The sequence below is a fragment of the Desmodus rotundus genome, chromosome 6 (genome assembly GCF_022682495.2).
Source record: "Desmodus rotundus isolate HL8 chromosome 6, HLdesRot8A.1, whole genome shotgun sequence".
NCBI lineage: Eukaryota > Metazoa > Chordata > Mammalia > Chiroptera > Phyllostomidae > Desmodus > Desmodus rotundus.
The window spans coordinates 105,903,164-105,960,673 of NC_071392.1; the positions used below are offsets into that span (position 1 = coordinate 105,903,164).

The window sequence follows — 57,510 nt, forward strand, 5'->3', positions numbered from 1 at the left end:
TTAAAACCTCTGTCCTCCCTAATCAGATTAATAGGATTCTGCCCCGCCACCGCTCCCCATCTCTAGCCCAAAGAAACTGGCTTCCTTGCCTTTGCTGGGGTCAGGGACACTTCCGCCCTTCCCGCCTATTTCCTATTTATCCTTGGGATCCACTGCCCCTAATCTGCTGGTTGACTTGCACGTTTCCACCTTTGGACTTGGTGGCGAGGGGACAGGGAAGGGGCCACATACTAAACCTGAGGAGCTCAGGGGAGGCGTGCCTGGCGGCCTTACAAACTCAGAGACTGAAAGTAACCAGCCGCACAGCGGGGTCTGAAGTCAAAACTTTCTAAGTGAAATCCGGTCAGTCTGCAGGCCCTAGGTGGGTTTTGTCCCTGACAAAGGTCAGTCTTTAGACCTTAACTGAGCCTGTGTTTTGGCATCTACAGCATACCTTTGTCAAGATAATTTCCTTTTTTTCTAGACCCTTCAGGCACAACCAACCCTCATTGTTATTGTTATCATGTTGATTGTTAACTATTACCCACATTGTAAAGAAAGTATGCGCCTATTCATTTTACTTTTTATATAATCTTCACCGCTATAACCCTTTTAGAATTCCCCTTTTATTCTGATGTATAAAATAAGTGGTTAAACTGCCGTTTTCCGGAGTATTTTCTCAATCCGTTGATTTTGCTTCCCAGCAATTGTTGTCTGTTTGGCTCAAATAAAATGCTAAAAATTCTCTATCTGAACATTTCTTACCCCGACGGAACTATGGGCATGCCGAGGTCCAGGTGGTCCCTGCATTCACCACATATCCCCAAGGCCCAGAGTTGAGCTGTTGAGTTGAATTCAAGATTTTCCATTTTAAGTTGCCGCGTAACACGTACCTTCCACACACAGCGCCCCCCCCCGCCTGCTGAGAGGAAGGAAAATGCACAGGAGCCTGGGGAGACCTGTGCTTCAGACTACTCTTGCAGAAGCTGCTTGGGGGGCAGTGGAGCAGCTTCTGCTGATGAAAACTTAATTTACCACGGCAGAAGAAACACTGACATCTCAAGTGCGAGAAGATTCCACGTCCATCAATTCAGGGCTTCCCTACCCACTTCCCTCATGAAATAATTCATAGGGACATCCCTTTCTCACTGCTAAAGCATAGTGTTTGAGGGTGCAGGCTCTGCCCTGGCCAGCTAGCTCTGGCCGGCTAGAATGTCGTCCTTTCCCAGATAACGCAAGGTTGTGGGTTTGATCCCTGGTCCAAGCACAAATGAGAATCAACCAGAGTGTGTAAATAAGTGGAATGACAAATCTATGTTTTTCTCTCGCTCCGAAATCAATTTTTAAAAATATTTTTTCTTCTTAGCTTTTATTTATTTTTAGAGAGTGAGGAAGGGAGAGAGAAACATTGATCGGTTGCCTGTTGTGTGCTCCCCGATCCGAAACTGAAGCCTGAAATCACAACCCTGGCAACCCTTGTTTGCAGGACTATGACCCAGCTCACTGAGCTGCACCAGTCAGGGCAATAGATATATATATATATATATATATAGATATAGATATATATAATTTTTTTTTAAGTGCAGGCTCTGAAGCCAGAATTCCTCAGGTCTGAGTCCCAGCTCCATCATATACTGCTTGTGTGGTCTTAGGAAATTTACTTAACCTCTCTGTGCCTCAGTTTTCTCATCTGTAAAAATAAGATTCCTCAAAAACTTAGATAGCTTTTACTATGTGCCAACCACTGTTCTGTACGCTTTACAAATTTTAACTCATTTAATCCTCAAACAAATTTACAGAGTTAGAATTATCCTTTTAGCAGATGGGGAAACTGAGGCTCCGGCCTCCCGCGGGTTACACCGGCGGGAAATGGCAAAGCAGGGGTTCCGAGCCTGGCTGCCCAGTCCCAGAGTCCGTGCTCGTCGTCACTCTGTAGAGTGGCTGTAGGATCCAGTATTCGTAAACCGCTGAAAACACTCCCTGGTACCAAGTACTACATGACTTTCCGTTGTTATGTATGTGACTCTTCATTTGATTACTATTGTGACAATTCACTGCTTCCTGGCTTGTCTCATGAGGTCCAGCAAGCTGCTTCGCACACAGCACACAGTCTCACGTGGCTTCTCAGTCTCCCGTGCCTGCGGCGACCCAGGGCAGGAGCGTGGCGAGTTCCGCGCACCCGGGCGTAGGCGGGCGCTCAGGGCCAGGTGTGGTCTGGCCGCGGGCGCCCCGCCGCCCGTCACGGAGCACGCCCTTCGGGCGCGCTCGGACTCGGGCGCCGCGCGCGGGGCATCTCGGGAGCCTCGCCCCCTGACGTCCGCAGGGCGGCACCTGCGCTGGTTCCGCTCGAAGCTTCCGGGGTTCCAGCGGTCTGACCCGCCGCGACTGCCTCGCCCGCGGTTCCGACAGCCCCGCACGCGCGGAGCCAGCATCGCTGGGAGGCCGCCCCTAAGGCCTGCCGTTTGGGACCCCGTTCTGCCCGGAGCCGCCCCTGATGACCCCCCTCTGTGTCAGCCCCGGACAAGCCTCTAACACTGCGGATCTCCTGGGTGCTATTCGTCACCGTTTGCGACTCTCATTAGGAAGTCCTTTTCTCTCCTGGATTGGATTGTGGGCTGCAGGAGCGCAGCCCTAGGATGAAACATTAGTCGGCTTCAAGCTAAAGTTTGGTGTAAGCAAGAATTTTCTTTTTAAAGTGTGTATTTCTGGCTGTCTCTCAAAGGCAGCGGAAAAAGATAACGTGGGTGGGAGAAAGGGGAACTGAATGCCTTAAGAGGGTGATGTTCTTTCTCTTCATCCTTTGGTTCTGTTTTCAGGTATCACCTATGTATTTTATTTCTAAAAATTTTTAAGTTTCATTAAGGCATCTGTAGTGCCCTAGGACCTTTTAGGAAACAGAAGTTTAAAAGTCTCTTACATTTGGTTTTACAAATAAAAACAGCAAAAGCCATAGATCTATGAATCATGAGACACCACATTTTGCCCCTTTCTAGTAGGACTGACATGTCCGTTACACCGTCTCCCCTTTCTCGTGTTACTTCCTCTCTTTGACACTAATGTTTCTCTGATCAGAGATGTGCTTGAGTTCAAATAGAATCTGGTCAAATAAAAGCAGGTCATTTTTATGCTGTTATCTGCTAGGACTGATGCTATTACTTTTTGTTTGTGGGTTGTTGTTGTTAAGAATAAAGTGGAAACACCTGTTCAAGTCGGTTAACTTTTTCATCTCAAACGATTTATGTGAACAACTCACATCTTGAGACTGGACATCCTTTCTAAGACTCACTTAGGGATTTCCAGCTATTTACTGGTTATCTCCACTGCATGAAATGTCATCATCTCAATTGGATTCTTATGCTCAAAGCAGTTCACGCTTTGGAATCCCCAGCTTCCCACACCGCCACCACCAAGCAGTCAGGATCAGAGTCTTGGCAATCTGACCTTCAACCCCCAGGCCAAATCCATTTCAAAATGGCCCCCTTCCTACAACAGCACCGTGGTCCACATCCTCATTACTTCCTCTTGGGGTTGTAGCACACCCTCCCCCTACATGGCCTGCCTCCCACAGTCCCATCTTTACAAAGCCCACCTGCTGAGCCATTCCCTCTGCACCACATCCCATACATACAGGCAGTGGCCCTGCAATCTTCTCTGGTTTTCCGGGATCCCCAAAGCTGGTTCCCACCATATCCAGTACACTGCTGCCCCATTCGAGCAGGGCTAGTCTCGCCCACTGTCCTTGGGGTCATCATTTTGCCCTGCACTATCGCCCCAAACGATAGCACTGAGTGCTTCGGGAGCTCAGAGGAGGGACAAAGTACGGGTGGATACAAGAGCCTCCGAATGGCTGTCTTGTGGGCAGCTGGATATGTAAGGAAGATGTCCACCTACTGTTGTGTTTTTTCCATTAGGAGCAGTGGGGCAAAGGGACTGCATCCTTTTGAACTAGTCCAAAAGCTGTACAGTATGCACAAGCTCGAGAGTAATTTATGCCTTTGGTAAAAGAGACTCAATTCCAGAACTAGCGTTGAAAGAAAAGACTTCAGTGAAACACTATTTCATATATTATAAAGTACAGATTCAATCAGATTTAATTTAGAAAAAAACAGAACATATCTTACAGAAGGCTCTTTTAAGTTAGAAATGTTTTACCTATCTGGGCACTACAAAAGATACACAAACCTCACATAGCTCCTAGTAGAAAGGAGAGAGAGACAACTTTGATAAAGGAGTTGGGGAACAGTTGAAAAGCAGTTGGCAAGTCAGGAGGCAGAAAATGCTTCAAGAGGCAGGATCCTCAGAAATTATCCTGGAGTGCGGTTTCACTTGTATCAATGTCGTGTTCCTGGATGAGGGAATAAGGCAGAATTTAGTATTTCAGCGCAAAGTCTGATATGTGATCGTCAGTGTTTTGGACTTGATTAGAGATTCTGAATCATCATTAATTGGGACACATAGGTTATCCCTGGCTTTAAGGCCGAATCCAGCCCAAGGGTCAAGTTTTCACTAACCGGACAGGGCTTTTGACCACTGCCCATCACCCGCCAGGATATAGGGAGTAAATACCATTGCAGGCATTGATGCAAAGACCCCCAGACTTCTCCCCTTGGCCTTGGGGGCCTGTGCCTGCCTTGCTACCGGGATAAGTGCTCTTGGGAATCTACCTGAGCCCCCACCCCACGTTTCAGTGCTGAGCAGGCATTACACGAACACCTCGGCCCTGGACGTCATCCGCGCATTTACCTCAGAGCACCGTAAATGCCCACACACTCCCACAGCTCCGAGACAGCAAGGACCGCGTGCATCTCGCTCACTGACAGAGCCCCGACACCCAGCACTGTGCCCGGCACACAGGAGGCGTACAGTATGAGCACATGGCCGTGCCAGCCCCTGCCAGCGAAGGCTCAGACCCTAACTAGTCTTTCCACTCAGCATCCAAATTCCTAAATATACATATGAAGAAAAACGGACTCTCTTTCTACTGGTTTTTAACTCCCCCCCACCCCGTGAATGTCTTCACAATCCTTAACACTCTTTCTAATTATTTTTAATCTAGTGGATGCACCCTAGGTACTTCACCTACTGATGATCTCATTTACTCTAGTAAAACAGTGCTGTGCACTGAGAATGCAGGGGGTCATCTATACACACCCAGATTACACCACTAAGAAATACTCTGAGGTTAGAATTGCTGGGTCGAAGGTATATACCTTTTTAGGGCTTTTGAATACTATTTTTAAGAATATCTCCAGAAAAGTAAGACCAGTTTATTCCTTCATCAGTGGTGTACAAATGCCCATTTAACAACAGTGACTGGCGTTTAATGTGAGAAATCCTGTCAAGGTATAAACAAAATGAAAGCCAGGCATAACGTCAAAGTAGCTGGTCCTTAGTCTGGAGAGAGATGGACTCGGACATGAAGTGCTGATCTCACGTCCCACTGCTCGGTCTTGGCTCAGTTCTCTCTAGACACAGTGATGTCACTGTTGTTCCTCACACATGCCAGGCAAAGCGCAGCCCTAGGGACTTTGCACAGGTCTTCCCTCTGCCTGGGGCACTTGTCCCCCAGCTAAATCCTGCAACACTTTCAAGTCTTGGCTGCAGTCCCGGCTTTGCTGTGAGGCCTCCCCGACCACCCCGTTCAAGACTGCCACACGCAGCACGCCGATCCCCTAACCCTGCTCTGCTTGTTTTGTCCCGTAGCGCTGCTTGTCTCCCAGCATACCGTGTGACTGATTTATCTGTTTACTGGTTACTGTCTCCTTCAGCTAGAATGGGAGTTCCATCAGTGCAGGGACTGTTTTGCTCGCTTGGTCACTTAATAAATACTTGCAGAATGAATGAACGGCACACAGCTCAGTTTATGGGTGATGCCGCCGCTCCCACATCAGCGAGTCCTCCTGGGCTCTGTACCTGGTTCAACTTCTTGAACTCCACCACTTGGAAGAAGATGTGCTCGAGGATGTGTTTGGCGTCTTGTTGGTCCTTTGGGAGTTTACTGGTTACTCCAAGAATGTCACCACACTTCCTGACGTAGAATTCCAGGTCTTCTTCGGTACCTAAGCACAATCAGGCCAGTTAGATTAACACTCACCTTCTGCCCTTCCCTAAGTATGAACTTACTGTGATTTAGGCACCCCTGTCAGATTCCTGCATCTCTTAAGGTTGCTTACCACTTCCTAGGGCGAAGTGGCCACAGGACACACTATAAAGATCTCTCGTGCACTGCTTTTATAAATTAGGACAAAAGCATGACGCTCCCAATGAGAATAAAGCTGGACTAGCCCTGGCTCTCCTGTTCCCCGATCCAGCATTCCTGCATTACAAAGAACCACCACCAGTAAGAAATCAAGTCCCATTCTCCGAATGCAGCAAGGACCGTTTTGAGAAGGGCATGTGGGTACTTTAAAGAGCATTTATTGCAGCAATATTATAGACAAGGAAATGAAAGAAGAAAAAAAATCACCCATAATTCCATCAACAGCCTATCGCTGCAAAGCCACCCCAAAAGCCCCATGTTCAAGGACAAACAGCCATTACTGCCCTTCTTACACTGTAATTTCCTTCCCCCTCTGACTTGCCTTTTCTCTTTTTATTTTATTTATTTTTCATCCTCACCTGAGGACATTTTCATTTGCGTTTTTAGAGAGACAGTGTGAAGGAGAGAGAGACATCGCCGAGAGAGGAGCATCACCCTGCTGCCGCGGTACGCGGTACGCGCCCAGACCGGGGCACACGCGCCTGTGCCCGGGGCCAGGGACGAGCCTGCAGCCTCTCGGCTACAGGGCGGCACTGCAACTGCTGAGCCTCACTGGCCAGGGCCGGTTTGTCTTTTTGAATGTTATGACAGAAATGTTAGATTTTTATTAAAATATTCAAACCATACAGCTGAAAAATCTCTCACACTACCTCTATCCCCACCAGTACTATGTAGGATAATTACTGCCACATGATGCCTACATATTTACATATGTGTAAGCAGTGGGATCAGGTGGAGACAGTTCTGGAAGTTGCCTTCATCATGTAACCATGTCACGTGAACATCCCATGTCAAAGCTTATGTTCTACATCTTCCATTTAACAGATGTACAATATCCTACTTAATTTCGTATTTTTTAAGCAATCTGTGTACTGATGGACCACCAGACTGTTGCCCATTTTTTGGATGCTACAATTAATAATCTCTATGGCTAAATCTTTCTCGTTTTGCATTTCTACAAGGATTTCTGTGGGGTGAACTGCTAGAACTGGAAATGCTGGGTCACAGCATCTGATCCTTCCAGGTCCATTATTACTACTGGACTAACCAACCTCTGGGTCTGCCAATTTTTGACTACTCAGCACCTACCATAGGGCCTGGCGCAGAACAGAGAGGCAGGAAAGGTGTTTTGCGTTACACGATTTTCATTTTCGCACACTCCCTTCTGGTCTCTGGGGACACGCAGGTGCTGTTCACACAGCTGGGAACCTACTGGTCGTGCAGTTTTCTGTCTTGCTTCCTTCACTTAGGACTCTCGCTTAAAGTCTATGGGTGCCACTCCCCAGCCTTTGTAAACCTCTTTTAGAATGACTGCATGTTGCCCCATCGACTGAATGTGGCGGTTTACTACCACCCCCCTGCTAGGGACCACTAGAGCCATTCCCAACTGTACTCTATTTGCTAAGTAAATAACGTAGTAGTCGTCTGTATGCCTTCTTTTATCCCCTTACACTCTCAGGAGTGGGGTCTCTGCCTCAAAATGGTTAATTTTATGCCTCTCAGCACCTGTGTGCAGGCCCATTTGCTGTGCTGGCAGCGGGGCACGTCAGGGAGCACTGGACAGAGAGCCAGGGGTGCCATTCACCAGGCAGCTGTGTGGCCTGGGCCTCATTTCCTCTTCCACACGTCAAGCTTCTGATCAAGGTCAAGGTGGGCGTGGTTGGCTCCTTCTGGGACCCCTCTGAAGGACCCACTCTGAAGTCTCCATAATTCATTTGGCCCCGATTCCACTCTCCTATTGAACTGCTCCCGACTAGTGACCTAGAGACCTTGGCACCAGTGGCAGCAAGTTCCGAATTCACTCTCGGGTCACTCAACAGGTCAGAACTCAGGACCTGCAGGGACATCAGCTGAGACTGCGGCTTCGGCTCAGCTCCATGACCTGACTCACTGAGCTAACTGGACTGGAGAGAAAGTCATCGTTTACATGAACAAAAACTGTAACTTTATATTCCCGTTCATATTTTGTTCTCCCTAAATGAACGCTAAACTTTCTCTCACAGCAAATCTCAGAAGTAACCAATTAAATAAAACTCACAAAAGAAGACAAACTTACACTTATTGGTGATCTGAGCAAGCCGCGCCTTCTCAGAGGAGAACGTCTCGTCCAGGTCAAACAGCTCCAGCGGAGGAGGGGGCAACTCCCTGAAGCTGGGAGGGAAAACCTGAAAGGAAATAAGTTCTGTCACAGGAGAGCGCAACCAAACCGAACCAACAGTGATGAGACCTAAGGGAAATGAGAGGCCAACTCAGCCCTTCCCTGGGACGAGCCACCGGAATGCCCGTCACCTCCTCCTGCCCCAACCCGTCAGGCCACATCAAGCAGGACACCAGCCCACTGTAAACAAGCAAGCGGAGCCAGCTCTGACCACACCACCAACCTGACCATGCTGACATTCCAGCGCCCATTAACTGTGCAAGCAGACAAAGCTTATTAGGCGTATCTGTGGTGAACATTTGACTGTACAATGTTTGCAATCACGAGCTCTTTAGGGACAGAAACTGGGGAAGGAGATGTACATTAGTGTAGAAAGCGCTAAACTTGGGAGCCAAAATTCGCAGGTATGAGTCAGTGGTGTGCCGACTAATGTTTAACTATCTGCTCTCAAAACAAAGACCTGATCTACAGCATTTGTGATTTTCTGTGATGTAAATACTTCCAATTTCAAGCTACCAAGAGGAAACCAAATGGCTCAGAATATTCCAGAAGGTGGCAGGATAAGACAGTTTTGAAGACAAGCGAGTAACCACTGGACTGGAATGTTGGGAAATGCCCTCTGTGCACAGGAGCTCGCCCTGGGCTGAGGGGACTGTGCAATGGCGCTGAGGCTCTATTGCCTAGGAAACCGCAGCACACACTTTTCCTCTTGTTTGCCCAGAATTCTCACTGGTGCCCTCCAACCCCACGAGATGCAACACGTTTAAAAGCCAGAAAGGCCCATGGCCTTGATTTCTCAGTTGGGAACTGCACCAATGGGAAGTCCCAGTAGGATGCCAGTACTTCTGGTCCCTGTGCCTGACAAGAGGCAGAGAAAGGAGCCTCCGCGAGGAGTGGCACAGATGGCATACAGAAAGACGCATGGGGCAGGGGCGGCGGGGGGGTGCCCAGCTGGCAAGGGAAGGGCAAATGGTGGGGTTCTGCAGTGGGATCCCCCAAGCACACCCACTCACCGCTGGCTGAAGGGCTGGCAGCGGCGTTTCAAACTGAGGTTGGATGAGCTGGAGAGGCTCATGTTTCACGTTTAGCTGTTCATAAGCCCTGTGTTGGTGATGAGATAAAAAAGCGGGGATCAAGATGAGACCCTGTGCGAAGAGCATCTGACCAATCACACTGTGCTCTTCTCCACCCAGCCAGGTGGTTCAGCACTTCTGTAGGAAAACACGTGAAAATGTGTCCTTACGTGCAACGTAATCCCCCTTCCGTGAATCTTCTCTACTGTATTGGACAGCGTGACTTTACCGAGAACTGCAAGGGAAAGTCCTTCCGCATCCATACCAAGCTTCTCCTGAATAGCCTGTTTATTTTTACCCAATGAACACTGATTCAGAATTGTGTGAATTGGCTGAACTCCTCTGGAAATGAGGCAAATTAAAATACACTCACCTGACTGGCCTTTCACAATTAAGCTAAACAAGCAAATGCCAATGGGTATGAACAAAGGTCTCATCTGCTTTCACGAAAGCAGTGTAAGTGATTTCACAAAGGAGAGAGGTCCGTGACTGCAGATAGGTGACCGGCTGGTCTTATTGCTGTTACCTCCTCTACTGCTCCCTGGAGCTTGGGGGGAATCTTTCCTTGTAATGAGCAGAAGATCCCCGTGGAGGGAAGAGAAGTAACTCTATTGAGCACCTACTAAATGCCACATATTGTGCCTGACTCTCTGCCAGGCACTTCAGTTGATTTCATTTAATCCTCAAAACAACCCTGGAAAGTGAGCATAGTCTCTTGCGGAGGAGGAAACAGAGGTGTAGAGATGAAGTAGCTTCCTGAGGTCACATGGTTAAGAAGCGACAAAGGCAAAATCAGAACTCAGACCTGGCCAATCCTTACCAACCAGAGGCCGTTTGACCAGGAGCCGTTCAAGTCTACCCAGAAGGCAATGTCATTAGGGGCAGTTCTAAGCTACAGGTCCCACCACCTGCACACACGCACGTGCGCACACACAAAGGTTCCTGCTGCAGAGTCCCAGCCCTAGCCATCCCAGCCATGATTTCCTGCTCTCCGTCCACGGTCAGAGTTGACTGTGCTGAACTGTACTGAAGCCGTGCTCAGGTGTCTCCTCCAGTGCAGGTGCTAGGCAACATGGGACACTACGTTGCAGGTGATGTCAGAGGACTCACTTTTAAACTATCACCAAGTTGGCCTTGTTAGGAGTCAAGGCTAACTGCAGCTCCAAGGGCCATTAGGAATGAATGTGCTTGCCCGGACACACCTGCATGTGTGCCTACTTGGGGCTTTGCTCATACGAGCTACGTCACTGCAGAATGCTCACTCCCAACATCCCCACCTGTGCCCTGAAATCCTTCCCACCCCTTAACGCGCAGCACCCAGCACAGTGCCCAGCAGACACAAGGTCCCAGGAAATGTCTGTTGAAATGATCAACACCTGCCTAAAAGGGCCCTCTTCCACAAAGCCTTCCCTGCTCGCCCCAGTCAGAATCCAACTCTGTTTCCTCATTATGCGCACAGCCTCCAGTTTTATATTTCCCATTTAGCATTACTGTAAAAACCTTGTATCACGGTTTTCGTCTGTTCGCTCTGTAAAACCACACTCTTTAGGTACAGCAGGAGCTCTGTCTTCGCTGAGCTTGAGAACGCAAGTATAGGGATAGGAAGTCAGACAAACATCTAGAGCTGCACCCTCAGCCTCTAGTTTATCCAGAGGTGGATCCCATGCCAGGCCAAAGACACTCGTAAGTTTGGTCCCTGTTCCTGTCATTAGGGATGGAAAACAACAACAAAGCGGACAGTGAAACAGGGTAGAGCCCTGGCTTGACAGTCATTCAAGCCGGGTTTGAAATCCCGGCTCCCACCTTGGGAGGATACCCTCCCCCTTTAAACATGTTTCCTGTCCTGGCTGGTGAGGCGCAATGGGTTGGGGCGTCGTCCCCTACACTAAAAGGTTGGGTGTTCAGTTCCCAGTCAGGGCACATGCCTAGGTTGTGGGTTCGATCCCCAGTCAGGGTGCATGTGGGATGCAACTAACTGATGTTCTTCTCTCTCTCCCCCAACCCTTCCTAGCTCTCTAATAAAATAAAATAAACCTGTTTCCTCAGTTGGAAATGAAACAGGTAACTCAGAGGACCACTGAAAGTATTAAGGGAAAGAGGGTGACTGACCACCTGGGTTTAACAAGAGGATGCCTGGGACGTGGGACTGTCTGTGCTAAAACCACGAAAGTCCTAGGCAAAGTGGAACAAGCTGCCTGATACAGCACCTGAAACAGTAAGGGCTAGGAGCATGGAGGCCATTCCCCCTGCGCCAATGCCCGCCCCCCTGCAATGCCCCAGCTCTCGCTGCCAACCTCATCACAGAGCTGAGAGCACGTCTGCGTACCACTCTGGCCATGACCTGCAGCCCCGTGCTGAGGCTCACGTTTCCAAACCAAACACTCAGAGCAGAGTGCCACAGGTACTGACTTGATGACCTTGGTGAGGGAGGTGATATCCAGCTGGTAAATGGACAGGTCGAAGAGGGTGGTGAAGTCTCGTGGGTTCTCTTCGCCCTCCTGGAGACATACCCGAAGCCGCTCTGACAGGGTGGCTGTGTCGGGCAGCATCATGTAGTCGGAGATCTGAAAGCCACAAGAGGTTCCGTTCAGCAAGCCAGAAACGAGAATTCAATGGGTCACGTTGCCAGCATCTCAGGTCTAAATCTGCAATACTTACATTCTCTTGCCAAGAGAGTTCACCATTCACGATCGCTGACAACTGAACCTTGACTAAGCCACTTCATGTGGAAAGAGAAATGAAAGTCCCTTGGCTCAGCCCCAGCGCTGGCTAAATCCACCTCTCCAATTACTCATGCCCGTAGTCACCCGCCCGAGGAACACGGTGGGAGAGGCACACCGCCATCATGCTGACCGGTCGGCGTTTAACTTCACGATCGCCGACCTCATGGGCTCAGCAATCAATAATATTCCCCCAGTCCATTTGCTTTCCCATTCTCCTATCCTCGCCTTCCTTTTGTCACTTCAACCATCTAAGGTGGTTCTTCTTTCTTTAACTTTAGCCAATGACCTTATTTTCTGTTTCAGTGAGAAAACAGAGGCAATCGTAAAAGAAAGTCCACAAGCTTCTACTGCAACCTCTACCCACCCACTAGCATCTGGGCCGCACACTCTGCTTTCTCTCCCATCACACGTGCGAACCCGGTGGCCCCAGCACCGCCAACCCCCAACCTGGACACTGGATCCCAGCCCTTCTCGCCCAGCCAAGGACGTGCACCCAGCACTGTGGAGAGCCCTCCATGATGGTGCGTGCTGTGTGTTGGTAACAGTAAAAGAGTAGGAAAACCTAAATGCCCAGCAACTGGAGGATGGTCAAATATACTACAGTGCAAAGGGAAAACACTACCTTAAAAAACAACAAAACAAACAAAGAAGCTCTTTATGTATAGATAGGAAACATCTCTAGGACATACGGGTCATTTTAAAAAGTGAGGTGCTGGACAGTGTATCTACACATACCAGAAACTGCTAGGATTGCTGTCCCTGGGGAGGGAGCAAAGTGGCTGGGGAAAGAGAGAAGGAAGACTATTTATTGTACGTGCTTTCGAATTCCAAACTATGTGAATGCATTACCAGTTCAAAAATTAATTTAAATTTAAATAAATGCATGCTGGCAACAAGAACTCTTCCTAATCGCCCTTTGAGCTGCAGCTGGCCTTGATTCTAACAAGGCCAACTTGGTGATGGTTGGAAAACCGGTCCTCTGAAGTCACCTGTAACAGAGCGTCCCCCACGTTCCAGCACCAGCACTCGAGGAGACACACCTGAGCATTCCAGAAAGAAGGCCAACAGGCTCACCTTTTTTCTCTATCCCAAGGGCCAGAAACTCCAATCCTCAAACTTTTTGTAGACAAGAAACGAGGGAGGAGCATACAAGTCACAGCTCTTCCCTGTAACGTGTGGCTGTTTGAGAGCCTTCAACCCCCTCAGTGACATGGGGTGACAGTGAGAGGGAAATCAAGGGCAGGGACTGTGCCAGGACGCAGCATGGGGATCAGTGCTGGGTGGCACGCCCACCCACGGGCCTGGGCCGACCCTCGTCTCCGCACAGAGGCCTGCCACAGGCTCCCGTCCCGGACACCATCACGGCCTCATGTGCCCAGACAGAAACTCAGACCACCGCTTTTCACGACTGCCCAGCAGGTTTTGAGGTTAAAGCTGGTTACGTAAATTCCTTCAACTACTCTTTACTAAGCTACCGTTTGACTTTCTTACACATCATTTGAAACTGAACTGTATTGTCTGGGCTTGAAACCCATTTGGGTGTAACAAGATTTGATCTGAAACCACAGGAAGTTCAGGTTTTGGGAATTTCTCGCTTTGCAACGCTACCGGACCCAGCCTTTCACTTTGCGAAGCCTTAAGACACAGAGCACTGGTCTCGCCAGGACTCACACCTGGGAGACACATGAGCCTGTGCGTTTGAGAGAAAGGCTTAACCACACTGTATTCCTCTGGCTTTCCGCCACGTCCCTTCTGAACCAGTCCAGTGTCACACGTGAGTGACAGAGAAAAGGCACAGGCTCCAGAGCCAGCCTGACATGGCATTAACCACGGCTCGGCCAGGTACCAACGTAAGCGGGACCTTCCAGAGCTTGCTTACTGCAGTTTCCTCAGCTAGAAAACAGGAATGACAGACACTTAGCAGGCGCAAGGCAGACGCCCAGAACAGGAGCAGAGGCAGCGTCTCAGTGCTGAGTCCCTCGACCCACGACACTTGAACTGGGGTTGGCAGCTGCCAAAGATCCGTCCACTCAGAGCTGGGTCCCGTGAGATCAGAAAAGTGAATTCCTAGCTATACCCCAATTCTTTTATTTGGGGGGCTTCCATCACTTTTCAGGAAGAATTTAAGCAAAACAGCCACATAGTTAATGCTTTAGACATGGGACTCTCCTGTTTCCTAACCTGCGTCAGCCTCTGGGTGGCCATGTCTTTAGCTGAGGAAGGTAGCAATCAGGGGAAGCCATCATTTCTGAGGGCCTTCTTGCCCACCTCCTGCTTCCAGAACTGACAACTCCCAGGAAATCATTTTCCCGACATTTCAGAGGGTAAGGAGCAGAGCTGAATCAGGAGACCTGGATTTGGGTCCTGGCCCTGTATTTGCTTGAGTCTGGAGCACATGGCAATCTCACAGATTTTTCGTTTCTTCATCATAAAATGAGTTTAACACCTCCCGCCTCCCAAGGGCTTTTGTGAAGCTTAAATAAGGTGGTTTAGGTGGAAGTATATGATATATAGTGTCTAGTATACAGTAATTACAAAAGTTTAAAAAAATGCATTACAGAGATGCACGGCACCTTTTGCACCTTCTAGTTTAATAAATACGTTTACGTCTATGAATTTAGGCCTCACAATCATCCTGCGAGGCAGACAGCAAAGGTGCTAGTGTTCCCTAGAAAACTAGGATACGAAAGGTACGAAAACAACCTGCTTAAGGTCCCAGGTTACTGGTTCCTAGTCCAGCGTTTATCGCTCTCCCTAGTCTGATAAATATTGTCATAATACCTTTAGGATTGTTATTCCCAAAGGCAACAATATTATAGTTTAAAAATTCAATTCAGCCCTGGCTGGTGCGGCTCAGTGGATTGAGCCCTGGCCCGTGCACTGAAAGGTCACTGGTTCAATTCCCTGTCAGGGCACATGCCTGGGTTGCAGGCAAGGTCCCCAGTTGGGGGCCTGCAAGAGGCAACTGACTGATGTTTCTCTCCCCCTCTTTCTCTTTCCCTCTTCTCTCTCTAAAAATAAATAAATAAAATCTTAAAAAAAAATTCAATTCAGATGATCTTTGTTTCTTCATGAAGAAATTATTTTTATAGCTTACGTATCTCTGAAAGAAGTATTTCCCTACATATTTTGATCTTGAAAGTTTGGGCCAGGGACCATATTTTAAATTCCGATTAATATATACATATACATATATAGACAGAGGTTCCCATGCCAATAAATTATAGAATTTACTATTTTTTACAAGACAGCTTTCATCTCCCCTAAAAGCATCACACCTTGCCATCTAGCAAAGTAAGAAATATTTATTCCCTCGGAACTGTTAGAAGTGGTGTTGAGAAGGTGAGCCTGGTTTCATTTAAAAGTGTTTTTAAAAATATGAACAGTAAAATGACAGCAAACTCACAGTTATTAACGACCACACCTAAAACAAAACCAAAAGCAAACTAAGCCAACAACTAGAACAGGAACAGAACCACAGAAATGGGGATCACATGGAGGGTTGTCAACAGGGGAGTGGGAGGGGAGAGAGGGGGGAAAAGTACAGAGAATAAGTAGCATAAATGGTAGGTAGAAAATAGACAGGGGGAAGGTAAGAATAGTGTAGGAAATGTAGAAGCCAAAGAACTTCTATGTATGACCCATGGACATGAACTATAGGGGGGGAATGTGGGAGGGAGGGGGTGAGCAGGATGGAGTGGAGTGAAGGGGGGAAACGGGACAACTTTAATAGCATAATCAATAAATATATTTTAAAAAACTTAAAAAAAAAGTGTTTTTTTAATGATTTACAACCTCCTACCTCTGGGTCCTCCGCATCAATCTGGTTTAGGTGAATGTCTTCTGTTGTAAGCCACTGGAAAACAACATCCTGGATGAAAAAAAATAAACTGAAATTAAATACTTGGTTATTGGAGAAAGAGGAAAGCAGGGATAGAGAATTACATCAATAAAGAAAAAGTGAACCAGTGATTCAAATGAGGGTAGCCACCTTCCTGTTTGTGAAATCATATAAAAACATAAGTTTTCCTCACTGTAGTATCACTTCTATCATCAGAAATTTATAATTTTTTTAAAAGATTTTATTAATTTATTTTTAGACAGAGGGCAAGGAAAGTAGAGAAACATCAATGTGTGGTTGCCTCTTGCGCACCCTCTACTGGGGACCTGGCCTGCAACCCAGGCATGTGCCCTGACTGGGAATCAAACCAGTGACCCCTTGCTTTGCAGGCCAGTGCTCAATCCACTGAGCCACACCAGCCAAGGTTGGAAATTTGTAATTTATCTTAGGGTACTCTGCTCTCTAACCACAGGCCAGAATTGATTAAAACATGTTCCCAGTCCCAAGGCAATCCCCGGTAAATGTGCTGATATGAGTCTGAACTTAAAACACAGACTGTACGAGTATTGAGACCTCCCCAGAACGTGTCTAGTGACACTGGACTTCATGTGGACCCCAGAGTCCCAGCACACAGAGTTCCGAGGGCCTTGAGGTCTCCAAGGCTGAAGGACTTTGTTTCACTAATGAAAAAGCTCCGTGGGAACGCCTTCTTCCAGCAAGTGAGTCACCGGAATCACATTGATGTACACCTTTGGCACACATGACCTGTCGTCCTTCACAAGCCTCCTTTACACCACTCTGCCAAGCAATTGCCATGGCTGTACCTCCCTCCCCACGTCAGCCAGTGACCAGTCCTATCATAACCCCTCCTAAATACCTCCAGCCCCTCCCCTCATTCACACCTTCGAAACCTTCCTTCAGGTCCTCGCCCTCTTTGCCTGGCTGACTTCACCAGCCCCCGAACTGGACCCAGGCTGCCTCCTCCTTTCCACTCTCCACACAAGGGGCTCTTTCTAAAACTCAGGTCTGACTATGCCCAAGGCTGCTCAACACCCTACAAGGGCTCCCCAAGGCTTTCTGCACAAAGTTCAAACTCCTGAACTTTAACCATGAGACCCTGACTGGGCTTGTCTCCCACCACTTCCCCAGGGTCGGCTCCCGCTCCAAGTAGGAATGCTTAGAAATGAAATCTTGCCACACTCTTCCAGATTTACTTCTCGGTCTCTCTTGCTCTCCCTCACTGTGTTATATAGTCTCAAAGGAGAGACTGTGCCTGGCTCAACTCTGTATTCTTAGCGTGCGGCACGTGATGGGCTCTGAACAGCTGGCTCTCAATGAATAGACGAGTTGGGCAGTATGTTTTTAATGACGTAAAGATCGTGCTTAACACATTATACATTAATGTGATGAAAGAGAAAAGCTTACCATGATTTTGCTGTTTTCTTCTTTATCCAAGTATTGGTCACTAAACATGTGACACGAGCCAAGTACCGCCAGCTTCCCACCTTGGTTCTGCAGGTGACAAAGCAGTGTCAGACACTCCGATCCCAAACGCACGGCTTGTATCTGAGTTTCCAAACACTTACCGTCAGAATTAAGTGAGCAACTATCTCATGTACAGATAAGTGCCAGTTCTCGTCAGGATTTTAAGTCTAGGAATATCAACTCCGACAATAACCACACTCCGATCTGCTACTCATTTCATCTATTCTATTCTATTCTATTCTATTCTATTCTATTCTATTCTATTCTATTCTATTATTTTTTCATTGTTTGTGCCCCAGGCAGGAAACAGCTCTGGCCACCAACACAGGCATCGAGCCTGGGTGAACTAAGGACTGTACATCTGCTGTGCCCCTGACTGATACATGAGCAACACCTGCATCTCATGTTAGCCACGTCCACATTCTATTTGACTTGAACAAAAGACCCTGTGAATTGGCTCTATGGCATTGCCCCATTACCATCTTACAAATAAAGACCATAACCGCAAAGGAAAAAAAAAAGATAAATCTAAAGAGAGTTGAAGACATTTTCAAGTACCAAAATAGTACTTAGTCACAAGCCTGTAAAATTCACAAAAGAAGTAACAGTTAATAAAAAATACTTCAGTGTTAGAATTTTAAACACATCATAATATTTTTGCCTATTAGATTACTAATATGACGAGAACGACTAAAACAGTGTTGGTCGGGCTTATGAGGCAGAACAGAAGGCCCGGGGGGAGGCGAGCGCGGGCCGTCAGTGGCCAGGCAGCGGGCAGATGACAGCCCCCGAGCTCCAGAGGAAGTACCACTCTCAGCACAAAACTTTGTGCCTAGTCTCTGCTCCAGAAAACCCACTGACTAAGCCAGGTAAAATCTTTGTGCACAGTTAAGAATTCAAATAGTTGTAGTTCAACCACCAAAAGTCCCTTAAAAATAGTGTCTCATTAGTGTGGTGCCTATAAACTGATACTTTGTGGAAACCAACCCTTCAGTCATTTAATAACACTTTAATTTTACAAGATTTCCAGCTGTCTGGGAGAGAATAGCTACCATAATGACTACAGGAACTCTGTCTAAGTATTATCGTGCAAACATATCAGAGATACTTATTTACTTCATAATAAAATGAGGTCAGAGCTATTTAGTATGGCGGGGGAAGGTAATGATACCTAAATCCCACAAAAAAGTTAGGATTGTGAGGACAGCTAGGTCTCTGGAGAAAAACGGAGAGGTCGGCTGGTGAATTCTGTGTCTGAGTGGACAGATGAAGGTAAACTGTGCAAAACAGGAATTCAAAGGCAGTGGCAAAACCGGGCCATAATGAGGAGGGCTGTGTCCTCTGGGACCACCTGTTCCCACGTTTTGTGGGGTTTCCAGAGTGAGGACTGGATGAGCAATCTTCTGATATGTTTTCCTGAGATAAACTAAACTAAAATACAGCAGCACAATTCTGTGCAATTTTTTAACATTTATTTTTCATTGAATTTATTGGGGTGATATTGGTTAAAAAATTATACTGGGTTCAGGTCCAATTCTATGAGTCATCATCTATATACTGTATTGTGTGTTCACCACCCCAAGTCGAGTCTCCTTCCATCACCATTTACCACCCCCCCCTTCACCCTCTTCCACCTCCCCCACCCCACTCCCCTCAATTCTGTGCTATTTGGTGTGGTCTGTTAACTTGACCTTTTTCTGGACAGATCCTCTTACATTGAAGATGAGAGCCCAGAGTCATAGACAGAGTGAAAGGTTATTTTAGCAGTGATAATACAAGTCACCTCACGCTATAGTGAAAATGCTTTGAATTTAGGATGATAAAGCTACGTTTAGGCCTGACTCCATCAATCTTCCCCACAAATAAAATGTAGACAATTGAAATACTGCTTTGCGATCCTGTTGTGAAGAGCAGTGAGGAAACATGTGAAATCCCTCTAGAAACGGTGAAGTCTTTACTACGCAGTAACAGAAGCAACACACCACCCCTTTCTGGGAAGGCCGCACCTTGGAGTGGTAGAAGGCCAGGACGGGTCGGTTGAGCGGGAAACAGACGGAGCCTGTGGACAGGACAGCCACCGCGGGTTTCATGACGCTCAGTGTGGCCCCGAAAGGGAACACAAAGGTGAGGGCCCTGAAAGACATTAAAGAAATGTTCCAGCTTCTTAAAATAATGACTAAGAACTTTTGGAAGGTGGTACCAGTATTTCTTCAGCAATTCATCATCAAACACAAAAATTCCTCTACCCTTCAGTTTGTTAACACAAAAAGTGCTATAACTCTAGCCACAAGCTCGATAAAGCTCTTTAAGAAACATGAATGTAAATTTACAATCACATGTGCCCAGGGCTGTAACTGATAGAACTGAAGGAGCCCCTATGGAGGGGAAGGAGGAGGAAGCCTCGTGTTAGAAGGGAACTGGAGTGCCGCGTGAGCCCCTCTGTTCAAGTTCTCTGTTCTAAGAATGCATAAAATCCCCTGAAACCTGCTTGGTAATACCCTCACTTTATTTTTATTTTTTTAATTTTTATTGTTATTCAATTACAGCTGTATGCCCTTTCTCCCCATCCCTCCACCCCACCCCAGCTGAACACACCTCCCTCCCCCACCTCCCCCCTCCCCCCTTGATTTGGTCCATGTGTCCTTTATAGTAGTTCCTGTAATCCCCTCTTCCCACTGTCCCCACCCCACTCCCCCCTGGCTATTGTTAGATTGTTCTTAACTTCAATGTCTCTGGCTATATTTTGTTTGCTTTTTTCTTCTATTGATTATGTTCCAGTTAAAGGTGAGATCATATGAATACCCTCAATTTAAATAAGGGTCCAAGCATGAAATGAGTTTGTTTCCCCAAAGTTTTATGGTCCTTTAACTGTCTGACCCTGACTCAAAATAAGCCCTCAGCTTTCTTTGAATGTTACCTATTTGATTATTACTGCCTGACAATGATTGATGAGCTTTCCATATGCACCCTGTATTACTATGCAAATTAAGCCAATAAAAGCCTGTCAAGGCAAGGGTCAGGGAGCTCTCCCATTGAGAGAGTGGCCCCGCCATCCCCTTTCCTCCATAGTACTCCTCTGTCTGTGCGTCTCGTCTCAGCCACAACACCGCTGTCACTGCTTCCCCGTGACCACATCATAATTCCAAGTCTATAGCTCTGTTACCTACACCAACTGGATGAACTAATACGAAGCTCAAGACTTAGACTGTGATCCCAGAATGTCAGAATTTTAATTCTATTATATATGTTAGACATTTTCCCCTGTATGACCTTCCTTGGTTTCATACTAAGAAAGATCTAGCCTACTCTAAGATTATTTAAAAAATTCACCTATATTTTCTTTTAGTTCTTTTGTTTACATTTTTAATATTTAAATTTTAATCCATCTGAAATATATTTTGGGGTATGGTGTGAAAATGGAAATGTTTTTCCAAATGGCTAATCAAAAGGATGCCATCCATGCCTCAATAATTTGAAATGTCACTTTGGAATAAAATAATCCCAATTCTCCACTTGTATTTTTGGTCTGATTTTAATTTGTTTTATTACTTTTTTACTATTTCTGCATTAGTACCAAATTACTTTAGTTCTAGAGCTTTGAAATATGCTTTAACTGCATAAAAGCACTCAACTTTTATGGGGCAAAAGTACCCCAAAATAAAAATGTAAACTGGGAAAAATATTTGCAATTCATGGAGGTCTTATAAATAAGACAGACCATCAATAGAAAAGTGGGCAGTAAGCAGTAAACAGGAAATTCACAGAATACAATCAGCCAATAGACCCTTGAGGCCATACCACTTACTAATCATCCAAGAAGTGCAAGCTAAATAAAGAGACATCATTCTCACCAGAGTACTCCAGGACGGCAAGAGAGGAGAAGAAGGTGTGTGTTCACACAGACCCAGTGCTACAAACTGCCTGGAGGGCAAGCCGGCCAAGCAGCACTTTTGGCAAAGCATCAGTTGGGAGACCTTTGACCCAGAAATTCCAATGCTAAGAATCTAAACCATTGAAATATTAGCGTAAGTGCACAAAAATTGTACATACAAAGATGTTCACTTTGTGCTTTGTTATTTGTAATAACAAATATGGAGCTGTTTCTAGTAACAATATGGAACAGAAGTTAAAGAGTACAGGCCCTGGAGCACACTGGGTAGGTCCAAAACTAAATTCTGACACTTAGTCCCTGAGCTTAGTTAATTCATCTCTTTTATCTTGGTCTATAACCTTAGAGAATTGTTGTGAGGATTAAATGAGGTAATGCATGCCTGTCACATAGCAAGTGCTTGACAAATGTTAGATGGTATTATTAAAGCAAAGTATTATACTGCCCTGGCCGGTGTGGCTCAGTGGATTGAGCAACAGCCTGCAAACAGGAAGGTCGCTAGTTCCATTCCCAGCCAAAGCACATGCCTGGGTTGCAGGCCAGGTCCCTGGTTGGGAGCATGCATGAGGCAACAGATCAGTGTTTCTCAATCTCTCCCTCTCTATCTCCCTTCCCTTCCCCTCTCTCTAAAAATAAATAAATAAAACCTTTAAACAAAAATATTATAAATTACCTAAATGTTCTAGAATAGAAGATTAGTTAGATAAATTGAGATAAATCCAATTTTATCTAGTCATTATATATGTAGAAAAGTCTAGAAACCTAAATACCATACTGTTAAGACCGATTATGTTTGGCATGGATTTATAGTGAAGGACTTCTATTTTCTTTTTTTCTTTTTCAGAAAAAATGTATTTTTCTTTATATTTTCTTCAAACTCCTTTAATGTGTGGTTTGATAGAAACCTATATCTTTTACTATCTGCTTCTGCTTTTTTTTAACCATTCGAGATTACATTGTATTAGTTTCAGGGTTAGTACAGCATAGGGGTTAGACAATCATATACTCTGAACCGTTCAAACTGTCTTTCTGGTGAGAATTACTTCTGTAATCAACAACTCTTCGTTCTGGAAAAGAAAACTCCTCGCAGCAACCAAGGCCCGTTCTGCAGCCGGCCTCAGAAACACTCACTGGGCATCGTTCCCACCGCGCTCCTCGTCGACAATGCCAGGCACCATCTTCCCCGCAGCTCGGCTCATCTCCCTTGAAGAAAAATATGAAAATGTAGTGAACTAAAAAAATTTAGGAATTCCACACTCCATTCATTAGTAGCATACACTAGATGCAAGGACTTTGCAGACTTGTTCAAGATACTTTTTTTTTTTTTTTTAAGATACAATTCTTGGTAACTAAAGGTAGGTATACACCCACCATACACCTACATCTCTTTTGGAAAACTTGCAAAAGTTAACAGTAATGTATAAGGATCAGTTCCTATTTCTTGAGACCTAAGGGATGGGTTCACGTACTTAACCCGTATTCTAGTCTAGTATTCTAGACTCTATCATCTGACCCAGCAGAGCACCTGGCATGCAGCAAGTTCAAGTGTGGAAGGAATCATTTTTAATACAGGGAGAAGCTCAGAGAAGGCACCTGATATTGTCCCCTCATGTACTCATTTCCCACTTCCCCAAAGCCCGTAATTTATGTTATAGGTTCCGGTGGATCGGAAAACACACCTATTCAGCCTACACAGCCAGGAGAGCAGATCCCAGAGAATTACGGAGAAGTGGAACTGGAACCCTGTATGTTCATTCAATCCCTGTCCAAAACAGGCCCTATTTCTGTGCTTTTTGGATTACATGAATCAATGAAGTCTCTCTATTGTTTAATCCCATTTGAATAAGGTTTGCTGTTGCTTGTAAATGCAAGTATTCCAAATGCAAAAGGGTGAATGTGGAGTGAGGTTTCAAAACATAGGAATATAAATTGATGGATGAGAAGTAATACAGTAAAATAAATTATACCATAAAAGCATATAAAACAAAAGGAAAAGAGAATAGAAGGGCCAGGGAAAAGATCGTGTGAGAAGAGAGGAGGGCAGATTCATGTAGGAAAGATGAGTCATTTATAAAGACATTTCTGCTTTCAACACGCTTACCTATTTAACACTCCATTGGAAACTAGAGCTTCTTTAGGATGGAAATACTTATAATATACATTTCTAACCACAGCATCTTTAAGGGAAAAACAGAGGAAGACAGATTTTAGATTAGAAATAAGTGTGATATTAGAGACTTAAACCTGAAAGGAACTCAAGTCCCATCCCTTTCACTTTATAAACAGAAGCAGCCCAGACCCAGAAGGTCCAGAGGACCAGTGAGGCCAGAGCACCAGACCACGTACTCTCACAGCCCAAGGCTTTGGCCACTGTCCTAGTCGGCCCATGGGGCTACAATACGAATAATAAATAGGAAATTACTGCTTCTATTAAATTAACAATAATAATTACCATTATTAACCATGATTCCATATTCTTCTAGGAGGAAGTTAATGTTGGTGTCGTATCTGGACTCCCCGCCCTCCCCCAGCATCACCAGGATATCTCCACCACCGTCCAGGTACTTCTTCAGGACTTCGAACTACACAAAGGAAAAACACCGTCTGTGAACATACCCAAAGACTTTCGTCCAACACGTTATGAATAAGACCTTTACTACCTGAAAAGTAAACACTTTGAAACTATAATGCACTTAAATATAAATGTATGTAAGACGATATAAAATGTACTCTATGCAGGACTTCCAGGCTTGTCTGCACATACAAAGCTCCAGCCAGGGCCGGCCCGCTCACGTGGTTAGCGCGTCACCCTGATACAGCAACGCTGCCAGTTTGACCCCCAGTCAGGGCACCCACACCAATGAACCAACCAATGAAGACACAACCCAGTGGAACAACAACTCTATGTCTGCCTATCTCTCTTCCCCTTCTCTGTCTCTCTAAAATCAATCAATAAAAATAAATAAACGTAAAGCTCCAAAACAATCAAACTAAATGGACATTTTCCACGTTGACTAGACAGTGAATCAGAGTGGAAAACTATTAGCTAAAGGAAGCTCACCGGTCTCCTTCATTCAGCAGCATCCCTGGCCCTTACCTTACTAGATGCCAACTGCGCCTACTCTCTCCTCAGAAACTACCATTCTGATTTTCTCTTTATGAATGTGACTACCCTAGGTACATCATATAAATGGAATCATACAGTATCTGTCTTTTTGTGACTGGCTTATTCACTTAGCATACTGTCCTCAATATTCATTTACTTTCCAGCATGTATCAGAATTGCCTTCTTTTTTAAGACTAAATAATAAATCATCGTACATACAAGGTCTATCCTGAAAGAGTCCAGCCATTGGTAATATAATGAGAACAGTTTGCACGACATCGATGTAACCTGGCAGCCAAGGAGAGAGGACTGGAATGCGCACACGGGAACAATGATGACTTCACTGTACTAGTCGGTGGGGGTGGTAGACGCCATTGAGTGAGCATGTGTACTGTGTGGCCATCACATTCAAGATGACTGAGTAGAGCAACAAACCTGCATCAAATTTTGCGTTAAGCCTGAACCTTCCTCTGTGGAAACTACCCAAATGATTGAGAAGGCTGCAGCTATGGGCAACTGGTGATTGGCAGCTTCATCACAACAATGTACCCACTCATGCATCACGTCTTGTGCAGTTTTTGGTGAAACATCAAATCGCCCAGGTGACCCAGCCCTGCTACAGACGAGATTTTGTGCCCTGTGACTTCTGGCTTTTCCCAAAACTAAAATCACCTTTGAAAGGGAAGAGATTTCAGACCATTGATGCGATTCAGGAAAATATGATGGGGCAGCTGATGGTGACTGGGAGAACTGTGTGAGGTCCCAAGGTGCCTATTTTAAAGGGACTGAGGAGGCATCACTGTCCTATGTACAATGTTTCTTGTACCTTGTATCTTCTTCAATAAATGTTTCTATTTTTTATATCACATGGCTGGGTACTTTCTGGACATGGCTCGTACACGCCACATTTTGTTTATCCATTCATCTGTTGGTGGACACTTGGGTCGCTTCCACCTTTTGGCTATTGTGAATAATGCAAACATGGATATACAAATAACTAACTCTTTGAGATCTTGCTTTCAGTTCTTTTGGATATATGTATATCCAGAAGTGGGACTGCCGGCTCATGTAATTCTACTTTTAATTTTGAGGAACGACCACACCGTCTCAGGCTGCACGGTTTGTTTTCACCACCAGTGCACAAGGGCTCCGATTTCTTTACATCTTTGCCGACATTGTTACTTGTGTTCTGGGTTTTGCATTTATAATTCTTTGTCTGTTCCATGAAATAAAATAAATAAATGGTTTGATTTAAAATGGGATTTTCCTATTTTCAAAGCAAAAACATGGCAAAGAAGTACAGCTGACACTGAATTAGCCTGCAGTACAGGTCCGGCACTTTACACGCATTATCTCATTTAATCATCTCAACAATTCAGCGATCAAGAGAGAGAGGACGTCATTACCTTAAAGCAACACTGGAAGTCATCGATAAGAATTTAAGTCCAGGACGTCAGAGCCCATGCTCCTACCCATCTCAGTACAGTTCTTCTTTGCAGGTATTTCTTACCTCGGCTGCAGTGAACTTTTCCCTTGGCCCCGCTGTAATCCACAGTTTCACCCCAATTAACTTCTCAGATGTGATTTCATCTTTTAAGCTACAAATACGATTTTAAAAGAAGTGTTAGACCCATAATTAAACCAACATATGAGTCATTTTAGTCTCTAGGCTGAATGGGAAAGGAGGCCACAGAGGCCCAGAGATGAAAGTATTTAGAGGTACCCAGTCTAGCCCCTCTCCCAAAGTGAGAATCCCCTCTACAAGCTTGTACCCGGGTTGCTGGCCTCTGTTCAAATACTTCCTATAAGCCAAGTTAAACTGTGCTAGAGCGTCAAGAATCCCTCAACTACTAACGCAGTCAGCTCTACTACCAGCTTGTATGGTTACATATCCTTCCCCACTAAAAAAAACTACACATCTACAAAAACAGAGACATGGTCTCATTTTTCCTTTCTCTGAACTGTACTATCAACCCAAGCTGAAATATGGAAAAAGCCTCTCACCTCTTAAAAAGTTGTATATGTATAATTACAATAAGTTTTTATTTGTGACTTTGGGGACAACTTAATAATATGCTAATTGCCAATTTTCAAAAGAGATACTTTAATAATTTATTTACTTCTGAATGATCTTTGTATTGAGCTCCTCCCACCTAAACAATCTGTCTTACATAAGAAAGTAAAGACTTTCAGTTTCAACCAGCAGGCTATTATCTGGAAGGGAAACCATTCACAAGGTCACCTCTGAATTTTCCAGTTGCTCCGAAGTCTCTTCTGCATGGATTTATAGCCATTGGTGGTAGTAAAGACTTCCTTTTTGTAAGCATTGAAAAGAATGGTGCTCCGAAGCTCCTTCTCCATGGTTACCTACGGAAAAAAGAAGGGACCAGAAAAAGACAAACAATAAAATGTACTCCAAAAGACCCCAAGAGGAACAAAATAGTCTACTTCTTCTAATTTAATGAGAAAGGGTATAAAGCTGCAACCTAGCTACGAAATCTCTGCAGTTCTCAAAGGTTGCGAGTGAAATGCATAATCATAGCTGCAGAAACCTATGGCCAACGCTGGCAACCAGCCTACTTCCACGGCGCTGCCCCGCCATCACCCTCCCCCCGAGGGAGACCATGACTCCTCACTGCTCACTGCTGTTAACTGGGACGTACGGTCTTCTAGATTCTTTTTATACATACAGTAACTTACAGATTTATTTACGAAATAGGATCGTATCATATGCACTATTTTCCAACACACTTTTTTCACCTAACCCTGAATCTTTCACATCTTTCCATGTTGGTACATAGGTGTCACTTTTTTTAAAGTGCTGCACAGTATTCCATTTTATGGCTGTACCGTTATTAACTAGTTATATACAGATTGATATCTTTTTTTTCAAAATGTTTGCTAGTAAAACAATGCTGCAAATATTAACCATCCATGAGCATGATTTTTTTTTAAAAAAGGTTTTATTTATTTATTTTTTAGAGAGAGCGGAAGGGAGGGAGAAAGAGAGGGAGAGAAACATCAATGTGTGGTTGCCTCTCACATGACCCCCAATGGGGATCTGGCCCACAACCCAGGCCTGTGCCCTGACTGGGAATTGAACCAACGACCCTTTGGTTCACAGCCCATGCTCAATCCACTGAGCTACGCCAGCCAGGGCTGAGCATGTTTTTGTGTACTTTCCATATTTGTAGAATAAATTCCTACCTGTTGAAGGGCTAAATTGTTTCCACATTGCCCTCCAAACAATTCTAATTTTCACTTCCACTCATACTAATACAATCCTGTTTCTGATCACTTTCATCTCTTCTAGTAAGATAGGCACCCCCCAGTATTTTTTAATTAGCACTCTCAAACAGTGAGATGGCCATCTTTCGCTATGTTTATTAGCCACTTGTATTTCTTCTGATTTTCTTGCTCATGCACTCTCCTCATTTTTCTATTGGGTTTAATATTCTTCTAATCAATCATTCAACAAATAATTTCACAAATTTCTTTGTCTTTAGATGTAGCTTATGGGAGCTTTTTTGGTTTGCTTTGGTGAAATTTTGCAGGTCACACAGAAGATTTTAATAGAATCAAAAGTTTTAATCTTTTCCTTTTGGGCTTCTGGATCGCATGATGTATTTTGAAGAATTTTTACCATGCTAAGATTATAAATACACCCAATGATGTTTTCCTCATGTATTTTTATGTCATTTTTTAAAATTTTGGTACCTTTGGAATTTATGTTGGTGCTCAACATGAATTTGTTGGTTTTTACTAGAAAGCTGTCTGACACCAATCCAACTTTTCAATGCTGATTTACAACATCACCTACAAATATCTGGATTTCATTCTGAATACGATATATTCTATCCAGCTGTAAGTTCCTGCTCAGTTCCATACTATTTTAATCACTATCACTATACAACGTTATAATTTCTGATGATACTGGACAGCTAATCCCCCTTATTACTCTTATTTTTTAAATATTCCTAGCTAGTCTCACATATTGATTTTTCCAGTTTAACTTTAAAATCATTTTGTCAGGTTACCAAAAAAACCCAGCCCCGATGAACCCAGCACAGCTATCTTTTCATGTTTCATCCCACCCCTGTGCATGTTTTCGGCGGGTATATACAATATTGTGTTCTGCTTTTTCCAGTTTCCTACAGGAAAAGTCTTCAAAATCTGTCACATGGTTATGTCATAATCAACTGAACCACTGCCTTCACAACCATCTTCAATTCTGTGCCATCACAGATACAACTGGAATTTACATATTCCTGCTTTTGCCATTATTTTTGCCCTAGAACAGATTCCTAAGACCAGTATTTCTCGGAAAAGGGGATGAGAATAGGATGTTATGAGTCCTTGTCCAATGCTCTTTCAAACCCAGCAGGACCACTGAACATCTGCACAGCAGGAGGCGAAGGAGACTAGAACCCAGTCTACAGATTCAGGCCTATATCCGTGTCCAGTTTACCCATGACGACCTCTATTTTCTGTAAGACTGGCCCAAAGGTTCCCAGGACTGTCCAGCGAGATCCTCGCCAGCGCCAGGCTGCCCTAGTGCCCCGGCCAGCCCATCACAGTTGCACCTCTTCCTACCTGAGGCCCAGTAACCACCATCTTCACCTGACACCGCCCAGCATCCTGCAACCAGGTATCCAAGGCCGCTTAGCAACAGCGGAAGCCGAGCCACCCTCTCGAAAGGCGTGAACCCGGGAGTGGTTGTACCTCCGGAGCCACGTGATGACGATAGAGCAGAAGAGGCCAATGAGCCTCGAGCGTAGGGATGGTGTCACGGTAGGGGGCGGGGCTAACATGGCACAGTACCCTTATCTTGGATGAGGGCTAAATCCAAACAGAACGTGAATTAACTTTACGGCAAATATAAAACGATTTAATTGTGTCTTTAGTATCAAGTCTTACAGAGACTAAAAAGTGGGAGGGCCCAAGGGCCTAAACTCGGCTCGACCTCAAGAGAATAGTGAAGGCTCCCTGCGCTGGGGTATGGGTTGATGAGGAACGCCCCAGCCCGGATCCCAAGAGCGCAGGCCCCATGAAGCTAGGGGCGGAGCTTTGCGACTGGGACCCCGAGGCGGGGGGTCCGGCTTCCCGGAACTGCTGAAAGAGCCTTGAACAGTGATGCAAACGAGTTTCGACTCCCCGGGATGTCAGGGTCCGTTTTGGAAGAGAGTGGGCAGGTTTAGCGGTGAGGAGGGTAACACGAGCTAGTTGTTTCACTTTGATTAGTCCCGCATCTCTGAATACCACAGTTGCAGGCCCAGGATATGGCGGTGAACTCGCCCACAAGAGGCGCCCGCAGGCGGGGAGTTAGACCTGGCCAGATCCTACCAAAAAAGTGAAAATATAAACTTATGGAGCTGTGAGGGGCTGGAGTTGGGCGGAAAGGCGCCTGAGGATGAGCAGAGATGTGAAAGAAGAGTGGCACTCATTAAGGCAAGGGCTGCAAAGAGCTTGCCGGCAGAAGGAGCTGCTGATGCGAAATAGCCATCACCTTGAGAATAAGAAACCAGGTGCGGAGAGCAGTCTCTCCACCCCCCCCACCCCCGGGAGCACTCTTCGTCCTGAGTGTGCGGACTTTGGTGCAATGCCACCACCTCGCTGGCTTAACTCGATGAGAGCAGATTCTTCGGACAGTTTCGATTTCAATTTATGTTTGTTAGAATCCTCAACACATACAAAGTGGTGGGAGTTTGGGGATCTTAAACACACACAGCTCTTGTTGCCTTTTCACAACTACTGTCATTGCGGAGTTAAACAGTGGAGGACGGTAATTGAGAATTCTCTTCCTAGGGATGCTGTATTTTGGTGCAAAATTGGGTAGATACACAGTCTTCAGTGAGGGATAAAAATGGAAGTGATGTGTTTCCACTGTAGAGAGAGTAGGCCGTGTCACTTGAGAGTTGGCACAGGTCTTGGGATCCTTCTGCTCCGTGTGGAGTCAGTGTTTGCCAGAAGACGGAAAGAGTACCTATCCAGAGCACTTCTCCCACCGTTGGGGGCTGGGGGAGAAAAAGCAACGGTCTTAGATTCAGCCACCATCAAGTTCAATTCCTGGCTGGGTGACCCTGGGCAAGTTGCTTAATCTCTCTGAGCAAATGTTTCTTATCTGTAAAGGAGGTTAATAATTTCTAAATGCTGGCTCACCGTGAGGTGTGTAGATAATGCACTTAACACTCAGAACATGCTCAATAAACAGGCGTAGCATGATCAGTTCTATATCATGGTTTTTCTCCATGTTTATTTTCTATCCTGGTGAGAATGTTGTGATCTTACAGCCTTAGAACAGAGATAACCATTATGTGTTTCACAATCTACAGCAGGTCGTGTACTTTTGACAGTACTAGCACATTTTGGACAATTACAGTCTCTTGGTTTTTGATTTGGGAAGTTGGGGGGATTTTGGCCCCTCCCTCATGTTCTACATTTGTCAATCAACAGACACTATGAAGATAAATCAGAGTGTTTCAGAGTTCTCAGTGCACGTCAAAGGGTAACAACAGCTCTTCCTGACCCAGCTTTGGTCTCCACTGCCTGTGTCACTGGTGCGTTCTCCATCGTCTTCAGCGTCATCCCCTATAATTTCTGGGGTGGGGGTGGGGAGCAGGCTGCCCTGGAAAAATGGGAGGGAGAAAAGGGCTGAGTTAAGGCAATAAAAATCACAGCACACACTGATGTTAAGAAAGTTCCTCTCTTATTAACAAACCAAAAAGCTAGTAAGTAGATAATGAACCACAGGTTTGTGAAAAAGAAGCCTCTTTCCAACGAAATAAAGCACATGATCCATCCCTACAAGTGTAGTGTATTCTGAATTCATGAGGTTAGGTTCTCACATTCTGTCCAGAATTACCTTGACAAATAACTAATCTTGATCACATGGAGCTCCATGGGTGGCTGGGAAGCTGTGGTCACCAAGCTGGCCCCAGCCCCTAGCCCTGTCCAAGGCCTGGGCTCATGCATGGCCTTAGACCTGCCAAACATACAAGGGCAGATGAGGTGGAGCACACCATGAACTTGGCAGCCAGGGCCAGACCCTGAGTGTCCAGTTGAATGTCTCCTCTTCCACGCCCATTTCCCACCATCCAGTTTATTCTGATCAGTTCCTGATTTGGCTCTCATTACCGATTTTGACAGCTATTCTGTTGGACCCAACAGAGTGGGAGGCAGATGAGCACAGAGGTTACATGTGAGAGCCCTGGAGTCAGCCCATAGGGCTCTAAGTCCCAGCTCTGGCCCTTACTAGCTATGGGACCAGGCAAGGAACAAGAACTCTGACCCTGTTACTTCATTGGTAAAAAGGGATCCGCATAGTTCCCACCTAGGGTTGTTTGGATACAAACTGGTAATAGACTTGAAAGAGTCTAGCACAGAAACTGCTTCAGCATAGGCTGGTGTTCTGAAGCTGACTGGACAATTAAGCGGAAAAGGGGATGGGGGTTAAAAGCATCAGAAGCTCTTAAAGTCATTGCAAAGCTAGAGGATGAGGCTCAGGACTTCCCAGGAGTGAGGGGAATGACACCGCAGCACTGACATGAAGGAATTGCTGCTGCTGCAGCTGCCACAGAGCCCCGATTGCCACAATTTACATCATTGCCACCTCTACACCAGGGACTCGGTTTTGTGGGTACCGTCACCACAGCTACCACATGAAAGGGAGCTCCCAGTCCCTTCTTTGAGTCAAAATCTGGCACAGCTGCATCCCTGGGTCACATGCCTGGCCCTGGCTACAAGGGAGGCTGGGAAAGTAACTGTCTAGAATTTCAGCTACTGTCAGTGGAGGTAGTCATGGTCCCTCAGCCAGACACATGAAGTAGGACATTGCCTGAATAGAGGGAGGAGTTCCCAGGATGCCAGGCAGACAGATCTAATAACAAATGTCTAGTACTACTGGCAACAAAAAAATACCACCAACACAGGAAAATAAGAGAGGGTGTTGGGTGATACCCCATAGGCTTGCCACATCTCTGTCATTTCACACTTTGAGATAAAAATCTAAACACGAGAGGCCCTGCTGGTTGCCTACCCAACATTTTCCTCCTCCCCGCTTAGTGTCAGAATGCCTGTTTATTAGGAGTAATAATGTGCCAGCTAATAAGTCCCATATCCCAGCCTCCATTACAGGTAGGCATGGGTGGCTAGTGAGCAGAGTCAGTGGGCGGGGGTTTCAGGGAAACTGTAAAAGTGTCTGTTGGCTCTTCCCTCCTTCCTCCTTTCTTTTCCTGCCTAGAACACAAAAGCAATGGCTAGAGCTCCAGTAACCACCCTATGATAATGTAGCAACTAATATTGAGGCCATCTGCCAAGGATGGCAGAACAAAATATAGAAAGCCCCTGAGTATCTGATGACCTGTGGTACCAGCCCTGGGCCACCTAACACAATTCTTTATATGCTGGAAACAAAATCTTATGTAAGCCATTGTTTCTTTGAGTTTCTGTTCCTGGAAGCTGAAGGTGATTCCTTACAGATCCAGCTGTCTTCAGAGCTGTTGCAGGGACTTCTCTCCTAGCAATCCAAGGCGGCGTCATCCTCCGGCACATAGGAAAATCCCAGGAATGCACTTGAGGCCCCAGAGCTGCTGGCCACAGTGTCCGGAGTGCAGCCAATGGACTTTGACACGGCTTCCTGAGTGAACTCTGGGTCAAAGTGTTTCAAGTCAGCAGGTCCTGCCTGTGAATATAAGCCAACAATGAGATGGGAACACGGGCATCAGAGCTGCCAAAGGAACCCACAAACCCTGAGAGGGATGCTGGGCCTCCCCTCCGAGCACTCTCTGGACACCCTTCCTTAACTGTCACTTACTCATGAGCTTACATTAGTTTTTTATTCCATGAGGTCCAATAACCACATATTAATTCCTCTAACTCCCTGGCAGTGTCCATGCCTACTTCACAACAACCAACCCTAAGACAAGCCTCGTCAACATATACTTACTGAATGCCTACCAGGCACTGTTCATGGCCCTGGGAATACGGGAGAGCAAAATTGAGAGGGCCCCTGCTTTCATGGAGCTTATATTAAGAAAGGGGCAGGAGGATTGAAAATAAACATGTACACAAATAATTTAGGGTGTTGATAGGTCTCATAAAAATATAAAATAGGGTAATATGGTAAAGAGTGATTAGATTGCTTTAGCTATTTTGCACAAGACCTGTGAAGGAGATTGTAAAAATGGTCACAAATTCTCCATTCCCATCCAGAGATGGAGTCTCTTCCTCCATCCTTTAATATGTGTTAGCCACGTGACTTGCTTGGGCCAAAGAGACATTACCAAATGTGATGCAATTGGAGGCTTGCAAAACACACACTGGGAGTTCTCTCTTGTTGCACTTGGAACCCTAAGGCCACCAATAAATAAGCCCAGGCCATCCTGCTGGAGTTCGAGAGGCCTCATGAACAAGGACCCAGCTGCCCCAGCTGCTCCAGCTGCCAAGCACATGAGTGAGGTAATTCTAGATCATCAACTGCCAGCTGACCTGCTAGCTGAGTGTTAACATGAAAGAGCCCCGCAGAGACTGCTGGCTTGGCCTGGGCCAAAAAAACCACCCAAATAACCCATAGAAGCAGAAGGAAGTAACAAATTGTTTTAAGCTACCTAGTTTGGGGGTGGCTTGTTATGCAGCAAGAGCTAGCCAATACAACCTCTCTGTGGAGGAGGCACTGTCTGTGGAGAAGACTGAGACAGCTGGGTTTTATGCAGTAAGCAGGTGAGCAAGTAGAAAGGTCTACAAATCTCTAGTATGCAAGCCTCAGCCTGTGGAACTGAAGAGACCTTGGCTTCTAGCTTCTCAAAAAGGCCACAGGATGCAGTGGCACTAGCCCAGGACCCAGAGTTCCGAGATCAGAACGTGAACCCTGGCCCTTTTTTGATGTATGGCCCTAGACAAGGAAAGTCTGTTCTGCTTTTTACAAATGAAGACACTGATGCTAAAGGAACTTATTCAAGCTCTCACAAGTGGTAGGTGACAGAGCAGGAGCCCCACTATGTCTCACTCTGAAGTTCCTGCATTGCATTTTATTCCCACCCCGTCTAGTATTTTGTGTGTTATTCTCTCTCCAGGGTGTATGTTCAATACTATCCTCAAAGTCTTCTTTTAAATCCTCAGACAAAGACACTTTGCAGGTGCCTGGACTGAACATGTCCTCTCTGACAACTGATGTCAAGGACCCGGTGCTCAAAGGCACATTCACGAACAGGTGGACCACCGAAGGAGAGATGTGAATAGTAACCCTGGCAGTGCTGAGGCGTGCAGGCTGCTTGGATGAAGGGGACTCGACGTGGCTTGATGGTTAGAGGTGGCCAAGAGAGTGTCCAGTGTCCACCTGAAATGGGGTTCTTTCTGTTCATACTAGTACTGCTAATTAACATTTACAAACTAACCACCTTCATTGTGAATCAAAGAAACATAAATTAAAGCAATACTAGATGCTATTTGTTTTACTTAAATTTGCAAAGTTAGAAACAATGCACACGCTGCAGAGAGTAAGAATTCTCCAGCAGACTCCACCGGCCAGAAATAGACTGCACTCCCTAACACACAGTGAGGGCAGCAGGACTCAGGAACCAGGAAGCATTCACATTCTTTGACCTGGTCATTCCCCACCTGCAATCCATCCCAAGGAAATAATCAGATCTCTGGGCAAGGACAGACACTTAAAGATGTTCATCAGTACTTTACGATAAATTAAAAAATGGTGATAATCTAAAGTTCACCATTAGGAGCAGGATTGAACACATTATGTCGCCAACATAGGATTGAAATCGTATGAGCCACTTAAAATGATCCTTATAAAGTTTTATATTACGTACAGAAGTAATGACACAGGCCCTGACTGGTGTGGCTCAGTGGGCTGTGCACCTGCCTGTGAACTAAAACGTCACTGGTTCAATTCCCAGTCAGGGCACATGCCTGGGTTGTGGGCCAGGTGTGTGGTTGGGGGCGTGCAAGAGGCAACTGATCCATGATTCTCTCGCACATTGATGCTTCTCTCTCTTTCTCCCTCCTTTTTTTAAAAAAAGATTTTATTTATTTATTTATTTATTTTTAGAGAGGGGAAGGGAGGGAGAAAGAGAGGGAGAGAAACATCAATGTGTGGTTGCCTCTCACGTGCCTCCCACCAGGGACCTGGCTCACAACCCAGGCCTGTGCCCTTATGGGAATCGAATCTGCGACCCTTTGGTTTGCAGATGCTCAATCCACTGAGCAGCACCAGCCAGGGTAATAAAATCTTTTTTTTTTAAAGTAATAATGACATAGTTTTTAGCAAAAAAAAAAAAAAGATGGGGTGGAGGAAAGTATCTATAAATAAAATATAACCTAGGTAAAAATCACAGAGAAACGACTGAAAGGAAACACATCAGCTATGGTTTCTCTTGGGTAATGAGAGAATAAGCTTCTCTCCCCTGTTGTTTTAAGCTTCTCTGTTTTACATACTTTCTACAATGAATACATGCCATTTTTCTTATCGGGAAAAGAGCTAACCATAGGGGGGAAATGTCTTTACAGGGCTTGGCTCCATCTGGGGGCGCTAAGTGACACAGAGCACTTTAAAACCCATCCAGGGCTGTGCAGTGAGAGTTACTGGTGCTAAAAATGAAGAAGTGGAGGCATGGCCCATCACACAGAGCTCAAACTGGCAGTCAGGACTCCCGGTTCTAGACCAGTTCTGCATCTAATTTTCCATGTGACCTTGGACAAAGCATGGAGCCCCTTGGATCCAGGTTTTTTCCACCTGTAGAGAGTTGGCCCAGAGGCCCTGCAAACTCCCACCAGCCCTGATAATCCAGAATCCGCATTGTGGTGACCTCTTACCACATTTGGGTTGAAGGGGGGCGTCAGCCTCTTGTGGTACAAGTCATCCCAGTTTATGGGGCTGAAGAAAACGTGGTTCTTTATCTCAACCTGCAGGAAGAAGGTGCTGATCAGAAGCAGCCCTCCCTGTAGGCGCTCCAGCCCCACCCTGACTCTGCCCCAAGCTCCAACTCTGCTGGCAACTGACTGTCAAGCCTGAAAACCTTTACTGAGAATGTAAGTTGCCCCCAGGCTGGTTTCCTGGGAGGACAATTCTGCGGCCAGGCCTCTCCCCTTCACCATCATCAGGAACCCAGACCTTTTCCCTGTGGCATTTGTTTATTCCACATCTGTTTATTGAACACCTACTCTGTGCCAGCACCTGGTACCCTTTGGAGGTACGTCACTGAACGAGACAGCAGAACCTGCCTTCAGGGTGCCCGGGGGATCTTGGCAACCCCACCCCACTCTGCCTTAGTGCATTTGATTCTTCCAGAATGCACACCAGAGAAATAGACAAAGCAACTCGCTCCAGAAGGTTTAGGAAGGAAAGCCCCTGAGAAAAGCTGTGGGCTCCCAGAGACCCAGAATTTAGGACTCAGCCCTGGGCGGGTTTCACCACTTCTTTCCTACTCCAAACCAATGTCAGCACCAACTGTCTCCTGTCCCAGCAGGACCCCCTCTCTCTCTGTTTCTCAAGAATGATTCTCTGGCCAACTTATGTCAGAATACTGTCTTCTAGGCTTGTTAAAAAGCCAGATCCAAAATATCCCAGGTCCCTCAAAACTAGTGACACTGGTTGTACCCAAGGACATTTGTTCACTGCTTTTAGAGAGAGAAGGAAGAGACAGAGAGAGAGAAATATCGATGTGATACATTGATCAGTTGCCTCCCGTATGCACCCTGACCAGGGATCGAACATGCCACCTAGGTATGTGCCCAGACCGGGAATCAAACCAGCAAACTTTCAGTGTATGGGATGACCAACAAACTGAGCTACACAGGCCAGACCAAATCATACATATTTTTTAAGATGCAAACTGGAATGAGTGCACTGGTCTTCATGAAAGCCTCATTCCTAAGCCGGCCAGGGACGGGTAGATAAATGCCCTAAATGTTGTTATACTTCACAGCATCTGACATGTAGGGCTGTTGGTACAAACACTTAAAAAGTACTTACTATGTGTCAGGCATTGGCCTAAGTGCCTTGCATATCTTAATCCATTTGGTTTGTATAGCAGCTTCGAGCTTAGGCACTATTGTTACAGCTGGGGAAACTGAGCTCAGAGAGAGAAGTTAAGTGTGAGTGGCGGAGGGGGGATCTGAACCCAGGTAGCCTGTCTCCTGGTCCATGCATCTCAGCCACGATGCTAGAAGAGAAAACAAACTTCCAGGGAGAAGAGTACTGTGGTCTTCCTTTTATAAACCCAAATATTCTTTGGTTGAGGAGAGAATGTAAGATTATTTTTTAAACGCTATTTTAATACAAAATATATAATAAACTTGTTAAGAGAATGGACTGTGACCTTTTCGTCTCTATATCCTGAGTGCCCAGCCTGGGCACTGGCAAGGAGGAAGCACTCACATATTTGTGAAAAGCCAGTTCGGTCCACTCTGCACAGAAGCCAGAGGAATTTCTTGAAACTTAAAATTGGCTCTTACCACACCCCTGCTCAAAATACCCTAAAGCATACCATTCTCCTCCTCGCTCCCACCACAGGACTTTTGCACATGCTGCCCAGTGTCTGGATGCCGCCTCCCAGCTCTGCATGAGTGGTCCCTTCTCATCCTTCAAGTCTCAGCTTGTCACCTCCTCAGAGAGGACTTCCGTGACCATGCAGGTGTGAATTCACCCCCTTATTATTGTCTGTCTCAGCTCATCGTTCATTTATTTCCTGATACTTGCCATGCTCTGTAACAATTGTATATAATGTTTGTTCATTGTCTCCCTGACCTCCCCATAAACTCAGTAAAGGCAGAGACCCAGTCTATTGAATCCCCAGCACCCAGTTCAATGTCTGGTACATAGTAGGTGCTCAGTAAATATTAGTTGAATAAAAGAACTAGACTGAAGGAAATAAGCAGCAGCATCTATGCATTTCCAAATGAACAAATTAGCTGGATGCATGTCACTGTGCTTCTGAGCTGCCTCTGCAGGGAGGGGCCAGTGCTTCACCAGCAAGTCACCTACAAAGTCTGCTTTGGAGCCCAGCCGCTGCCTCTGGTCCTTGTGGAGAAGGGCTTGAAGGAGGTCACAGGCAGCCACCGTCCGGCCCCCAGGGATCTGCAGTGGCTGGTGCAGAATGTTCTCGTACATCTGGGCTATGTCTTGGCTGTAGAAGGGTGGCTGGTGAGAGAGGGAGAGAGCTGGAAGATCATCCATGTGCAAGTGGGCACAAGTCTCAGAGACTTAGAGCAAAGCCGGGTTGCTGGAAGGGTCAGCCAGACCCGCTGATACAGGTCTTATACCTTGGCTCACAAGGCAGACTGGAGAGGGACAGAGACCTCTGGGCTTCCAGCACAGTGGAGAGGGCCTCTGAGAAGGCCAAGGAGTCTCGCTCCACCTGTGTGAGACTTGTGCACCTCCTGGGAGCATCCCCTGCCCCACCTCTCATAACACGCCTTGTGCACTAACTTTGCACTTTGCAAGGTTCACACGCTCCCCTTCATCATTTCATCCCAGCCTCACAACCATCCTTGGAGACAGGCCGCAATTGTTCAGAACAGAAGACAAGGCTCAGCAAGATGAAAGCCTGTGGCCTAGCTAGGAAGAGAGCCAGGCCCCAAACCGTATCCAGAGCCCGTCTTTCCTGACGCTCTTCCTCCCACCTGCTCTGCCAGCTCTTCCTTCCTTATGCCCACCAAGCTCTGTTGCTGAAGCCACCCCAGAGTGAGGCCTGGCCTGGGGCGAGTCTACATGTGCCTCCATCTAAACCTAGGCTTGGGTCCAGGGCTGGTTGCACCACCTACCAGTACTGTGACCTTTCTGGGCCTCAGTTTCCCTTTCAGTAAATTAAAAACAACTCCATTTTCTGCAGCCACTCTCAAAAAGCTGTTTTGAGGGAACCAAAGGGGTAACATAGGAGATGGTATATTATAAAGTGCTGCACTGGCGTTATCGACAAAGGCATATCATCCTTGTATTCACTTTGGCATCATCTTTTTTAGTTCGGAATGGAGAGATGGCCCTTTCGGTTCCTTGAGGGGCCTGAGCAGGTGACTCAAGGGAGAGACCCACCCCCACCTCTCCTCAGAGCCAGATGTCCCTTGCAGACAGCCAGATCCCACTCACCAGGCCGTGCAGCATCTCGTAGAGAACGGCCCCCAAACACCACCAGTCCACCGCCCGATCATAAGGCTCTTTACGAAGCACTTCTGGAGCCAGGTACTGTTGAGGGGAAACACTTATCTGAAAGACCCCCAGAGTCAGTTTCTCCACTTGTAAACAGGGCACTTGGAGAAAAAGGTCATGGAAGAGATGACATGTTGGGGCCTCTTGTCTCCTACATGAGCCGGGGTGCCATGTGCCCTGCTGCCTGCCCTTGGTAATGTCCAAGGAAGAGATGGCTGGGCTGTCAGGCTTGGGGAGGCCAGCTCTGTCCGGCGGACACCTGGCCATTCACAAACACAGACAATGGCTCCTGCGCAGAGAGGTCATCTGTCCATCAGCTATCCTGCAGCAAACCGAGGAGGCACAGCTGCGGTCTGAAGCCTGGATCGTCAAGCGAAGGCAGAACAATAGAGCAGCTAATACCCTGCCTCACGCCCAGCTGGGCAGAGCTTCCCAGTCCTGCAGCCTTGGTCCCACAACCCTACCCAGACAGCTGTCCAAGCAACTGGTGACCCCTTCCGGTCCGAGCTCCAAGGGTCAACACTGGTGAGAGTTCAAGGAAAGGGCTGAACCCCAAGGCTGCATGGAGGTGTTGGCAGAAGAGACAGACAGACGTGGGAATTACTGCTGAGACCCACAGGTGTTAACTTTCCAGGTTCTTGGTGGCCGGAAGAGGGCGGAAGAAAGGTATCTTTCACACTTGCCAGCCCTGATCTTAATTGTCAGGCTAGGCCCTCCTGTTGCACATGGACTTCACCCTGTAGGGCAGCCGCTATCCACATGTGGCCACCACGCACTGGAAACGTGGCTGGTCTGAGCTGAGGTGGCCCATCAATGTAAAATACACCCCAATTTCAAAGACTTAGGAAACAAAAGAATAAACTATCTAGACAATTTTATATTGATCATATGTTGAAATGAGAATATTTTGTGTGCATTGGGTTAATTAAAACACATTATTAAAATTAATTTCACCTGTTTCTTTTTACTTTGGCTGCTGGGAAATTTCAGTCGCCTGTATGGTTTGCATTTCTCTTTCTGTTGGGCAGCACCATGGCAGAGTCACGAGCAGCTGGCCGAGTCCCAGCAGCCCCTTAGAGCTGATGCCCCCGTGACACAGATGAGGGAAACAAGGCTGCGGGCACAGGCAGCTCAGGGGAAGTGCTTGGGTGGGAGAGGTGAGCTGTTTTAGGTGTATGCCGTTACCTCTAATCAGGCACTGTGGCCTCACCCCTCATGGCCTGCCTTCTCTTGGGAGGGTTAGCTCACCTCAGGGGTGCCGCAGAATGTGGACGTGGTCTTCTCCGGCTCTACCCCTTCCTTGCAGAGGCCAAAATCTGTCAGTACCACGTGTCCCTGTGGAGGAGGGGGGGAAGGGGCAGAAGGGTGGTCCAAGATTAAGGTATGGCCAGGCCTAACCTTGAAGATCAGGCGCCGTGGGGTCTGATGCCCTGCACAGGCTGGAGGCTCTACTGAAAAAACTAGGCCTTCCGGACTGGGAGCGGCACAGGGGGCGGTGGGGTCGGGGAGAGATGGCGTCCCGCTGTCTGCCCAGCTCATTGCAGACCCAGACCCATACCCTGTAACAGTGGCAGCTCCAGAATGTCCTCGCTGGAGGGGGCTGGTAGCAGAGCTCTGGAGACTGAGGAAGCAGCCACACCTTGCCGCAGCGGGGCAGGTGGGAGGCTGGCAGAAGTGGTGGAGAGGGAGAATACCACGGGGCTCTGCCCAGTCCCTTTAAGAGCTGTTGTGCCCTTCTCCCCTGCTGGGACACTGCCTTCACCCAAAGTTCTGGCCCTCCCATGGGGTGGTCCCCACCCAGTGAATGACCAGTGCAGGGGCACAACTCCCAGCCTACACACCCCAATTAAGAACAGTTCTGAAGAGCCATTCCAGCTGGGCCCTCCTCACCCTGATCAGTTGAGGCCTTACTTGCAGCCACAGTGCAGGTGAGCTTCCTCTCCCGTCCAATCCTGCCTTTTTACTCCCTTAAAGGTCAATCTCTTGACAGTGTTCCCCAATAATCTTCTGTACCCAATGTTTCAGCTAAGGGTCTGTTCCCAGGGAACCCAGTCTAAGACATGGAGGACTACAAAATCCATGAGCCTCTACCTGACTCCACCCCTGCCCCCTATAGACCTCCTGTACACACATGTGCACATATACATGCTCTCGTGTGCACACACGTATGTGGGCACATGGACACACACATACTTGAATGCATTCCTACACAATATATGCATGCCCATCCACACACACTTGTGGGTGCATAGAATACGTGTGCAACTATGCACACACACACATACACACACCTGGCAGTCCAAGAGGATGTTCTCTGGTTTCAGGTCCCTGCAGGAAACAAGAGAAGAGCATGCCATGATGGCTCAGCCACTTAGTGAGGACAGTGGGGGACCTGGGGTCCTGGCGGGAGGGGTATTCATGGAGGCTCACGGAGATGTCCAGGGAAGCCTGAGGGGGATGGGCACTTGATCCTAGAAAGGACGAGGCTCCCACCCTACTGCACTGGGGGCACTCTCCTCAGACAAAGGACCAAGTTCACTGGGATTCATCAGGACTTAGGGGTGCTCACAACCCCTGGTTGTTGGGGCAGAGGGCCAGGCTTGGCTGTGAGCCACAGGCAGGCCTCACCTGTAGATGATGTTGAGGGAGTGCAGGTAGCCAATGGCGCTGGCCACCTCGGCGGCATAGAACCGGGCCCGGGGCTCCAGGAACCTGCGCTCCCGCTGCAGGTGGAAGAAGAGCTGGAGGGAGAAGACACCTGTGAGAGGGTTTCCTGGGGTGGGGGTGGAGGGGCGGCTCCAGCTCCCAGAGTGCAGGGGGCAGCTGGCAAAGTCACCCCGTCTCTGAGCCACAATGCACTCAGATGACAAAGGATATGCCGGTCTGCACCCCATACAGCAGTTGTGGGTGTCCAAGGGGTCAGCAGGAGAGATGAGTAAGTGTGGATTGAGTGCCTACTGTGTGCCAGGCTCCAAGCCAGAACCCTTCACATCTCTTATCCCATTTAATCCTCATGACCACCTTCAAGGTATCAAATACAAGCTAGTTCCGCCTAAGAGGAAACTGGGAGGGGTCAGAGCTGTCAGGTGACTTGCCAAGTTCACTGCAGCCTGCAACTGGCAGAGCTGGGATTTGAAGCTGGGTGGTTCAAAGATGTGTTTTTCCTCCACCCGAAGTGATAAGATTATTGTGGCTGAGACCAGCTCAGCCCAAGTTAGATCTGCCTATGGGCCGTTGCTTTGGTCTCTTTTGCTGGCATGGAAAGCCCTTCATCTCCACCAGGTGGCTTAGGGATGCAGGAAAAACACTCCCATCTTGGCACCAGGCTAAAAAGCATGAGGTCACACAACTTAAATCTGTGATCGCTGAGGAGACCCCACTAAGCTTTTCCCAGAGGGCCAGAGTAAAGTCCAGGAGGGAACTCAGCTCATCCAGCTGTGCTTCCTGGTCACCAGCGACCTTCGGGGCTTCATTTGCCACAGTGATGGGTCACCCCACCAGTGGCTTCTGGGGTAAAATGAGGGCATTAGAAACTTTGACCGCAGAGCTCCTCTAACATCGGCCTTTCCCAGGTGAGCCTGGGCAGCTTTGCAGGGGGAGTCAGTATGGACCCACATTCCAATCCCAGTTCTGCCAGGTACGAGCTGGGTGCACTTGAGCAAGTGAGTTAGCTCCTGAGCCTCGGTTTCTTCATGTACAGAATGGGCCTGTTGTATGAATAACATGAGATCATTCCAGAGCCTGGTACTCAGCAGGTATGTGGGATGGACAGCCCCCAGCTAAGAGCTGGCCCAGGGGAGCTCCCTGCAGGCCCACCCACCTCTCCTCCGTTGACGTAGTCGAGCACAAAGTAGAGCTTCTCGGGCGTCTGGAAGGAGTAGCGCAGGCCCACAAGGAACGGGTGCCGCACATTCTTCAGAAGGACATTGCGCTCCGCCATGATGTGGTTCTGCTGTGGGGTCACACAGACAGGGGCACGTGTCACAGCCCACAAGGCCCCGCTGGTGGGGGTTGCCCTGCCCAGGACCTTCCCAGGCCCCTCCTCAGACACCCACTGTGGGTCCTTACTGCCAGGCCCAACTCCTTGCCTAGTATTCAGGGTTTTGTGTGGTTGCCTCATCCCCAACCAGTCCACATGGATGCAGCTCCAGCCCCCAGAAAAGAAACCCCTACCCCCCAACCCTGGGGTCACGAGCAAAGCATTTATGATTACTGAATAAATGAAGCCACATTCATGCTTTAGTTCATGCTGTTTCCCCTTCCAGGGCACCCTCTTTTCAGACCTTCAAGGCCAGCTGCAAGGCCACCTCCCTCAGGAAGACCTCCCCCGCCCACTCCCAAGATGTCCTTGTCCTCTCCTGAGTCCTCCAAGTTGATATTCAGTCCTCTCTCAGGGCCTGCTCACTCCTCCTAATGGGGTTGGCATAAATGAGCTAAAGCCTTGGCAACTCCAGGATGGCTGTGGCTGGAAGGGCCTTCAGACAATGAAGTGTGACCCCACCCTGCACAGACGCATAGAAGAGGCGGTCACCTAGACACGGCCGAGAGCTTGTTCACGTGGGGCCCCGAATTTCCCAGGGGAAGGCACAGGGCTGGGCTTGCTCCTCCTGCAGGCCTGTGGGTGAGGTGGTTGACCTACCTTCTTTGAGAAGGGTCAGCATCCTGGGCACCACCTGGCCCCCTGCTGTGACCGCCTCTTCACCCAGCCCATGGACCCCCTCACAGCTGGGACTCACCTTGGGAAGCCACCCTAGCCTGGGAGTTGAGGAGAAGGAGAGGAAATGCTTATGCCTGAGCTCGGGTACCTCTTTGTTCTTTAAGATGGATTTTTTCTGCAGCACCTTCACTGCGTAGAACATCCCGTCGGACTTGCGCTTGGCCAGTAGGACCTGAGTGGAAGCAGAAGCACAAGCCCGTGCAGGTGACCACTCCTCTGATGGCCCCCAGCTCTGGTCCTGCATCCCCGAATCTGCAGGTTGTAAGCTCCCTCTTTGCACATGTGAGTGACAGGCAGGGGGTGGAGGAGGCCGGAGAAGGGGAGATCCAGGCCCCCCACTTTCACCATGTCACTCACCTTCCCATAGTTCCCTTTGCCAATGACTTTGAGGAAGTCGAAGTCAGTGGGCCGGGCACTGGGGGAAGAGGGGAGAACACGGGTCAGCATTTGCAAGCTTGCAAAACCTGGTCCTGAGATCAAATCCAGACTTCTTTTTCACTTTGAAGGTGGGGAATACAAGGAGCTTTCCTACGGCCAAGCCTCCTCACCGCTAAAGTATTCTCAGCCAAGAGGGGTCTTATAAGCCTGGCCCCTGCCCCTGGGGACCTCACGATCAGGTAAATAACAGGTACGGTGGGGAGAAAACCAGACACAACTGCATAGAAGGCGAGAGATCTGGCTTCAAAGCCTGAGAAGGGCCTGAAGGGTGGGGATCAGCTCACAGAGCAGACTTTGGGCGGCATTCCAGGCCCAGGGCTCAGCAAGGGCGGAGGCTGTGGAATTAGTGAGGTAGAGGTGGGGGACGGTCCTGGGCGCAGTGGGCAGAGGGTCTTGAAGGTAGACCAGAGAACTTGGATTTTATTCCCAAGGCTAGGGAAGAAAGTTGCTTGAAAGACCAGAACTTACTTTGGGTTGGCTGAAGGCCCCAGGTTGATGTTCTCATTGGCCCTTGAGGGCTAAAGACATTTACACAAAGAAGTAATTAATATCCATAGGTGTCTACTCCATGGCTCCCTCCCTGTCCCCTGGCCCAGGCCCTGATCCATTCTCCAACATCTCTACTAGGCTCCTTCCTTCCCTCCTCCCTTCCTCCTTCCCTCCCTCCCACCCCTCTCCCCACCCACCCCCTATCCACCATCTCATCTGTTTCTCACAACAGCCTTGGGCGCCTCGCCGTCGTGCCAGTTGTGAAGGTGAGGAACCTGAGGCCCAGAGAAGGGCTGTCCTGTCCAAGGACTTACAGGCAGCTCCAAGACATTACTAGAACCCAGGTGTCCTCAGGGCCAATCCTATGACCTTTCCACTCCATTTACTTCTTGAAGACTTTGCCCAAGTCTCTTATCTATTTAACCAACAAATAGACCACTTCTGTGAGCTCAGAGTGACCCCCGTTGGTCCCCCAGTCCTGTCTGGGATGGCCCACCTGCCTGGAACGTGCTTCTGTCGATTTTCTGAGCTAGGCAAGGACGTGAGCCCCCTGGTGGTGGGGAGGGGAACCAAGACCCACTCACCTGTGGACTGGGGGTCCCGGCTGGGATAGGACCAGAGTCCATTCTGTAACAGTGATAGGGTGGGGCTGGGGGCACAAGGAGGAGCAGGCATTAGAGAGCTGGTTGGGGAGTTAGCTTCACCTGTCTAGGGCTTCGCGCCCCGCTGCCCTCACCACCCCTCCCCAACCCCATCCGCGCACCAGCCATAACCTTGAGCTCCTTCTACCCCAGAGGCCAGCCACCCCTGCATGAGACAACCTCCACTGGGAAGGAGGGAGGATGGTCAGGGTGGCCCCTCCCAGGCTGAATCTTTTACAAGGGTTGGGGACCGCCAGAGTAGCAAGATCCCTGAGAGCCAGGCAGCTCCAAAAGTCCACGATGGCCAGGCTGGAGGACCCTGGCAGACCATAAAGTCTGCCGCCCTCGCTCCATTTCACAGGTAGGGAGCTTGAGGCCTGGAAAGGGACTTGCCAGGATGACACAGCTTGTGAGGGGCAGCTGAGCTGCCCAGGCTCCCGTCCAGGCATGTTGCCACCCTGAATTCCCGGGGGCAGCCCCAGCCTGGACTCTGTGCTATCTCCCTGCCACAGGGACTTCCGCCTAATGCCCCTGGCAGGCAGCTGCCTTGGGGCCTTGGGCTGACGCCATGGAGAGACCCCAGACTGAGATTAAACAGATCAGCTGGTCCATGCAGCCAGGAGCACAGTGTTTGTCCATGCGCCAACCCCCAACCGCCCCCCCCCCCCCCCCCCCCCGCGGGCTGGAGGAGGCTGGCCTGTCTACACCCTGGCTCAGGGTGCCCAGGGCCCCACAGCCCCACCCACCTCTGCTTGGAAGGTCAAGGCCAAGAGCTGATATTTCACCTGACGTACCCGTTGCTTGGGGAAACTGCTGGATACTGTGCATCTCAAGACCACAGCCTTGGCCCTTTGTGGGGCACAGGCTGCAGCCCAGCCTCTCTGGATAGACACTGCCCATCTTTATGAGGGGGCACTTGGAAGCACTGCCCAATGGCCTTCTGGGGAGCTGAGAAAGTGACCACAGGGGAAGGGAGGGAGTCCCCAGGCTCTGTGGAGACCTGAGAGAGCAAGCTGAAGAACTGCCTGCTAGAGAGTGCAGCAGCCTGGTGCCCTTGGCCTGCGCTCCCGTAGACAGCCCGCATTGCGGCCACACCCTCTCCTGTGCTGACTCCGATGGCCCCTCTGCCAGGCCCTGACCTCCCGGGCCCCACATACCTGCACCAGCCCGAGGAGAGGCAGCTGAGAGAAGCAGCAGTTGGAGCTGGAGGACGGGCCGTGGACAAGAGAGCCTCTCTCTGTTCTCCCAACAAGGGCTGAAGTGTCTGTGCCTGGTGCTGGCCTGGCCCCAGCTCGAAACTCCCGGCAGCATCGGGGGGCTGTTGATGTCATGCAGGACCCAGCAGAGCTTAAGATGGGGCTGGGAGACCTCTGTTCCCTCGGGGACATCGCCTCCCCCTGGGGGTGGGCGACAGCTGCAGGAAAGCCCTGGAGACTCGGGGCTTGGTGGAATGTGTGAGTGTGGGTCAGGGTGTGTGTGCAGTGTTTAATGTGTGGATGTGCTTCGGCCTGTCTGTCTGTCACGTCTGTGTGTCCCTGTATGTCACGGTGTTTGTGTCGGTGTATGAGTCTATGCAGGTGACTACCTGTGTTCTGTTGTCAGCGTGTGCCATGGTGATCGAGTTTGTATAATTTTGTGTCTGTACCTGTATCTGTGTGTTCTTGGTGTGTATATGTGTGTGCTCCGGGGAGCCTCTGTGTAGTGTGTCGATGTGTCCATGTGTATCTTTACATGTGTTTGTATGTATGTGTGTGAGTGTGCATGTGGGCATCTACGTGCGTGAGTCTGCAGATGAGTGTGGGTGTCTATTGACACATGTGTGTGACCACGTGCAGGTCACTGTGTGTCTGCATTCATATTGGTGGGTAAGTGTGTGTGTGGGGGGGGCTGTCGGGAAGAAGACCTGCCCCTGGGGCATACCCAGACCTGGTGTAAACCATTGGGACTGAAGATGAGGCCCCAGGACCTCAATCGTGGCAGCTGAGAGCCTTTCGCTTCCCAAGAACTTGCAGATGTTTGAGCCCCGGTGTCTGGCCCAGTCCAGCTGGCCTTGGTCTCTGACTGCCGAGTACTTGGGCATTTGGGCCTCTCCCTGCTGGCCTCAGGAGAGGGCCGGCTGGCCCACAGCTCTCCAGCTACATGCAGCGGCACTCGGCTCATGAAGTTCTTGCTGCCTGGTAGGATAATTATTCACGGGGTACTCATGGGGTTCCTCCTCTCCCCTGGAGCACATGAGGGGTCATCTGGGGAATGCAGGAGTGACAGGGCCTGACATAGCCCCTGTTCTTCTGGAACTTCCTGTGTGGCTACCACATGCCACACTCAGACCTCTGCAATTCACCATGGTGGAGGGATCTATGGCGCTGGGGCCAAGGGCTTGGTCAGGGAGGGACCTGAGCCTAGAGGCCTTGGAGGTTCTCTGCGGGCTCTGAAGGGCAGGGTGCTGGGTGATGTCAGCCAAGGAAGCCCGAGTGAACAGTATCACAGCCTACCATCTTCCAACAAAACGGGAATGTTGAACCCATACACAGATGGGCAGGACGTCATGTTGACAAAACACACGCTCAGAACAAGGACATTTCTTTTCAACAACCAGCCCCTGGTTGGCCCCTCGTTCAGCAGCACTGCTTAGAACAGGAGAGCAACAGTGGCTATAATAACGACCTACGTGATCCACCCCAAGGCACTTCAGCATACATATCGCTGCTGAAACAGCGCCTTCTCTCGACCTTGCATCCCCACCCAGACACTGTCCGTTTCTCTGTCCCCTTTTCAACTCGTCTCCTCGAAAGAGTTGTCTTTCCATTTCAAAAAGGCTTGCACCCCAACATGGCACCAAAACAGTGGCTTCCACGTGCCAGAGCCAGTGATGAATTCTTCATCTCCCACTCACTCGGCTTCTCAGGGGGGCATGACGCACCCCCTTTTCCTGCTCGGTTTAGGGAGCTTCCTGCTTTCCTCTGACCTCCCTGACTGCTCTTCCTCCTCCTCTTCTGCTGGATCCTCCTCTTCTTTTTACCTGAAACGCTGGCCTGCCCCGGGGCTCAGCCCTTGGACCTCTGTCCCCACTTGTTCCCTGGTAGATTTCAAGCAGTTTAACAGCATTGAGCACCTACTACACTCAGTAATTCCCAAACAAATCTCTCGCTCTGATTCTCGCCCACATTCCGAATTTAAGTATCTAATTGCTTCTTTGACGCCTCCCTGGGTAGATATCCAGGCACCTCAGATTCGCGTGGCTAAAACAAGTCTCGGCTCACATTCCTTCCACTCTTCCTCAGCCTGCTCCTTCCATCTCTGTAATGATGCTGCCACCTACTCAAAAGTTCACGTTGGCACCCTCACCCCACCCTCACTCCTCCAAGAACTCCCACCAGGCTCTAACTTCCAAATGCATCCAGAAACCCACCGCTGCACCCCCCCTGCCTGAGCCACCAGCGTCACTTGCGTGGATTATTGCAATAGCTGCCCTACTGATTCTCTGTTTCTCTCTTCACCCAGTATGATCTCTTTCCACCAAAAGCCAGAATAAGTCTCTAAAAAGGTAAATCAGATCACGCGAGTTGTTGCTCAAAACGCCAGTGACCCCATCACTTGAAGGATCAAAATCCAAAGTCTTTGGCATAGTCTGAGAGATTCCACCCGACCTGGCTCCACCTTCTCCCCACTGCTCTCCTCTCACTGCGCTCCAGCCTCTCTGGCTTTCTGGCTGTCCCTCCAACGCAGAGGGTCCCCCGGCCTCCTGCCCCTCGCACTTACTTTTCCTCTGCCCACAGTGCTTTTCCCCAGACATCTGCATAGCTGCCTTCCGCTAACGTCACTGAGGTCTCTGCTCACATGTGACCACTCAGACAGGCCTTTTCTGATTGCTGGCACCCAACTGCCCTGGTTTGTCTGGGACTTCCAGGCTTCCCAGGATGTGGGAAACTTTCAGTGCTAAAACCAGTACATTCCTGGACAAACCAGGATGGCGGGTCGCTCCATAAAACCAGTCCTGCTCATTCCCTATCCCCTTTTCCTGCTTTATGTTGTACTTTTTGACACCTTCTCACACAAGGCTTTATTTTCTGTCTCCAATGAGAAGATCAGCTCCACAAGGGCAAAGAGTTCTGTTCACCGTTGACTGCCCAGCTCCCAGACCGGGGGCAGGAATATAGTCGAAGCTCCATACATATCTGACTCATCAATCAAGGAATGAATTGATAAGATAAATTACAGGACATGTAAAATGGAAAATTACCCAACAACAAACAAAATCGATACATGAGCCTATGCTAAATGAAGCAGGAACATATATATGCCACAGTGTCAAGCAAAAAGAAAAGAAAAAAAACAGGGTTCGGAATGGTAGGTGTACCAGGGACCATCTTTGTACAGAGAAAAGAGACACGCGTGGACCCGTACATTTGTGTACAGCCACAGAGAAGAGTCTGGAGGGCCACGACCCAAGGTGACAGTGGGACAGTGGGTCAGGGTATTTTTTTTCATCTTTGTAGCAATGTGTAAAACTTCTAAGCCCTGTGGGAACTTTGACACACCCATTGCTCCCCGTCACCTTGACTGTGACCCCCACATCTGAGCAGCTCTCCCCCCTGCTATGGCTTCTTGCTCCCTTCTCTGCACCTGCTCCTGTTGTTGTATTTGTCTTCCCTCTACTGTGATCGGTCCATTTACCCCTTCACCCAGGGCACACCAATGGCATACCAGTGACAGTATATACCAAGCACCAGGTGGACCTGAGGTTGGTCCCACAATGTCATGGGTTAGGAACTATATCATCTTCCCCGTTTGAAGGAGGAGGACACGGAGGCTTGGAGAGGTGACGTGACTTGATCAGACCCCAGAGCCAGTAAATCGTATAACTGAGATTTGAACCCAGGCAGTGTGACTCCAAAACCTGAATTTCAGGAAGATGTTAGAACTTTAGAAAAGGAAGGCAAGAAGTTAGGGGGAAGGGAGTGAGGACGTAAATTGGTTAGTTAGGAAGGAAAACAATTAGGTAGCTGAGAAGGTAGAGAGAGTTAGCCAAGAGGGAAGGAGGCAAAGGAGGGAGGGGTAGGGGAAAAGAAGTTAGGAAAAAAGAAAATTAGGAAAGAAGGAAGTGAAGGAGGAAAAAAGAAAATTAGGAAAGAAGGAAGCGAAGGACGGAAGGAGAGAAGAGTTAGGAAGGAAAAAAGGGTTTTAGGACGAAGGGTATCAGGAAGGAAAGGAAGTAAATAGGTAGTTAGGAAGCAAGTTAGCTAGGTAACTAGCTAGTCAATTTGGCAGCCCATCAGGCTGGCAGGCAGGGGTGCCGCTCACAGCTGAGCCTCTCACCTGAAAACTCTGGGTCCCAGCTCAGGTCCTGGGGAGCAGCCCCGAGCACAGCTCTGCCCTCCTGTCTCTCAGCATGGTCCCCCCAATCCTGAACTGCCGGAACAAACTTCTCTGTCAGGAGTGACTTGTCACCCACTCACTAAGACTCCCAAACAAGCTCAAGTTCAACCTACAAACCCTGCCAGCTGATTCCTGGCCACGGGGCCTTCCAGTTACTCATTAACTGCTGGGCCTGAATCACGGTGCTGACTGCACTCACTGGCTCCTCAAAGACCCTGCCCTGGGGAACCCTCTGAACTTTTCAAAGCTACTGCACAACTGATGTGACCTTGGTTGGGCAAGTGACTTCAGCTCCCTGAGCTTCACGTGAGTTATGTGTGTCCTGCCTCAAAGGGGGTGGGGGGAGGTCTCTGAAGTTCCTTGCAATACTGTCACATTTTTCTTGTCTGAAATCTCACCCTCACCTTCCCAAGTTCAGCTCAAATGCTGACTCCCACACAGCCTTCCCTGATTCCATCAGCTGAATCACTTTCCCTTTCTGTTAGAGCCTGGAGAACAGGCCACCTGAAGGGCAGGTCACACAACTGTCCCCTCTGCTGGTCCCTGATAGGACCTCCAGCCTCTGTGATTAGCCCATTTCGTGGACACCTCCAGGGAGGGGCAGCTTACACCCGACATGTCTGGCACTCTCTTGCCATCCAGAGTTCGCCTGCACTGGCTCTGTCCGGGCACCATCCTGGGAGAACCACGGCTGGCAGAGACCCATGCCCTCCTCTGCCCTTCCGAGACCTGAGGCTCGGGACCCAGGGCTCAGCTCTCGCCAGCTCCCATGGAGAGAAGACTTTCCCTGGTTGATCTGAAGGTGCCCAGACTGAGGGTTCTAACTCAGGGCAGGGACAGGGCCTGGCCTGCTGGACAGGTAAGAAAAGCTCCACCCAGTGACACCCTCCTCAGCAGGCAACTCAGAGTCTGACCGCCATGCTGCTTTCTCCAATTATATTTCATTAAAATGTCAACAGCATACCCTGGTTGGTGTGGCTCATTTGGTTGGAACATCATCCCGTGGACTGAAAGTTAGCAGGTTCGATTCCTGGTCAGGGCACATAGCCAGGTTTTGGGTTTGGTCCCCAGTCAGGGCATGTACAGGAAGGCAACCAAGTCAATGTTTCTCTCTCTCTCTCTCTCTCTTTCAAGTAATGAAAAAAATGTCCTCGGGCGAGGATTTAAATAAATAAATAAATAAAATGCCAACAACTTTCCAGTCATTCTAGTGCTTTAAAAGCTAGCTGCTTGTCCTGGCTGAGTAGGTCAGTTAGGTTAGAGCATCATCCTGATCCAGTCGAAGGTTCGATCCCAGGTCAGGGCCCAAACAACACACCCATCAGCACATGACTGGCCCCACCCAAATCGGGGTGGGGCGGCAGCCCAAGTGCACCAAGCAAATCAGGGCAGAGCCCTGGGTCCTGCCCCTTTCTGGAGCTATCCTGTTAGTGTTCCACCAAGCCCACCTCCCCTGCACTCCCAAAGCTGGTTTTTAAAGACCCGCATACTGGCATTGCCTAAACTGTATTGGAGATTCCCAGCATACAGAAGAATGTGAAATAAAAGTGGAAGTTTCCTCTCCAAACCATCTTCGATCGCATTCCCAGAGGCAACTGCTGTTAAACTAAACACTGACTGTCCTTCCAGATTTTGGCATGTGCCCTAATCTACGTATCTCATACGCTTTTCCCCCCAGAAAAACGGGTCATACTATCCATAGTGTTCAGCCATTCACTTTTTTTTCTCACACACACCTTTCCATGTCAACACAAAAAGATTCAACTTAAAAAAAAAAAACCCTACATCACATTCTATCATGTGGGATTAATTTCCCTATCTCTGTTCCCTAGTCCTCATTTCTTTGCTGGTGGACATTCAGGCTGTTTTCAGTTTCGTAGTAAGTCTAACGAGGCTGCAGAGAACATCTTTGTGTTAGTGTCCCGTGGCCTGGCGCTAGCGCTTCTGTCTGCTAACTGCAAGTAAAGGCGTTGGGTTAATGCTGACCTCCCTACCAAATCACTCTGGAAAGTAGTACCGACTGCCATGGCCGTCAGCAGGGCTTACACTTGCCCTTTCCCCAAGGGCAAATCGCCAAGGCCACCCCTACTGGGAGGCCACTGAGGGTGCACATCACCTCCCCATCTTCTCCCTCCTTTTCCCTTCCACCCTCCTGTCTCTTCTGTCCAACTGGCCGATTCTGTTGTTTGGGTATGAAGGGCAAAGGGACGGGAAGGAAGACAGGAGACTGAACCAACGAGAACCCAAGTCCATGAATGTTGCCTCCACCCTGCGATTCCTCAGCCCACTTTCCCGTGCTTATCTGGCCCCCCACTGCTCCCCTTCCCTGCACACACACTCTCACGGCTGCAGATTCATCCATGGCCAGAGGGCATACCAGGCATAGGGGTGTTCATAACTGCCTCATTTGAAGAGTTGGAATATTGAATACACATACATATACATGAACATACACATGTGATTCTCTCATAAGCTCTGTTACAGTGGAAATGATCCTTTCAATACAATAGCATAGGTTTCGGTTTTATCCTTCCATTCTCGCCTGGACAGCCACTCAGCTGGCAACTTGGCTCTTCCTTCCCACCACTCTGGACATTCCCTTCATCCTTATCTTTGTTGCCTCTCATTTTCCCCTTAAAAAAATTTTTTTTAATTGTGGTTAAATCTATGTAATATGAAATTTGTCTTTTTAACTATTTTTAAGTGGACAGTTCAGGGGCATTATGTACATTTACAGTTTTCTGCAACCATCATTACTATGTAGTTCTATTACAGAACAGACTGGGGGGAGCGCTGAACGATATAAAAGACCCCCCTTTTTCTCCAGGGGTCCCTCCCCTGCACTAGGTTCACTTTGCCCACCGCCAGAGGAAAGATGTCTCTCAATGCCAGAGATTGGTAAAAGGGAAAGGAATTACTATTTATTTAAAAGTTAAACAGACTAAAGTTCTTTAGAATACCCACAAACACACACACTTCCTTTTTCCTTTGCCCAGTCTGGGGTGCCATATCTCAGGAAAGAAGTAGAAGTCTGTGATTCAGGCTCCCGGCACCATCCAAGTGGCAAAAAGGGAGCACTTCCAAAACCACATGGTCCCAACAAGACGTGTGGTCCCAAAAAAGAGAGGTGAAATGGCTGTGGCACCTGGGTTTAAATCCCAGCGCCAATCTTCCTCTGCAGCCCCATTTCCGGCTCCTCCCACAATTGGCCACAGCTGCCAGCATTCCGGGCAGGTGTGGCCCTGTGGTGTGGAGCCAATTATCTCCAAGCTCTTCTGGACCCCATTACAAATCCCTATTTGGGGCCCCCCTCTTGGCTGCACCCTGTTACAGTTCCAAAACTTCTTCATCACCCCAAAGAGGAACTCTGTACCCACTAAGCAATAACTCTCTATTCCTTCACTCCATCCTACTAACTTCTAATCTACTTTCTGTCTCTATGAATTTGCCTGTTCTAAATCTTCCATATGAATGAAATCATACAATATTTGTCCTTTTCTGTCTGGCTTATTCTATTTAGCATAATGTTTTCAAGTTTCATCCATGTTGTTTATTCCTTTTTATGGTTGAATAATATTCCACTGTATGGACATACCACTTTTATCTACCCATTCATCCATCAGTGGACACTTAAGTTGTCTCCACCTTTTGGCTATTATGCATAATACCTCAACGAACACTGTCATACAAATGCAATACCTGTTTTCAAATCTTTCAGGTACATATTTAGGAGTGGAACTTGTTAATAATATGGTCATTCTCTGTTTAGCTTTTTAAGGAACCAAACTGTTCCTAAATAGCCAAACTGTTTTGCCCAGTAGCTGCACCATTTTACATTCCAACCAGCAACTTTTCCATATCCTTGCCAACAATTGTTATTTTTCCTTTTTAAAAAAATTATAGGAATCCTAGTGGGTGTGAAGTGGTATCTCATCATGGTTTTGCCTTGCATTTCTCCGATGACTAATGATGTTGAACATCTTCTCATGTGTTTTTTAGTCATTTGTGTATCTTCTTTGGAGACATGTCTAGTCAAGTCCTTTGCCTGTTTTCTTATTTGGGTTGTTTATCTTTCTTTTTAGTTTTAGGAGTTCTTTATATATTCTGGATAGTAAACCCTTGTCAGATAACAATTTGCAAATATTTTCTCCCATTCTGCAGGTTGTACTTTTACCTTTTTGATTATCTCCTTTTGTGCACAAAAGTTTTTCAGTTTTTCAGTTCAACTATTTTTTCTTTTGTTGCTTGTGTTTTTGCTGTCACATCAAGAATCCATTGTCAGTTTCAAGGTCATAAAGATTTAACTATGTTGTCCTCTAAGTGTTTTATGGTTTTAGCTCTTATATTTAGATATTCAATCCATTTTGAGTTCATTTTTGTATGTGGTGTAAGGTAGGCATTGAACTTCATTTTTCTCAACTTTATGTTTTTTACATGTGGAAATTCAGTTGTCTCAGCCCTATTTCGTGAAGAAGCTGTCTTTCCCCATTGAATAGACTTGACACTTTTATCTAAAATCAGTGGCCTATACGGGTTTATTTCTGGACTCTCAATTCTATCCAATTGGTCTTCATGTCTGTCCATATGCCAGAATCACACTATTTTGACTACATTATCTTTGTGGTAAGTTTTGAAATTAGGAAGAGTGAGTCCTCCCATTTTGTTCTTTTACAAGATTGTTTTGGTTTGGGGAGGCCCCTTGCGATTCCATAGGAATATGAGGATGGGCTTTTCTACTCCTGCCAACAAAGGCCATTGGAATTTTGATAGGGTTTGCATCGAATCTGTAGGTCACTTTGGGTAGTATTGACATCGTAACAACATTAAGTCTTCCTACCCATGAACACGTGTGTCCCTCCATTTATTTAATCCTTCTTTAATTTCTTTCACCAGTGTTTTATAGTTTTCAGTATGTCTTTCATCTCCTTGTTTAAATTTATTCCTAGGTATTTTTTTAGATACTGTTGTAAGTGGAATTGCTTTCTTAATTTCTTTTTTGGATTGTTTGTTGCAGATAATTGGAAACACAAGTGATTTTGTGTTGATCTTACACTCTGCAACTATGCTCAATTTATTTAATAGCTCTGGCAGCTTTCTTGTGGATTCTTCACATATAAGATCATGCCATCTACAAAAGAGATCATTTTTACTTCTTCTTTCCAGATGTGGATACCTTTTATTTATCTGTCTTATCTAACTGTTCTGGCTAGAACTTCCAGTGCAATACTGAGTAGCAGAGGTGGAACTGGGCTTCCTGGTCTTGTTCCTGATCTTAGGTAGAAAGCTTTCAGTCTTTTACCATTGAGTATGATGCTCGCTGTGGGCTTTTTTTTTTTTTTATTGTGAAATGGTATTGATTTTGTCAAATGACTTTTCTGCATCAGTTGAGATGATCACGTGTTTTTCCCCCTCTCATGCTAGTAATGTGATATATTACAAAGATTGATTTTCTTATGTTGAACTATCCTTGTATTCCTGGGATCGTCCTCTTTTTTTATGTACTCTCTCATTTTGATGGATCACATCCTCCAATGCCTTTCTGAGGAAAGGTGCAGAGGAGGCAAAAGTTTGAAACCTGGCACTTTTCTGGGCAATATTCCCAACTTTATCTTTCAGCCTTGTGTTCAATTATTTTTCTCTCTGCAATCACATTTTGAATTTCCAAAAGTCCTTTCTTGTCTCTCAATGTTTCTTTTCCTTTTATAGCAGCCATGGCTGGTTGAGGATCTCGCTTCTGACCTGCACAAAAATCAACTCTCCCAGGGCAATAGTTAGGAAAGATGGAAGACGGATGTTGGTGGAACGAGACTAGCAGATGAGGTGGTAGAAACATGGGGGTATTCCTTCTGATGACTTCCATTTTCTCTGTGACACAGATGGGGACGACATCTATTGAGATAACATGGAGGGTAATGGGTAGGAGGTTTCAGGAGTATAAAAAGGGAAGTCAAGGCCAACCCCCACCCCCCCAAAACCCAGCTGCTTCCTGCGCAGCCCTGAGGTTTCGCACTGAAGCCAGAGACTGTCAGTCACCCATGACAACCACTTTGCTCAGCCAGCTAAGTTTCCAGTCAAGATGTGGAAGTGATGGCTCTTCGACAGATCCATGGTTGGTACTCTTCTAGCCAAGGAGTCTGGAAGAACAGCAGGGCCCAGGATTTAAGGATATTGGCGAAAAAAAT

General features: G+C 47.6%; 2 protein-coding genes across 5 annotated transcripts; both read right to left on the reverse strand.

Moving 5' to 3' along the window:
- Window positions 1–4,054: 4,054 nt before the first annotated feature.
- Window positions 4,055–29,236, reverse strand: IFT52 (intraflagellar transport 52). Of its 2 annotated transcripts, none has more exons than XM_024559433.4 (14): window positions 29,107–29,236; window positions 26,756–26,880; window positions 26,024–26,111; window positions 23,860–23,989; window positions 23,509–23,584; window positions 22,539–22,610; window positions 19,525–19,651; window positions 17,459–17,545; window positions 15,995–16,063; window positions 11,879–12,033; window positions 9,410–9,497; window positions 8,295–8,403; window positions 5,893–6,038; window positions 4,055–4,324 (listed from the first exon to the last, which is right to left on the reverse strand). In XM_024559433.4, exons 1-14 carry the CDS (start codon window positions 29,125–29,127, stop codon window positions 4,277–4,279), a joined length of 1,341 nt encoding a protein of 446 aa, XP_024415201.1. In that variant the 5' UTR covers window positions 29,128–29,236; the 3' UTR covers window positions 4,055–4,276. The 2 variants fall into 2 exon arrangements, with proteins under 2 accessions (XP_024415201.1, XP_024415202.1); XM_024559434.4 differs by having other exon boundaries at window positions 29,134–29,217.
- A 1,349-nt stretch (window positions 29,237–30,585) lies between these two features.
- On the reverse strand, window positions 30,586–51,503 carry SGK2 (serum/glucocorticoid regulated kinase 2). Of its 3 annotated transcripts, none has more exons than XM_045194893.3 (15): window positions 51,269–51,503; window positions 47,110–47,270; window positions 45,896–45,960; window positions 45,291–45,340; window positions 44,742–44,799; window positions 44,473–44,556; window positions 43,488–43,616; window positions 42,296–42,408; window positions 41,959–41,995; window positions 40,916–41,002; window positions 39,608–39,703; window positions 38,507–38,662; window positions 36,337–36,426; window positions 32,989–33,193; window positions 30,586–31,138 (listed from the first exon to the last, which is right to left on the reverse strand). In XM_045194893.3, the coding sequence occupies exons 2-14, from the start codon at window positions 47,261–47,263 to the stop codon at window positions 33,029–33,031; spliced, it is 1,284 nt and encodes a 427-aa protein (XP_045050828.1). In that variant the 5' UTR covers window positions 47,264–47,270; window positions 51,269–51,503; the 3' UTR covers window positions 30,586–31,138; window positions 32,989–33,028. The 3 variants fall into 3 exon arrangements, with proteins under 3 accessions (XP_045050828.1, XP_045050827.1, XP_024415524.2); XM_045194892.3 differs by having other exon boundaries at window positions 30,590–31,138; window positions 43,488–43,619; window positions 47,110–47,349; window positions 51,269–51,491; XM_024559756.4 differs by having other exon boundaries at window positions 30,590–31,138; window positions 43,488–43,619; window positions 51,269–51,484.
- Between the last annotated feature and the right edge of the window lie 6,007 nt (window positions 51,504–57,510).

Excerpts from the sequence above, each read along its gene's own strand:
- SGK2 (XM_045194892.3), bottom strand. The coding sequence starts at position 47,263 with ATGCTGCCGGGAGTTTCGAGCTGGGGCCAGGCCAGCACCAGGCACAGA. Across the intron at positions 38,663-39,607 it reads ACGAGATGCTGCACGGCCTG|CCACCCTTCTACAGCCAAGA; the intron begins GTGAGTGGGATC and ends CTCTCTCACCAG. Across the intron at positions 33,194-36,336 it reads CCCCCTTCAACCCAAATGTG|GCAGGACCTGCTGACTTGAA; the intron begins GTAAGAGGTCAC and ends TTATATTCACAG.
- IFT52 (XM_024559433.4), bottom strand. The coding sequence starts at position 29,127 with ATGGTGGTTACTGGGCCTCAG. Across the intron at positions 23,990-26,023 it reads AAAAGTTCACTGCAGCCGAG|TTCGAAGTCCTGAAGAAGTA; the intron begins GTAAGAAATACC and ends TCCTTTGTGTAG. Across the intron at positions 6,039-8,294 it reads TGCTCAGATCACCAATAAGT|GTACCGAAGAAGACCTGGAA; the intron begins GTAAGTTTGTCT and ends GATTGTGCTTAG.